Source organism: Mustelus asterias, chromosome 2, assembly GCF_964213995.1.
Source record: "Mustelus asterias chromosome 2, sMusAst1.hap1.1, whole genome shotgun sequence".
Taxonomy (NCBI): domain Eukaryota; kingdom Metazoa; phylum Chordata; class Chondrichthyes; order Carcharhiniformes; family Triakidae; genus Mustelus; species Mustelus asterias.
Genome location: NC_135802.1, coordinates 62749736 through 62821824, shown reverse-complemented (window position 1 = coordinate 62821824; position 72089 = coordinate 62749736). Strand labels below are relative to the sequence as shown.

Sequence of the window (72089 nt, the reverse complement as noted above, 5' to 3'; positions counted from 1 at the left end):
AAGAAGCAAGCACAGGGAACATTGACAAGTTTGGGGTGGCACTGCGCACAGTGATTAGCACTGCTGCCTCACAGCGCCAGGAGCCCGGGTTCGATTCCCGGCTTGGGTCACTATCTGTGCGGAGTCTGCAGGTTCTCCCCGTGTCTACATGGGTTTCCTCCCACAGTCCGAAAGATGTGCTAGTTAGGTTCATTGACCATGCTAAATTCTTCCTCAGTCTACCCGAACAGGCGCCAGAGTGTGGCAACTAGGGGATTTTCACAGTAACTTCACTGCAGTGTTAATGTAAGCCTACTTGTGACACAAGTAAATAAACTTAACTTTGATGGCACTTCAGACTGCTGCCATTCAGGGTCTGAGTTGCATCATCTTCTCCAGCTTGCTAAGCATGTAGAAAATCATAAACAGGATCTTCCAACAATCATCTCAGCCTCGCACTCAGTTCTCAAACAGTGGTGGGAGTGAGGAGGCACAGCCACAAACAAGTGGTAGTGACACTATAGGAGATGTAAGTGTTGTCCTCTCTCAGGCTGGCAGAATGCCTGTGCCTGTTCCTTGCCAACAACTCAACCACTGCCATACACACGAATGAACCAGGAGCAGGAGTAGGCCACTCAGCCCCTCAAGATTGCTCCACCATTCAATTAAGTCATTGCTGATCTGATTGTGGCCTCAACTCCACATTCCCGCCTACAACAATACTCTTTGACTGCCTTGTTAGTCAAGAATCTATCTAGCTCTGCCTTACAAATATTCAACAATCCTGTCTCCTCCACTCTCTGGGGAAGAGAGTTCCAAACACGATCAATCCACTGAGGGAAAACATTTCTCCTCATCTCAGTCTTCAATGGGAGATCCCATATTTTCAAACTGTATCCCCCAGTTTTAGTTTCTCCCACAAGGAAAAACATTGGTTGGAATTATCCATTCTGGAGACTAAGTGCAGTGGCGCGTGGGATAAGCAATGCCTTGAACTGTTGTAACAAGACTTTCCTAATTTTACTCTCTATACCCTTTGTAATAAAGACAAATTTCAATTTGTCTTCCTAATTATCTGCTGTACATGTATGCTAACCTTTAGAGATGCATGTCCAAGGACACCCAGATACCTGAGTAGTGCAGCATTCTGCAGTCTTTTTAGGGCAGTTGGCCAAAAGCTTGGTCAAAGAAGTAACTGTTAAGAAAGGAATTCTAGAACTTAACACCAAAGTAACTGAAGGCATGACCATCAATAATGAAACAATTCAAATCAGGGACCAAAATAGTACCATTCCCTGAATACAATATAACAAATGGCAGATAACACAGCTTCAAATAAATAATTAAATGGAGCATATGTGTGCTTTAAGCAGGTACTTCATCATTACTGATGTGATGATATGATTTCAAAATATGCATTTTTTGAGACAACTGAAACCCAAATTCTGGGAATAGCTCTAATTTCAGGTTTCTGACCTCAGTTTGCTGGAGAAATGGGAGCCAGATAATGGACAGAGACAAGAACTGGGTTGCGACATTAGGTTGCTAGGGAAACGAAGCCCTTTAAGAAAAAAGGAGCAAACACAAGCTCTCAGCGATCTAACTTCAGCAAGGGTTAGGACAGTATAGAGGCTGTCAAGAATTGTGTGAGGAGCCCAGGCACACCGAGGAACTGCAGGTATTTTTTAACAAAGGTATTAAGCTTCATACATGGAAATGACAATTCATCTGCTGAAAGGAACACATAACCATTAAAAGAAGTCACAGTACCAATGTACGCTAGAGTTAAAAGAATTATTGTGGTTGTGTGTTGCCCAGGAATATCTGAGCTTCTGTGGCAACAGCACTTTCACATACGTTTTCCAACTTGGAGCTGTAGATAGTGATGGTAGAAGTTCCAACTTTCTTTCTATTACATGGCTGACCAGGAATCTCATCCATTCTTACCCATTGCCTGCATGGGAAGGTTTTTCAGTTGATAATAAACCAATTTACCTGCACTATTCCTTGGCCATCATGTCCTGGGAAGGGACTCAAACCCAGAACCTCCATTTCAGAGGTAGGGACACCACCCACTGCACCACAAGACCACGTTAAAAATAGTTACATTGCAAATTAATCGTTAAGTGAAGAACATTGCAAATGAAACACCAACTTTCAAAATGGATTCATGATCCTCAAATTCCCTGGGGATTTTCCTGAGATAAAATGATATAAATAGTAATTTATCTGGGAATTTTCTGGGAAAAGACTCCAAGGTGGCGCCAGAGCGAGGTGACTTCTTGCAAGCTATGCCCAGCATAACTTGTAATTCTATCTTTTACTCCCGTTCTATGCTTCTAAAACTTCATTCTAACTCTTTTAAATTCTCTCCACTCTAGCTATGATTGGAACACTACATTCTGCACTCTCTCCTTCTCTATGAACGCTATGCTTTGTCTGAATAGCACACAAGAAACAATACTTTTTACTGTATACTAATACATGTGGCAATAATAAATCAAATCAAATCAATTTCACTGGTCTCCTACTGGAATTACAGCAGGAAATGAGGAGAACTCTTAAGAAATTCCAGGTATTCTTAAAGCATATCTACTGCTTGTTAGCGGGAGAGAATTTCAAAGAAATCACTCAGCTCAGGGTTGGTCCTCGCATCAAGCGGTTTATTTTTGCTGGCGGGGAGATGGCTTCTGTTAAAACCCAGTACCTCTCTCCAGTGAAAAAAGGAAAAACACCCATTCTTATACATTTTTCAAACATCTACACAGCCCAAGACGGCTGGACCTTGTCCAATAATATTGATTACAGATTCCATACATTAGTCACATATCCAATTTAGTCACATATCCAATGAAAAAGGCATTACGTAAGGTGGGCTTTTGCATGATCAGTTCGTGGCCTTATGGACACGACTCATGGTACCTCATTAATATTATCATCCTTTCTCCCATCTGGAGTCCTTGAGTGTACAATACTCTTTGTCCAGTGGGCCTCCTTATCATCTTCTATGAATGTCCTCCCTAATCTTATGTGTCTGGTTTTCATCCGAGACCTCAGAACATAGACTGGTACCAGTCACCTGTATCTGTGATCTATTGTACACAAGCTTATGATTTAGCCAGCTAATGTTGTTCAGAAATGTGACTAAAAGGTGGCATCCATCTTGTGTCATTTTACTATTCTGAACTCCTGTTAACATGGTGGAGTTTTCATGCATGCCCTTTGTGATCGTATAAGAGTAAATTCATACATATTATATACTATTTATCCCTACCAATATAAATTGTTATACTGGTACTTTTGATTATAAATTGTTGTACAGGCACCTAGACCAAGGATATTGTTTCCTCTAAACCTATTCTTTAAGTTTCCCTTCAACACTGCTGGAGACCAACAGTGATCTTGGACACTGTGAAGAGTTTAATAGGGTGTTTACATTAACAAGTTTGGCACTTTCAAAACTAACATTAGGTGACATGTCTTTTTAACTTTTTGTGGCCTAACACAGTATTAACCACAGATGTTAAGATGGGGCGGCATGGTAGCACAGTGGTTAGCACGGCTGTCTCACAGCGCCAGGGACCCGGGTTCGATTTCCAGCTTGGGTCACTATCTGAGCGGAGTTTGCACGTTCTCCCCGTCTCTGCGTGTGTTTCCTCCGGGTGCTCCGGTTTCCTCCTACAGTCTGTAAGACGAGCTGGTGAGGTACATTGACCCGAACAGGCGCCAAACTGTGGCGAATAGGGGAATTTCATAGTAACTTCATCGCAGTGTTAATGTAAGTTCACCTGTGACTAATAAATAAACTTTATAGCATATAAATGCAAGGAAACATTTCACATTTTTTAAAAAATCATACAGAGTGTGCTGAAACAAGGATTTTATATTTACTTTGAAGTGCAATATTGCAAACCCCTCTGCAATTTAAATATCCAATAGATATTGTGAAGCTGTCAAGCTTAAATAAAAACTCAATTGAAACAATTACAGTAGTTATATAATAACGCTGAGAAAGGGAGAGCTATAATGATCTTGAGAAAAAAAATAGTGTCAAGTTGGCGCAATGTACTGAAACAACGTTTTACTGTGCCGTTAAGTGATAAGACAAGGATTTATCTTGAAATTACCCAGCAAGTGTATTATTGATCTCAGTCATGTCATCTTAGAAGAATCACTGAGTGGGGGCCAAGTGATTCTCCAGAGGGAAACAAGGAAAATTAATGGAGGTCAAACCTACATGAGCAACTCCAAGTTGCACGTCAGAAAAGAGGTAAGTAGAAATCTGTGATCAGGTCAGTCTTCTTCACCCTACCCTGCGGGAATTCCTCAGGGTAGTGTCGTAGGCCCAACCATCTTTAGCTGCTTCATCAATGACCTTCCTTCCATCATAAGGTCAGAAGTGGGAACGTTAGCTGATGACTGTACAATATTCAGCACCATTCGATACTGAAACAGTCCATGCCCAAATGCAGCAAGACCTGGACAATATCGAGGCTTGAGCTAACAAGTGGTAAGTAATGACCATCTCCAACAAGTGTGGACCTAATCATCGCCCCTTGACATTCAATGGCATTACCATTGCTGAATCCCCTATTTTCAACATCCTGGGGATTACGATTGACCAGAAACTGAATTGGATCAGCCATATAAATACAGTGGCTACAAGAGCAGTTCAGAGGTTAGGGATCCTGTGACGAATAACTCACCTGCTGACTCCCCAAAGTCTTTCCACTATCTACAAAGCACAAGTCAGGAGTATGATGAAATATTCTCAAATACTTGCCTGGATGAGTGCAGCTCCAACAAAACTCAAGAAGCTTGACACCATCCAAGTCAAAGCAGCCTGCTTAATTGCTGCCTGTTCAACAAACATTCAATCTCTCCACCACTGACAGACAGTAACAGCAGTGTGTACCATCGACAAAATGCACAGCAGAAACTCACCAAGGCTTTTTCCATCACACCTTTCAAACACACGATCACTACCATCTAGAAGGACAAGGACAGCTGACACACAGGAACATCACCACCTGGAAGTTCCTCTCCAAGTCACTCACCATCCTGACTTGGAAATATATCATCATTTTTTCACTGTCACTGGGTGAAAATCTAGGAACTCTCTCCCTAACAGCACTGTGGCTTTACCTACACCTCAGGGACTGCGGCGATTCAAGAAGGCAGCTCACCACCTCATTTTCAAGGGCAACTGAGGATGGGCATTAAATGCTGCTAAGCATTTTAAAAAATTTGGACACAGAAGAAGTAGAAAAAAATAAGCATGAAACTAAAATTCTGAGAGAAATGAGTATGCAGACAGGAAGTGAATTCACAAAAGAAAAAGAAAACAAGAAAGACAAAAGAATAAGAGAAGACAATGAATAAAAGATAGATATAAAATTGACAAATAAAAAGAGTAAGTGAAGACAAAGTTAAATGAAGAACGGTTTTACATCATGATAAGAAAGATAGATAAGCCAAAAGCATAATACTGGCAAATCTGAATTTCCTCCAATAAAGGTGAACAATTCTGGTCTTCCTGTTATAAAAAGGATATAGAAACACAGGACAGGGTATCGAAAAGACTTACTGGATGGATATCAGAACTGAGTGGTCATACCTATTAGGAGAAAAAAAGCTGAAGCTCTTTTCTGCAGAAGAGGGAAGACTGAAGGGTGACCTGAAGGAGGCCTTCAGGATTATGAAAGGGATTGACAGGATAGACACTTGCAGGTGAGACAAGAAAGAAGGATCCATTTCTATAAAATGGTCACAAATACATCCAATAGAAAATCCAATGGCCAGAATGTGGAAGTCACTAACATGGGTAATAGTAAGGAGAGTAGCATTATTGCATTTAAAGGCAATCTAGATACACACATGAAGGAGAAATGAATAGAAGGATATGTCAATATATTAAAAGTCAAAGAATCATAGAGTCATACAGTACAGAAGAGGTCCTTCAGCACCAACAAAAATGCACTAGATCTACAGTCATCGCCTTTTCCAGCATTTGGCCCATAGCCTTGACATTTCAAGTAATCTAGGTCCTAGAGGTGAAAGTTTTTGGTCTAATTCACTGCATCACTATGGATGGAATCTTTAGAGAAATGGAAATGCGTCTTGTTAAATTTTGATTGAATTGTGATGTGTGATTATGATACTTATAAAGTTGCCCTTCACTCAATTACTTTATGATATACAGTATATTGTGTTATAATGATCTAATACCTTGGACTTATTTACTATACAGGATCCAAGGTACCAATTCCTCATAAGGGATTGGATAAACACATTGTAGGTTCATTTATTAAGACTAAGCACAGGAGAACAGTTGTACATTGGTATATAATTTGAAGGTACCAGAGCTATGTGTGTGTGCTCTGCTTAAAGCAACAATGAAACAAAAACTGGATCACATGACACATTACACTTCTAGTTATGTCATGCTGATGTCCATCATTGGGATATTGCAACATCTCCCCTTCTTTTTAAAGATACTTTCCTTCCTTCCAAAGAAGTATAACTACTTACAATACACATTTACATTTAGGTATCATCACATAGAATTACAGAACTAATGAATCTATGAGCTTCTAACTTGTAAAGATAATCTGCCAGTATGCCCTGACCTTGTAATGGTAACCTTATCTGGAGGTTTCTTTAATTGCTCACAGTGATCTGTGGGATTGTTATCCCTGGATATTGTTCCTGGTTGCATTTGGGATCTTGTCCTAGACGCAATAGGACTGATTGGCGATTGACGAGCTGGAATGGATCTGATTTGTCCTCGGTTATGCCTCAAATTGTGCCTTTGTGTGTAATGACTTCATAGGACCTTGGTTCAGAATAAATCATCGCCACCTCAGCTGGTGGTCATATTCCTTCTGTGGGATCCTGAATGTGAACTTGTTCCAACTGTAAACTTGACAATTCTGTCTCTGTATTTTTATCGTGCATGCTGGTCATCTTGTAGAAGTTAAAGTATATGCAATATCAACAGTTATTGTGTAAAATGCATATACATTTGCATTGAATTCCTGCTTTATGTGTTCTGTTGCAATCAAGTATCTGCGTCTCTCAGCATTTCTCCACAGCCAAGGATTTAAGGAAGATCATCGCGGACAACAGCGTGTGGCAGACAGCAGGCTGCCTCCACCTCTGCTGTGGATGTTGGGGATGTACCAAGGCATAGCAGCAGGTTTAGAAAGGTTAAGAAGCTCTAGTTCCACAGCATGGGCACTTTTACATAATGTTCACCTCTGTAAATAAACTCTCACTAATTGCACCCTTTCTATAGCTCCTTGTTCTAATGAGCTGTGTTCCTGTAATGCTGAAGTGAAAACCAGATCCCTGCACAAGGGTGCTCAGTCCAGGGCTTCCTCTCTTTGTTTCGTGCAAGGTTGCAAGTACATTGATACTATTCCTTCACAATGACTGAACACATCAGTCATGCCGGTATCATCTCTCACAATGTAAAGAGCTACCATCACTCATTCCAGTCAATGTTTGGACTTTGCATCTTTAAGGTGCGACTGGTCCCCCATCCCATCTGTTTCTGCCTCTGGTAACACTGAACCGGAATGGTGCAGCTCACAAAGGATGCCGTAGATTCAGGAGAGGTGAAACATTCCCTGCTTCATCACCATGATATGACCCCAGTCATTGACAAAAAGCGAGTTGCCATCAGCCAGACAGGAATCATACATTCAAAGAACAAAGAACAAAGAACAGTACAGCACAGGAAACAGGCCCTTCGGCCCTCCAAGCCTGTGCCGCTCCTTGGTCCAACTAGACCAATCGTTTGTATCCCTCCATTCCCAGGCTGCTCATGTGACTATCCGGGTAAGTCTTAAACGATGTCAGCGTGCCTGCCTCCACCACCCTACTTGGCAGCGCATTCCAGGCCCCCACCACCCTCTGTGTAAAAAACGTCCCTCTGATGTCTGAGTTATACTTCGCCCCTCTCAGCTTGAGCCCGTGACCCCTCATGAACGTCACTTCTGATCTGGGAAAAAGCTTCCCACCGTTCACCCTATCTATCCCCTTCATAATCTTGTACACACAATTCACACAAGCTCTGTGAGGAACAATGCACTGTCCCCACTCCAATCCTCCTGGAACATAGGATCTATGGGCAACTCCTCCGTCTCCATGCCTTATCACAGAGAGTGTGCGCTGCCATCAGTCAGATAGGGGAGCAATGCTCACAGAAGCCTGAAGATAATGGGGTGTCCTCACTGGATTTCCTCGTTACCTTCCATGGAGCTAGCCACAATGAGCCTGACCCAAGCTCCTCTGGACATCTCCATTGCCTCATGGCTTACATCCTTTCCCCCTCCAACTCATCCCCTTCGACATCCTCCTCAAGGGGAAAACGTGCTATACCTCCATCTCCTCCTCACGCAGGTCCTCCACCCCCTCACCCCATTATAATGCCAGGTTGTGCAGGGTACAGCCAGTGGTCACAATGTATGATCCTCTGTGGATTGTATTGCAGGGCTCCATCAGGCTGATCCAGGCACCGGAGCCTCACCTTCAGCATCCCTATGGTCTGCTCCACCAAAGTGCAAATTGCAGCACGAGCCTCATTGTATCTTGTTCCAGCTGCACTCTGTGGACTCAGCACAGGCATTATCAGCCACCTCCTCAGTGGGTAGCCCTGGTCCCTGAGAGGCCAGTCCTGCAGCCTCTGTGGACCCAGAAACATGTCAGGGATCTGAGAGCAGCTCAGAGTGTACAAGTCGTGCACACTCCCTGGGAGTTGAGTACACAGCTGCAGGATGCATTTGGTGTGGTCGCAGACCAGCTGAACATTGAGTGAGTGGGGCCCTTGTGGTTCACATAGTTCAGAACTTGAAGCCGTGGAGTGCCACCTGAGTGGCACCCTGAACCAGAGATCTGCTCAAAATCCATCTCTCTTGCCTCCTGGCTTGCCTGACCCAAGTGGAAATGGATGATGTTGTGTGCCCTTGCCAAGGTGTTGTCCATCTCCTCCTGGATACACTTGTGTCTGGAGGCTTGCAAAATCCTGCAGAGGTTACCTCAGGGGCCCTAGAAGGAGCCACTTGTGCAAAAATTAATTGTCGCAGTAACTTTCAGCGAGATTGGCAGTGGATGTTGTTACAAGTCAAGTTGGATACTTCAAGGTGTTCGATGAAGCTCACCTGACCTGTAACATTTTACATTGAATTTGGCTAGGGTGAGCTTGAGAGGTTTCACTCCAGGTGTGATTCAACTGACCCACAAGGAGCTTTTATCAAAAACAAAGTTTAATTAAGAATATTGCTGACATGTATAGTAAGACAATTAGCAAGAACTTTTCACAAGTACAAACATGAAACACAACAACCACGATAATGTATAACTCTTAAGGAATATCTCTAATGTGTTCCAACCAAAGTCAACATCCAATACACAAAACTCTCCAAAAAGCACAATACAGCATAGGTTAATGCCCACTCATTACAGGAATCCAGCCTCCTGGGTTGAATGCTGAAACTCCCTTGTGAAGGAACTCAGAAGAGGTTGTAGTCGAAGCTGTTTCCCAAAACACAGCTTCTTTAAGGCAGGATGGCAATAAGCCTCTTCTTCAGCTAACTGATAATAGTTACAGGACCAAACAAAGAGAAGAGCAGGGAGAGAGAGAGACTGCTTCTTAGCTTGCTGCTAAACTGCTTCCAACACATCCCAAAACAAAACTGAAAGCCCTTTCACCTGACTGCCACAGCTTAGCTCCACCCTCCTCCCCCCCCGCCCCCCGCCCCCCGCTCCCCGCCCCCCCTGATATCACAGAAGCTGTAAGCTGCACGATTTTTAAAAATAACTTTCTTAAAGGTACATTCACATGACAATGCCTTCCAAGTGGGTGCGGTGGAATGCTCTCTTTGGGCAGTGTGCCATTTCCAACTTTCTAAGGGTATATAGTTGCTTACCCAGTCAAACAAAGGCACATGGCTGTCATCAATTTTGAAAGTCAGTGCGTCCAAGGTTAAATGCTGAGCAACAATCACACACACATAAATGGTGGTTGAGTCGGCATAACAACATGATTAGTTAGACTCTAGGCATGTCAGTTTAGTTACAGCTGAAAGGTCTCAGCTACAATGGGGTAATGATCACTGACATGCTTTGCCCTTGTCAACATCCCACCTCCAGAAGCCCCCCACCTCTGCCAGATTGGGTGGAACTATCAGTCCGTAAGATCTTCCCACCCCACTGCCCCAGGCTTCCCTTCCCTCTGTGAGGCCCTTCCAAGAGGCCCGTGGCCTGGCAGCTGAAGGCATCCTCAAGAACGGTGTTTTTCACACTTGAGTCAAATCCTGGTCTCCACTGAGTCAAACCCTGGTCTCCACTGAATCCAACCTGGTACCCTACGAGTCTTATCCCATACCCTCCTGAGCCACGTCTGATACTCCCCAAGATAAACCTGGTACCCCATCCCCCCCGTGTCAAACCTTGTACCCTCTGAGTCAAACCCCATATCTCCTCTATTCCCCCCTGAAGACATGGGACTGCTCTGCAAGTGCTGAGCTCATTTCCGAATTCCCCTCGAAGGAGTGCTCGCCAGGTACACGCCTATTGAAGCCAGTCATGCTTCATGCCATTCTGACATCATGCCGCCGTGGATGGATTTTTTGACATGGGATGTGATTCTGGAGTATGAGCCTGATAATGAGATACAAATGTATCCCAATGAGGTTTCGATGTTGTATGGTGGGGGGGGGGGGGGGGGGGGGGGGGGGGGATGATCGCGTTATGCTTTCATGGTGACGTGAAATATGACTTTGGACTTCTCACAATATAAAATCTCCGCCCATTGATGGCGTTAACGGATTGGGCAGACATGTGGCAGATCCAATCAAATGCAAAGATATCTGAAGTAATACAGTGACAGGATAAGTGGAGTTTTTTGAAGAAGTAACCAGAATGGTTGACGAGGGAAGGGCCGTGGATGTCGTCTATATGGACTTTAGTAATGCGTTTGACAAAGTCCCTCATGGTAGGTTGGTGCAAAAGGTTGGATCTCATGGGATAAAGGGGGAGGTGGCTAGATGGGTGGAGAACTGGCTTGGTCACAGAAGACAGAGGATGGTAGTGGAAGGGTCTTTTTCCGGCTGGATGCCTGTGACTAGTGGTGTTCCACAGGGCTCTGTATTGGGACCTCTGCTGTTTGTGATTTATATAAACGATCTGGAAGAAGGTGTAACTGGGGTGATCAGTAAGTTTGCGGACGACACGAAAATGGCTGGACTTGCAGATAGTGAGGAACATTGTCAGAGGCTACAGAAGGATATAGATAGGCTGGAAATTTGGGCAAAGAAATGGCAGATGGAGTTCAATCCAGATAAATGCGAAGTGATGCATTTTGGTAGAACTAACTTAGGGGGGAGCTATACGATAAATGGCAGAAACATAAAGGGTGTAGATACGCAGAGGGACCTGGGTGTGCAAGTCCACAGATTCTTGAAGGTGACGTCACAGGTGGAGAAGGTAGTGAATGAGGCATATGGCATGCTTGCCTTTATAGGACGGGGCATAGAGTATAAAAGTTGGGGTCTGATGTTGCAGTTGTATAGAACGTTGGTTTGGCCGCATTTGGAATACTGCGCCCAGTTCTGGTCGCCACACTACCAGAAGGACGTGGAGGCTTTAGAGAGAGTGCAGAGGAGATTTACCAGGATGTTGCCTGGTATGGAAGGGCTTAGTTATGAGAGTGATTGGGTAAACTGGGGTTGTTCTCACTGGAAAGACGGAGGATGAGGGGTGACCTAATAGTGGTGTATAAAATTATGAAAGGCATAGATAGGGTGAACGGTGGGAAGCTTTTCCCCAGGTCGGTGGTGACGTTCATGAGGGGTCATAGGTTCAAGGTGAGGGGGGGAGGTTTAACATGGATATCAGAAGGACGTATTTTACACAGAGGGTGGTGGGGGCCTGGAATGCGCTGCCGGGCAAGGTGGTGGAGGCGGACACACTGGAAACATTTAAGACTTATCTAGATAGCCAGATGAACGGAGTGGGAATGGAGGGATACAAAAGAATGGTCTAGTTTGGACCAGGGAGCGGCACAGGCTTGGAGGGCCGAAGGGCCTGTTCCTGTGCTGTATTGTTCTTTGTTCTTTGTATAAGCAAGAATTGAGAGAATAGAATTAATAGAAAGGCATTCAAATGAATGAATGAACTGACAGAATGAGAAATCTAACTACTTAATTCCTTGAAGATGGAAAATAAATAAATTTATCAGGTGGATAAAGGTGTAAAAAAAGACAAATGGCAACTTAAGTTTTACAAATCGAGACATTGACTGCAAGAATAAAGAGGTAACGATATTGTCACTATTTCCACTGGATTAGAGAAGGTTAAAGCTAGATTTAATAGAGGCTATTGAAACCATAAGATGAAAACAATGCAGGGTAAATTATAAAAGATTATCCTTCCGGTTGTGAGGGCTGGGGTCGGTATTGAGAGATCATCCATTTAAAATGTTCACTAAGAGATCAAGCTGAGAGATTACAAAGACTTCTATTAAGCTTAGAATTGTAATATGGAATGTTTTGCCACAGAAAGTGGTTGAGGCAAATTCATTCCATCTCTCGAGTGAACAATGGACGAAAGGTTGAAACGCATCGCATTCAGGGTTATAGAGGGAGAGAGAGCAGGGCAATGAGATTACCTTTGTCTTTATGATGAAAGTAAGGAGGTGTGGGATAGAGGGAAAGTTGGCTGACTGGATAGGTAACTGGCTATCTGATCGAAGACAGAGGGTGGTGGTGGATGGAAAATTTTCGGATTGGAGGCAGGTTGCTAGCGGAGTGCCGCAGGGATCGGTGCTTGGTCCTCTGCTCTTTGTGATTTTTATTAATGACTTAGAGGAGGGGGCTGAAGGGTGGATCAGTAAATTTGCTGATGACACCAAGATTGGTGTAGTAGTGGATGAGGTGGAGGGCTGTTGTAGGCTGCAAAGAGACATAGATAGGATGCAAAGCTGGGCTGAAAAATGGCAAATGGAGTTTAACCCTGATAAATGTGAGGTGATTCATTTTGGCAGGACTAATTTAAATGTGGATTACAGGGTCAAAGGTAGGGTTCTGAAGACTGTGGAGGAACAGAGAGATCTTGGGGTCCATATCCACAGATCTCTAAAGGTTACCACTCAAGTGGATAGAGCTGTGAAGAAGGCCTATAGTGTGTTAGCTTTTATTAACAGGGGGTTGGAGTTTAAGAGCCGTGGGGTTATGCTGCAACTGTACAGGACCTTGGTGAGACCACATTTGGAATATTGTGTGCAGTTCTGGTCACCTCACTATAAGAAGGATGTGGAAGCGCTGGAAAGAGTGCAGAGGAGATTTACCAGGTTGCTGCCTGGTTTGGAGGGTAGGTCTTATGAGGAAAGGTTGAGGGAGCTAGGGCTGTTCTCTCTGGAGCGGAGGAAGCTGAGGGGAGACTTAATAGAGGTTTATAAAATGATGAAGGAGATAGATAGAGTGAACGTTCAAAGACTATTTCCTCGGGTGGATGGAGCTATTACAAGGGGGCATAACTATAGGGTTCGTGGTGGGAGATATAGGAAGGATATCAGAGGTAGGTTCTTTACGCAGAGAGTGGTTGGGGTGTGGAATGGACTGCCTGCAGTGATAGTGGAGTCAGACACTTTAGGAACATTTAAGCGGTTATTGGATAGGCACATGGAGCACACCAGGATGATAGGGAGTGGGATAGCTTGATCTTGGTTTCAGATAAAGCTCGGCACAACATCGTGGGCCGAAGGGCCTGTTCTGTGCTGCACTGTTCTATGTTCTATGTTCTATGTTTACCTAGGAAAGAGATAGCACGGATATGGTGGGCCAATTGTCTTCCTTCCATGCTGTACGTACTCCCATAGGATGTTAGCCCAGCTCAGTTGATAAGTTTATACCCTTTACCAAGACTTGAGAGCCCTAGAGTCCATGGCCGTTCCAACACGCATGCTCCATAACTGAAGCAGCGCATTTTGATTTCTGAAATGTTAATTTTGAGGGTTATTTTAATGTTTGCATTTTTCTACCTGTCATCTGTAAGTAAGTGGCTTTCCAAGCTGACAGTTCCCTTCTTTAATGAATTGTTTCCCGAAAATATGAAGCACTTCCCTCCTGAATCATGATAAATGCATCAGTACAATTTTACATGCTATTATCATACATTTACCGCCAGCAGAAAAAAAAAAGTTATATTAGCAGGTCGAGTGGGTCATTTCCAGTTATTAAGTGATTTAATTTACAATACGATGTGCTGTCATCCACTGGATGATTTAATTCACCATTAGCAATAATTTTCTGTTCAAGATTGTGGAAAATGCTACTTTAATGGTCGCATGGTAACTATTTTGAATTGCTGCATAATTACTGCCCAGGCATTAGTTACACCTGCAGCAAACAGCATTATTCTGGCTCAGGTGTCGGAAAGCACACGGACATGAATTTGTTATTTTGAATTGTGACTTGGCTTAAATAAAATGCATTAACCAATACATCCGATGACACCCCAATTTCTACCTTGGTTTGATCGGTAGCGTTCTACACTGACACGGCATTCTGTAAATACAGAAATCATGTGAAGTAATTGAGGTGAATCGCAGAAACGCATATAACAGGACACATAGACTCACATTGACGTAGAATCCTTCATGAACTCCGGGGGCCCCAAAGCACTTTGCAGCCAATGAATTATAGTCACTATTGTAATGTAGGAAAGCTAGCTAAGTACATGAGGGAGAAAGGGATAGAAGATTAAATAGTGATTGGTTCAACAGAAAATACAATAGTGGAGTAGGGTCGAGGGGCCAGTTGACATATTCATGTTCCTAGTTCGTATGTTCTTCTGTTCTCAGCTTATGCTTAATGAGGTTAGATGAATTAAGATGGGAAAAAGTTTGCATAAACACTGGCAAAGACCACTTGGACTGAATCGTCTGATACTGTGCTGTAGTCTATTCAGTTCTAGGTAATGTGGGAAGTTTAAAGGATAATGGCCAAATGCTTCCCAATAAAGGAAGAGAGATCTTCAGCTCCCGGTAGCACTGACAGAGGCAGGTAACAGTACACTGTTTCACTTGTCTACAGTTTCTATGTGGTCAATGATGAGCAGATGTGTGAAACCGAAGATAAAACTAGAAATAGTTTAAAAGCCCCACCCTCCATCTGCAGGATTGGCAGCGTGGGCTCAAGATCCGGCGAAACCCAGAAATGTGAATCTTGCCGGCGAGAATGCGATTTCCGATTTTCGCCACTCCCACCGGCAATGTATTCAGGGTCATGCCCATAATGGGTGAGAACCTGATTATGTTTGTTTCAATAAATCTAAATATTATAAACCAGCCCCTTGCCAGATCATCCCCCTTCACTAAAGTTTCAGTCAGGTGGGTGAATTTCATCTTACACTGGGTGGCACAATTGTTAGCACTGCTGCCTCACAAAGCTAGGGGCTCGGTTTCAATTTCAGCCTTGGGTGACTGTCTGTGTATTTGTGTGGAGTTTGCACGCTCTCCCCGTGTCTGCAAGGGTTTCCTCTGGGTGCTCCAGTTTCCTCCCAAACTCCAAAGATGTGCAGGTTAGCTGGAATGGCCAAGCTAAGTTACCCCTTGGTGTCCCAAGGTTTTTAGGTTGGGGGGAATTAGTGGGGTAAATATGTGGGGTTACGGGTATAGGGCAGGGGGTGGAAGTGAGTAAAAAATGCTCTGTCGGAGAGTCGGTGCAGATTCGATGGACTGAATGTCCTTCTTCTGCACTGTAGGGATTCTATGGCCATTGCCATAACATTACAACACAAAACTTTGCATTTTAGGATTTTCTTACAAGTTGCTTTGAAATTTAATTGACATTGTCTATTTGGTATTACTTTGATTGGATCAAGTGACAGGTGATTCAGGTTCGAGGTTTTCGTCGTTCTGTATTTAATGGATTTGCAACTTCTACTTTTAAATGAAGAATCTCAATGTTAATGATCAAGTCAGACTAAACTCAGAACTATCAGCTATTTTCTTCTGTATTTTAATAATGACAAAGGTGTAATTAATATTAGAAGTGAGTGGTTCGAGGGCAGCTCAAATTAGATTTGTAAGGGCCCATGCTATTTTATTTTCATTCAACTACTTTGAGTCACCAATAGAATGTAGGATTGAAGTTACCATGACACATTAAAACTGATGAAATCACATGGATAGATATCTCTTTTGAAGTTAAGTTCTGGCTGATAAAAATTGAACCTTACTTTCATAAGAAAGCCTCCTGTGCATTACACCCATGAGCCGGGGATTTTATTTTTAACACAATGTAGTGAAATATTTACAAAGATCAACAATGCCATCTGCTGAAAGGATTTTTTCTTCAGGTTAAATGTGTTGTTAGCCTAAAAAGTATCATAGAATAGAACCCCTACAGTGCAGAAGGAGGCCATTTGGCCCATCGAGCCTGTACCGACCACAATCCCACCCAGGCCCTATTCCCGCAATCCCACATATTTACCCTGCTAATCCCCCTGACACTAGGTTTGATTTAGCATGGCCAATCAACCTAATCCGCACATCTTTGGACTGTGGGAGGAAACTGGAGCACCTGGAGGAAACCCACGCAGACACGGGGAGAATGTGCAAACTCCACACAGACGGTGACCTGAGGCCAGAATTGAACCCGGGTCCCTGGCGCGTGAGGCAGCAGTGCTAACTACTAACCATGCCACCCTAAAGTACTCAGTGATATATAGATATTTGTTTCAAGCATGCTGAATTTGATTTTAAGATAGTATCTATATGAAGCGGTCAGTTCTCTACATGAACAACACTAAGGCTGAAAGAAAACAGTACAACTGGAAAGTGAGTATGGTGGGGCAGCCCACCAAACAGCTCAATGCCAGATGGTCCGGCCAGCCTCAGGCTGAAGGAATGTGGAATCCTCAGGTGCCCCTGGCAATAAGCTAGGCTGGGTTTCGGGTTTGTTGACTCTGGGGAAGCACCCCTTAATGCTTGCACTCCCCAGCACACCTCCCTCCCATCCCCCAACCCCACTCCCACTGTCCATCCCTCATCTCCACCGTCCCTGCTTGCCCGATCCTATAAAATGAAGAGGAACTTATCTTTGGAGTCTCTTGAAGCCTAAAACTACCTGATGCCGCGTGAATCAAGCATAGCACACATTTCACTCAGCTGAATCCAAAAATGACAATCGTGGTCCTCTGTAAACATGTGACTCTTTTTAACATTTTAAATGGCCCTATCATAAGACCATAAGATAGAGGAGCAGAATTAGGCCATTCAGCCCATCGAGTCAGCTCCGTCACTCGATCATGGCTGGTATGTTTCTCAACCCCATTCCCCCGTGTTTTCCCCGTAACCCTTGATCCCATCCCAATCAAGGACCTATCAATCTCTGTCTTAAATACACTCAATGACTTGGCCTCCACAGCCTCTGTGCCAATGAATTCCATAAATTCACCACCCTCTGGCTGAAGAAATCATACTTAAGACTGCTGGCCAAGTAGCAGCAGGCCTGGAGAACATTGCTGACATCAGTAAGGGCCAGTGGGTCATCACCCATGATTTTTGGGATGTCCCCATGCCACGTTTGCCAGCTGAGAGACCTGGAAATTCACCCGTTGTCCCAAAACCTGATAGATGGCAGACTGCTGCACGGCTGTTCATTAGTTAATGTGGTTCATCCGATGGAAATCAAACAGAAAACATCGACCCTAATTTCAGATCTTAATAATTATCATCTGTTGGCCAGTCATGCAGATTCCATTCTCCCTCAAGCTGAAGGGGTGTGATTAATTATGGCAGCATTAAATATTTACAACAGGGTTCTTAGAAATTGATATTTCAAATACAGCAGATTGCACTGCATGCTCTGAGCATAGATTTATTTTTCATGTCGACAATACATTTTTTTTCCATATTATGTAATCTATAACCTAAAACACCTTAGGCATATTCCGAGAATTATTGGTTCTTTTGCTATTCAATCATCCTCACTATACAAATTGTACTAATTTATCTCTAACTTCCCATCAAAGTGGGAAAACTGTGGCTCAAGGCACGTAATAACTGACCAAAGCTGAGTAAAATAGATGTTTAGAATCTAGGACCGAGGGATGAGGGATCTCATCTGAATTCATTCCTAACGCTGGCCCCCTGCCACCCTGTGTCTGACGTTAAAATTCTGTCTCAAGAGACACTTTCCATTGGCACTTAAAATGTAAATACTAATCCTGCATGCACCTTGTGTCGGAGAAAGTGAAGATGGAATGGTTGGTGTTAATCTACAGTTTGAGAAAGGCCTGCAGTTTAATCTACGGCAACACCTTTCTATGTGCTTGTGCAAAAGGTTATGAAGGGTGTAAATTGACCAGAAATATCTGGAGATTTATGAATCCTGGCATCATAGAAGGATACACCAGCGAAGGAGGCCATTTGGCCCAGCGTGCTTGCGCTGGCTCTTTGGTAGAACTATCTAATTTGTTTCCCCTTAGACATGTTATTTATCTCTCCTCCAGCTCTTATCCAATACCAATTTGTCCAATGCCTTTTGTAATTTCAGATACACACCAACCACGCAAACCTCATGAACCCTCTGCACCACTTCATCAAATATGCAGTCACATTAGTCACACAATTTCTCTTCACAAATGCTGATTTTTAAAAATTAATTTGACATGGACATGGACATCGCTGGCTGGCCAACATTTATTGCCCATTCCTGGTTGCCCTTGGAGGGCAGTTGAGAGTCAGCCACATTGCTGTGGCTCTGGAGTCACATGTAGACCAGTCCAGATAAGGACGGCAGATTTCCTTCCCTACAGTACATTAGTGAATCAGATGGGTTTTTCCGACAATTGACAATGGTTTCACAGTCATCAGTAGATCCTTAATTCCAGATATTTTTTATTGAATTCAAACTCCACGATCTGCCATGGCGGAATTTGAACCTGGTCTCCAGAACATTTGTTGAGTTTCTGGATTAATAGTCTAGCAATAATGCCACTAGGCCATCGCCTGCCCATTCATGTATTAAGCTATACGTTGTCAAATGTTGAATAATTTTGTCCCTGACTATGATTCAAATAATTCCCCTACCATTGATGTTAGACTGGCTGACCTTTAATTGCCAAGTTTATCTTTCTCCACTTTTTTGAAAGAATGCAACACTTGCAATCCCAGTCTCACGGCTCTACCCGCCCTGTACATAAGGAGGATTTAAAGATTGTGGCCAGAGCCTCCACCATTTCCACTGTTGCATTCTAGAGTAACATAGGAGGTGATCTTACCAGAATTTGGCAGAGTATTGGTTCTAGTAAGAAAAATGGCATGTTTCATGGGCTAAAAATGCCAACAAATCCCAGCTGCACTGAGATCAGGGCATTATGGTAGTTATCGACTTCAGGAAGCGTAGTGGAGGACATGCCCCTCTCTACATCAATGGGGATGAAGTGGAAATGGTCAGGAGAATCAAGTTTCTATGTGTCCAGATCACCAATAACCTGTCCTGATCCCTCCATGCCGATGCTACAGTTAAGAAAGGAGGCTAAAGAAATTTGGCATGTCCGCTACGACTCTCATCAACTTTTAGAGATGCACTATAGAAAGCATTCTTTCTGGTTGTATCACAGCTTGGAATGGTTCCTGCTCTTTCCAAGACTGCAGAAAAACAACAAAGGGTCGTGAACGAAACCCAGTCCATCACACAAACCAGCGTCCCATCCATTGACTCTGTCTACACTTCCTGCTGCCTCGGCAAAGCAGCCAGCATAATTAAGGACCCCATGCAACCCGGACATATTCTCTTCCACCTTCTTCTGTCGGACACGTACCAGCCGACTCAAGAACAGCTTCTTCCCTGCTGCCATCAGACTTTTGAATAGACCTACCTCATATTAAGTTGATCTTTCTCGACACCCTAGCCATGTCTGTAACACTATATTCTGCGCTCTTTCCTTTCTTTCTCTATGAACGGAATGCTTTGTCTGTATAGCGCGCAAGAAACAATATTTTCACTGTATTCTAATACATGTGACAATAATAAATTAAATCAAATCAAATCCAATTAAATCCATGTTTAAAGGGTGCCCCGATCAGAACATGAATGATCCTCCCGCCCCCGGCCCACCATGGAAGTCTCAAGGGCTCTCCTCCGCCCTGACTGGAGTCGGCACTTTTCTTCCCCTTCCCCCCCTCTGTCAACCCCCTTCTCCCCGAACTTTGGATCCCTTCCCTTCCAACCACCCCCTCCTCCACCCCACCACACAGTTAGCTCATTGAGTTATATAAAAAATAATCTTACAGCCTAAATGAGGGTTGTTCAGACAATCATACCTATGGGTTGGTGGTGCAGGGCCCAAGGAAGTGGTAATTGGACAAGTAAAGAACGACCTCTTCCAGACACATCTCTCGTTTCTTTACTTGTCCCTGCACCACAATCTCTTCTGTTATTTAATATCTTCTCTCTTTCACCCCATCATGGACCTTCCTTTGTGTTCTTTGTCTTTCCTCCCCCTTTTATTTGTTTAAAACCTGTCACATTTCTAACATTTTCCAGTCTAATGAAAGGTTATTGGCATGGAGTATCGGAGATAATTTAAGCCCCCCTTGCTTCCCAGAGGAAAGCTTGGAGATACAGGGACCATGACTATGCGATCAAGCAAGAAGATTTGGGTGGAAATCCCGCACAGCCACTTAAGGGCCACTGAAGGTCTCATTCCACCATTGCTGCGGCTGGGTGGGATTGTGGTCGGTGCAGACTCGATAGGCCGAATGGCCTCTTTCTGTACTGTAGGGTTTCTATGATTTCTAGTCGGGTCTCCCCATCTAAAGTGGGGCTGCCCAGCAAACTCTGTTGCTTTTCCCTAGCTGTGTCCTTCTAGTTTCTAGTGGGGGCTTGCGGGGGCGGGGTGTTGGTGGGGTGATCCCTCTATCTCAAGTACTCTGTGCCCAATCAAGGAACCAGCATACAAAAGAGGGGGTCTGCAAGAAGCCATCCTTGTCTTTGCTGTTGAGCCCATCCCTGAGAATCCCATCTTGCCCCACTTACCTGGCTCTGCAAGATGCATCTCTCTGCATAGGCCCCAGTGGCCACTGGTGCTGCCAGTCCTGCAGAGATTGGTAGGCAGCTCTGAGGAGTTTGGTATCTGTTTTAGATAAGGCTGTGCAACAATTAAATGAGCCAGGGTTGCCTGGGATTGTTGGTATCAGGGTTTCTGCTACCAATTAAGAGGTTTATTCCATCAGGGCTCCAAGTGATCGGGTCAGCGGGGGTGTCAAGAGATTTCGTGGTGGATGGTGCCCCCCACCCTAGTGCCCACATGAGATTCCACCTGTTAACTCTACTCTCCATCAATGCTGCCTGACCATTTCCAGCATTATCTGTTTGTGATCCATTCATTATAACTTCTATTGCCTAAGATAACAACGCTCCCAAGTTGTCACCATCCCTATAATACTATCTGCTTCTATTTTCCACAGGGGTTATTATGCAGTACCTTGCCAAGTGCCTTTTAAGAATCCATATATATATCACTACCTTTGTCAACACTGTTGTCAAAAAACTCAATCAGGTCAGTCAGTGAGTATTTGTTTTTAATAAATCTGTAATAGCTGTCTGTTATTAACCATGCTCCTATAAGTGAAAATTAATTTTGTGCTTAAGGATGGTCTGTTGTGGTTTTTCTACTATGAATATTAGATTGATTGAAGTGTAATTACTTTCAGGACAACCTTTGTCTCCACAAGAGGATTTTCTTTATTGTTCCTAATTAGCTCCACAATTCAATTAACTATCCTCTTCTTTTTAAATATTTATAAAAGATGTTTGGTTCTCTTTTTTTGTTACCCACTAATCTTTTCTTACACTTTCTCTGCTTCCCTTAAATTCTTTTTAATTTCCCTCTGCAATCTTTGTATTTTTCCGGGTTTTAAACTGTATTATGCACAAGCCATTTGTTACAGAAACACCCTTATTCGGTTATATTTTAACCTCCATTTCTTCTGTTTTCTAAGAATCTCTACCTTTAAAGACTCCATCTTACCTTTTTTATTAGAATATACTTTATTAGAAAATAAGATAAATCCAATTTACTCAATTACCGTCCCAGCAGTGCTATCAAGCAGCACTTACTCAGCAATGATCTGCTGCTCACTGATACTCAGCTTGTGATCTGTGAGAGACATTCAACTCCTGACCTCATTACAACCCTGGTCCAAGCATAGACACAAGAGCTAAATTCAAAAGGTCAGGTGAGAATGACTGCTCTTGATATCAAGGCAGTAATTGACTAAGTATGGTGCCAAGGAGCCTGAGCAAAACTGGAGTCAATGGGAATCAGGGGGAAAATTTCCTCCTGTTGGAGTCATACCTGGCACAAAGGAAGATGGTCGTGCTTGTTTGAGGTAAATCATCACTGCTCAGGACATTGCTGCAGGAGTTCCTCATGGTAGTGTCCTAGGCCCAACCATCTTCAGTGGCTTCATCAATGACTTTTTCTTCATCATAAAATCAGAAGTGGGGATGTTCACTGATGATTGCACAATGTTCAGCACCATTTGTGATTCCTCAGATAAGAAGCAGTCCACGTCCATACACAAATAAACTTGGACAACATTCAGGCTTAGGTTGGTAAGTGGTAATTGATGCCACACAAGTGCCAAGTAATGACTATCTCCATCAAGAGAAAATATGATCAACTCCCCTTGACACTTAGTGGCATTACCATTGCTAAATCCCCCACTATCAACATCCCTAGGGATTCCAACTGATCAGAAATTCAACTGGACCAGCCATATCGAAACTGTTACTGTAGGAGCAGGTCAGAGGTTGGAAATTTTGTGGAGAGTAACTCACCTCCAAAGCCTGACCACCATCTACAAGGCACAAGTAAAAAGTGTAATGAAATACTCTCCACTTGCCTGGATGAGTGCAGTTCCTACAACACTCCAAAAGCTTGATACCATCCAGGACAAAGCAGCCTGCTTGATGGTCACCCATCCATTACCTTAAAAGTTCATTCCCTCCACAACTGTCACACAGTGGCAGCAGTGTTTACCACCTACAAGATGCACTGCAGCAACTTACTAAGGCTCTTTTTTAGCACCTTCAAAGCCTGGGGTCTTTAACACTTAAAGGACAAGGGCAATAGACACATGGGAACACCAGCATCTGTAGGTTCCCCTCTAAGCCACTCACCATCCTGACTTGGAGCTTTACTGCTATTCCTTCACTGTTGATGTGTCAAAATCCTGGAGCGCCCTTCCTAACAGCACTATGGGTGTACCTATACCACAGGGACTGCAGTAGTTCAAAATGGCTGCTCACCCCTACCTTCTCAAGGGCAATTAGGGATGAGCAATAAATGTTGGCCTAGCCAGCAATGCCCACATCCTGTAAAAGAATAAGTAAAAAAAACTTGGTTCGTGCCCATCGTATCTGTGCATTGAAAGCTTGTCATTGTTCATTTATTGTTTTGCTGGTTAATCCTTGTTTCCAGTCTACTCGTGCTTGATCCATTCTCGAATCACAAATTGGCTCTTTTCCAGCTGGGTATTTTCACCATTGATTTTTTTCCCCCCCAAAATCCTTTAAACATTGTAATTACTAATGACCAGATGTTCTCCCAGCAATACACTCCACTTAGCATGCTTCGTTCCTCAGAACTAGACAGAGCAACACTTCTTTCCTCATTGAGTAACAAACACGTTGCTTAAGGAAGCTCTCCCGTACAGATTTTAGGAGTATTACAGCTTCTTTCCTTTTTCACTCAGTCTTTTTCCTGCTTTACATCAAGGTATTATTACCTTTTCACATTTCTCTGCAATCTGCCTGCAGGTTTGCCCCTCTGATGCTTTCTCACCATGTGAGGATCTACAGTAAGCACCCCGCAGTCAAACAGCTCTTTTTCTGTTCCTGAATTATAACCAGAAGCAATCAATCATTGAATCTTCTAGTATATCATCCCTCTGTATAACTGTAATATTATTCCTGATAAATTCTGCCAATTCTCCTTCCTGTCATTCCAGTGATGAATGTTTAGTTACCTTCTCTATCCATGTTTAAGTCTCCAAGATAGCTATTATATCATATGCTATGTGACATATTTCTTTTCCTCCATCTCATTGCTGTTCTTTCTGTATTATTCTTTGTTCAGTTGATGTTCATCCCTTCTATACACCTTGTCTCTCATCACTATTGATACATCCTAGCGCCCCTAGTCCTTTCTAAATAGTCTACACCTTCCCCTGTGGCATAAGTTGACCTCCTCGCAAGGACATTGATCCCAGCCTCATTTAGTTGCAACCCTTCTTTGTCAGAACTAATCCCAATAGCACAGGAATCTGAAACCATTTCTCCTTTAGCACTTCTTAAGTCATGCATTGAGCTGTTCAGTATTCCTGTTCCTTTACTCAGTAGAAAATGGTCCTTGGAGTAATTACCAACTTTGAGATTCTGTGGTTTACTCTCTTCCAAGCTCACGTCAATCCTTTTCCCAACTATGACTTTTGTTCCAACATGGGCCATGAATTCTTGCTTCCCTTCCCATTGCCGAATGTCCTCCAAATATTCAGTGATGTTCTTTGCCCTGGCACCATGGAGGCAACACACCATTCGGAATTCCGGTCTGTAAGAATCTTTGGAAATCCCTACATTAGGTATTCTTGCCAATGAATGAAAATTAAATATTATGATTGTTTCCCTGGATACTATACTGGACTATATTTTTATTCATGTTTGTAATACATCCAAGGTAAAAGTGACTGTGAGGTAACTTGATGGGAAACTATGATTTGGATCTTCATTGAACAAATTGTAACAAATGTAATCTTCAGCAGAAATCTAGCAAAGTGCCAACAGGCAGCCTGTTGCATGAAAGCTGAGGGATAAACACCATAACAGAATTCCAGAGCCAAGTGTGGATTGGGAATAGAGAAACTAGCTGAATACGAAGGCCACCATGGAGCACACACGATAGTCCCGGGCATTGGAAATGTGCCCAGTTTCCCACATGGAGCAGGAGGAACAAACCATGGCTTTGAGCTCTCCAGCCATGACTAAACCCTTTAAATTTAAAACTTTAAAGGACTTTGGAAAAAAATATAAATCAATTAAATCTCTACTCTTGCTTAAACAATGACTTATAATTTAATATAGTTTGAAAATACCCACCAAGACTTACTCACTGATCAGCTACTTCCGTTGGTCCCATATCACTTTCTGAACTGTGATGTCACCTCAGAATGCTACTGTCTGTCCTCGTACTGTGAATTAACCCTGTCATCGCCACCAAAATGATACATGGATTAGGTTTTACCATACTGCTCTTTTGTACTTCCCTGATCCTCCGGTTCTCCTCCCAGGTCTGAGCTCCGCCGCCGCCTCCTCCTGTGCTCTTTTTTTTAACTCCTGTCTCCTCTCACACTCTCTGTGAACGCTTGGCTCCTCTCTCGCTATTTTTGAACTCCCAGCTCCTCTTATGCTCTTGGTGAACTCCCAGCTCCTCTCTCGCTACTTATTCATCTTAGTGCAGATGAATGTGTGGCTTAAACGTTGGTGTAGGAGGGAGGGTTTTAGATTCCTAGATCACTGGGACCATTTCTGAGGAAGGTGGGACCTGTACAAGTGTGACGGTCCACATCTAAACCAGAGCGGGACTAGCATCCTTGCAGGCTGGTTTGCTAGTTCTGTTGGGAGGAATTTAAACTAATTCAACAGGGGAATGGGATAGAGACTGTTAACAAAATAGGGGCACAGCATATACAGTAAAACAATCAAGTTGGGCAAGGCTGGATGATCTCTACTTGAATGCCAGGAATATTATAGGAGAGTTAAGGACAAAGATTGGCATGTGGAATTGTGATTTGGTTGCCATCACGGTGATGTGGTTGAGGGAGGGGCAAGATTGGCAGCTCAGCATTCCAGGATATAGAATCTTCAGGGGAGACAGGGAAGGAGATAAAAGAGAAGGCATTGCATTTTAGTTAAGGAGTCAGTTACTGTAGTAAGGAGAGATGATATCTTGGAGGAGGCATTGAAAGAAGATTTGTGGGTAGAACTTAGAAGGAAAAAAGGGGCAGCCACATTGCTAGGTGTTTATTATAAACCCCCAGTTAATCAGCAGGAAATTGAGGAGCAAATATATGAACAATTTGCGGAGATGTGTAAATTATAGAAGGTGATTTCAACTTTCCCGACATTAATTGGGATAGACATAGGGCGAGATTTTACGACCTCGCTCGAGCAAGACTGGAAATTCCCACCTGACGTCAACAGACATTTCCGTTGTCCGCCCCTTGCCCACTCTGATTCTGTGGTAGACAAGGCGGTAGAATTCCGGCAATGAGCTAAATGCTTGGATGGAATGGATTTCTTGAAATTTGTACAGGAGAACCTTTCAGGTCAATATGTAGAGGGTCCAACAAGGGGTGACGCAGCGCTGGACCTATTTCTGGGGAATGAAGCCAGACAGGTGCTTGAGGTGGTGATAAGAGAGCATGTTAGGGATAGCAACCACAAGAAGATATAATATAAGCTTGTTACGGACAAAGAAATAGCCAAGTTGCAAAAGAAGGTTTTGGATTGGGGGGTGCGGATTTTAGTAAGTTGAGGCAGAATCCAGCTAAGGTAGACTGGGAACAGCTGTGGGGAAATCTGCAGAATAGCATTGAGGGGCATTCAAACAGTAAATGGGGGGGGTACAGGCCCAACATGTTCCCTCTAGAGTGATAGGAAAAAGTAACAAGCCCAGAGATCCATGGATGACCAGATATTCAGGATACAATGAGAAACAAAAGAGACTTTCAGCAGGTACAAGGGAAGCAAATCAGTGGAGGTATTAGTGAGGTATTAATGAAGTGCAGTGTGGAGCTTAAGAAAGCAATTAGGAATGTAAGGAGGGGCTATGAGAAAACTCTGGCTGATAAAAGTAGGGAAAATCCCAAGATATTCTATAAGTATATAATTGGGAAGAGAATAACCAAGGAAAGAGTAGGGCCCATTAGTGACCAAGGAGGCACTCTTTGGGTGGAGCCAGAGGATATTGGTAGAGTGTTCAACGAATACTTCACGTTGGTCTTCACCCAAGAGAATGAGCATGAAGATATCGGACTCAGGGAGAGGGACTGCATGGTTCTTGAGCAAATTGACATTGAGAACGTTAAGGTACTGGAGATGTTGGCAGGCTTAAAAGTGGATAAATTTCCAGGTCCAGATGAATTTTGCCCCAGGTTGCTGTGGGAGGCAAGAGAGGAGATTGCGGGGGCTCTGACCCAAATTTTTAATTCCTCTCTGGCCACGGGGGAGGTGCCAGATGACTGGAGAACAGCTAATGTGATTCCGCTATTTAAGAAAAGCTGCAGAGATAAACCAGGGAACTACAGGCCAGTTGGTCTCACGTCAGTGGTAAGGAAACTAGTAGAGAAACCACTGAAGGAGACCAACCCTCTCCACTTGGAGAGGCAAAGCTTGATCAGCACGGCTTGTCAGAGGGAGATCATGTCTAACAAATTTGATTGAATTTTTTGAGGAGGTGACAAGGTGTGAAAATGAGGGTAGTGCAGTCATTGAGTCATGGAGGTTTACAGTCGATGCAGTTTTTTATGGTTTTCAAAAAAGCCTTTGACAAAGTCCCACATGGGATACAGGGTAATTTGATGAAGTAGATTCAAAATTGGCTCAGTTGTAGGAGACAGAGTGTGATGACAGAAGGCTGCTTTAGTGACTGGAAGCCAGTGTCCAGTGGTGTACCACAGGGACCTGTGTTGGGCCTCCTATGATTCATCATTTATATAAATGACATAGTTGACTATGTGCGTGGTAGGATTAGTAAGTTTGCTGATGGCACAAAGATTGGATGGGTCGTTAACAGTGAGGCGGAGTGTCTTGGGCCACAAGAAGATATAGAGGGAATAGTCAGATGGGCAGATAAGTGGCAGATGGAATTTAACCCTGTAGGTGTGAGGTGATACACTGTGGAAGGAGTAATTTGACAAAAAAGTATTCAATGAATGGTAGGACACTAGGAAGTTCTGTGGAACAAAGGGACCTTGGCCTGTTTGTCCACAAATCTCTAAAAATGGAAGGGCATGTTAGTAGGGTGGTGAAAAGGCATATGGGACACTGGCCTTTATCAATCGAGGCATAGATCACAAAAGCAGGGAAGTCATGCTGGAGTTGTATAGAACATTGGTGAAGCCATAGCTAGAGTACTGTGTGTAGTTCTGGTCGCCACATTATAGGAAGGATGTGATTGCACTGGAGGGGGTGCAGAGGAGATTCACCAGGATGCTGCCTGGGATGAAACATTTAAGTTATGAAGAGAGGTTGGATAGGCTTGGGTTGGAGCAGAGAAGACTGAGGGGTGACCTGATCGAGGTGTACAAGATTATAAGAGATATGGGCAGAATGGATAAGGAGTAGCTGTTTCCCTTAGTTGAAGGGTCAGTCACAAACAGACACAGCTTCAAGGTGAGGGGCAGGAGGTTTATAGCAGGGCTGTGAGGAAAAACCTTTCTACCCAGAGGGTGGTGATGGTCTGGAATGTGCTGCCTGGGAGAATGGCAGGTTTCCTCACATTCTTTAAAAAGTACCTGGTACACTTGGCACATCATAACATTCAAGGCTGTGGGCCAAGTGCTGGTAAATGGGAATAGGTAGGTAGGCCAAGTGTTTCTCACGTGTCAGTGGAGACTCGATGGGCCAAAGGGCCTCTTCTGCACTGTGCAATTCTGTAATTCTGTGATATTTTAGATGCACGTTAACTAATTTACTTATTATCTTGTGTATCGCATTTCTTTTCACTCCTTTCAGATTCTGAATTTTTCAAGCTTATCCATGGAATTCATTACTGTAATATAGGCCCATCATTGCCCTGCCTCCAGGGTTTGCCTGTTTTACCTGTCTCTCAGAGATTTAATGATGATGTGCTCTAATACCAATCTCAGGAGTCCTCCAATCAGTAAATCGTGCCCCGTCTCCTGCAACTCCCACACTCAACCATCCTTAAATGGCACAACACTGCTCCTCTGTCTTAGCTGTTTCTATACCATAGATACATACACATTGTCCTAAGCTTGTATAACAAGCAGCCATGAGGAAGTTTTTTTTCAAACTTTACTGGATGTCTACAGACAGCACATCATGGGGCATTTCATTGCCAACTTTGAATGCCACTTTCTCATGAAGGTGAAGAGGTTGGACAGAGTGAATCTCCTCCCTCCAGTTAAACCAACATGGCAACAATTTTTTTTAGATTCTGTTGATACAGATAAAACATATTCCATCTGATTGGTGTCATTATTGTGACACATACTCATGTTAGATTCATGGAGCCAGAGTTCGGAAATAGGTGCAGATTGATTTCTTTCAAAAAACCCAGTGGCAATGTGTTCATCGAGTTCCTCCTAATTACCATGAAAAGCTTCTACATTTCACTTACCTTCCTCAACTATCTACTGACTGTTCCTTGGATTTATTTTGAACATATCTAGAACCTTTGTCCCAGTGATGTTGAAATTATGAAGCTTAACTGTCGACTCTTTCATGAAGAGTGGTATGTAACTAATGTCTTCCCCTTTAAATACTTCCAAGCCATTAGAATTTCATATGTTAATAATCTTCATCCTTCATTTGAACCCTGCCAAATGGAGTGCTGCTCAAGTGGGCTGCTTTGTCCTGGACGGTGTCAAGCTTCTTGAATGTTAGTGCAGCTGCACTCATCCAGGCAAGTGGAGAGTATTCTGTTGCAGTCCTGACTTGTGCCTTGTAGACGGTAGACAAACTTTGATAAATCAAAGAATACCTGGCTCCTGACTAGCTCATGTAACTACATTATTTATCTGGACATTCATTTCAGCTTCTGGTCATAAATGACCCCAGGGTGTTGATATTGAGGAGATTAAGTGATGGTAATGCTGTTGAACGGCAAGCAGAGTTGGTTCGATTATTTCAATTTATTTGAGGTATATTCTTACCAATCCTTGAGATTTTGTATTGTATAACTTAAAGCACATTAAAAAAGCATTTCATTTTTCCTGAATTGTTGTTTGTTTCTGAAGTACAAACCCTTTCAGTTTAAGCTCCCCCCCTTATCCCTTTGAAGTGGCTCTTTTAATATTTTATATCTGATTTCAGATTTGTAATAATTAATGATTGGATAATTAGTTGCCTTTTGTCTGTCAGACAGAGCTGGCAAATTTACCTCTGATCATAATTTCAAGAACCCCAAAGAACATTAACTTTACTAACGAAAGAGCATTTTTGGTTACACCAGTTTCTGGACTGCATTTTATGTTTTGTGCCATGTTCCTGACGTTGGGGTCAAATGTGGGTCCCATCCTCTGAGTGTGTTGGGAGCAGTTACCTGACCACTTTTGCCTTAATCGGTGGATTAATTGCCAGAGAGCAGATTTGCTATCATATTAAGCATGGTGGACAAGCTCTCAAAGCTGGAGGACCAATAGGGGGTGCTCCAATGCAGTAGGAGCTCCAGCCTACCCTTGTAGCTAAGCGATGGAAAGAGGTTTCCTCCATTTTGAGTTCTCGCTCAATTTGGCACTATTTAACAGTCATTTTTATTAATTACTATTTTTTAAGTGATCACTTTATTGCTTTGACATTGATCTTTTTGCCCAGCAAGTTATTTATATTCAGGTTTTAACTTTTTTTCTGAAATTCATGTTTAATGTGTCAAACCAGATCGCAGGCTGGGTTTCTTGCTGAAGGGGATTGAAAGGCTGACAAGAAATCTGATTGTTTTGTGGAGGGCTGGCAAAAGGTTTTTCTTTGATCCAACAGACTAGGGGTGTATTGAAAATGCTCAGCATGCTTGGTGGCATCTGTGCCAAGAGAAACAGAGGTCAGTGACCTTTGATCGGACTTAGTGCAGACCATGGATCTGAAGCATTGACTCTGTTTCTGGCTCCACAGGTGCTGCCTGGCCTGTTGAGTATTTCCAGAAGCTGCAGCACATTGTTCTCCTATTATATGCTCCATGCTAGACATTTGCAAGTGTTATTAGTTTCAGTTTAGAATGAGAAAATATTTATCACTCAATGCTAAGTGTTTTTTTTTCTGTTAACAAAGCCCACTTTTATGGATAGTAAAAAGCACCTATCCCTTTTGTAAAATAAACCTTCCTATCTCTTTGTAAAAGCAATGTTGTGACAAAAACTAGTGCTCAAACGCGCACACACACCTAGCTATTTATGTACATATCCTCAACTGAACAGCACCACAAATAAAACTTCAGGCGTGTCACCATCTTTATTAAAACTTTTGTCAGCACTGAATACACAAACACCTACAAATGTTGTCCGATGATGGAGAACGCTCAAATGGTTGATTGTTCCTTTTCCTACAGTGCTTCCTTTTCACTGGGATATACTATTGCTGAGCACTGTGCAAATAGCAAACGTATCCACCATGCAGATCGCATAGGTACCTCACTTTATCCAAAGTACCAAAAAGGATTTAAAACATCCAATTAGCTTTTTTGAAAGAAACTCAACTAGTCCACAACTAAATCTGATGACATGGTCACCATGAGAATTAGGGAAGCTATAATCAGCCAAAGGACCTGGCAAGGTTGTGGACGTGGAAGGCCTGCCAGTCGTAACATCAAAAAGGTTCTAGCATTATTCCAAAAAAGCTTGGGCCTTCTGCCTCACCTCATTATATTAAATTTGCGATGCCAATAATGTCATCAGTCTGTGGCTTTGAAATATTAGAGTAGAATCATGGAATCCTTAAAGTGCAGAAGGAGACCATTCGACCCATCGAGCCTGCACTGACAACAATCCCACCCAGGCCCTATCCCCATAACCCCATGATTTTATCCTGCTAATCCCTTTGACACTAAGGGGCAATTTACTGTGGCCAATCTACCTGACCTACACATCTTTGGGAGGAAACCGGAGCACCCATAGGAAACCCATACAGACTCAGGGAGAATGTGCAGTCTCTACACAAACTGTCACCCCAAGGTCGGAATCGGACCCGGGTCCCTGGCGCTGTGAGGCAGCAGTACTAACCGCTGTGCCGCCCGAGTTCCTAGTTGCAAAAAAGCATTTACTCATCTGGTTCATGAGGACAGATACCTTAAGGGCAATGGCTAAGAAGGTGCCCACCATTCTTACGAATATTATTCGATTCTCGGCTTGGGTCACTGTCTGTGTGGAGTTTGCTTGCTCGCCCCGTGTCTGTGTGGGTTTCCTCCAGGTGCTCTGGTTTCCTCCCACATTCTGAAAGACATGCTGGTTAGGTGCATTGACCCGAACAGGCGCCGGAGTGTGGCAACTAGGGAAATTTTACAGTAACTACATTGCAGTGTTGATGTAAGTCTTACTTGTGACTAATAAATAAACTTTTACTTTAATTAGGCCCCTGTGTTTGTGGCAGCCTAACCACTTGACTGATTTCCATATATATTAAAAGAATAGTGCCAGGTTGCTCAATTCTGATATTGTAACCTCTACACCTTCCCCACTAATACTCTCCTGCCCATGCTGGATGGAGGGGGAGTTCTTAGACATTGGATTTTTGTAAGAGGCACATTACCAAGTCTGCCCAGGATCATGAAGAATTAGATGGGGTGAACATTTGCTCTCATCTTTACTCAGCCAAGAGCAGATGGATAGCCATGCTTAACTGGAATCTCCTTTTCACTCTTAAGTCCCAGCAAATGTTTCTAAAATGGGAACCATTCTTTTGCCAGGCTAGAGATTGTAAATATACTTCACACAGCTTCGGTTATAAGGCATAACCTCCTAAACATAAATTTTCCCACCACCTCCTTTGCACAATCATATGTTCCCCAGAAAAGACATGCTTGAGCCTATATCCCCAGCGCCTGCAGCTTTTTCCACAAAGCGACGCAACATGGTACTTCCATGGACACTCACCTTGAATGGATTCATAATCTGGTATAAGAATGTACAAGATTTTGCCTCAAGAATTGATATGGTATAATCCGCTTCTCCTAAAACCACCTTTCATGAGAGGAAAGGTGACTGGAATATTAAAGAAATATGCCAACAATAACAATCTTAATAAAATCTCACTGGGTATGACTTCCATATTCCGTGATCCAACTAAACCATAGATCCTGATAAACAAGTTGGTGCAATCCTTGATCCCGAGATGCTCCACATTCAAGAATAACCACACTAAGGAGACAGGTGTAAGATACACAGACAGGTGTGAAATACAGAGACAGGTGTGAAATACAGAGACAGGTGTATGACACAGAGACAGGTGTGAAATACAGAGACAGGTGTATGACACAGAGACAGGTGTGAAATACAGAGACAGGTGTGAAATACAGAGACAGGTGTATGACACAGAGACAGGTGCAACATACAGAGACAGATGTGAGATACAGAGACAGGTATGAGATACAGAGACAGGCGTAGGATATCACCACACAGCAATCGATAACTCCCAAAAGTAGAGTGTAATCAAAGTGCACAATTGTTTCATAAAGGTGAAGAAAAAAAACATATTGTTCGATGGCTATAGCTTCTCAAAAAATACTGAACACTATTTTTTTTCAATTTTCACAAGCTGTACATTAGGACCAGATGCCACATTACTACTATCAATTTTCAAAATTTAAAGTTCAGTAACTGAGAGAAGGCAGGTAGTTCAAATAGAAAAATCATCACAAAACCAAAAAAATATAACTCTATGAAATTGCGTCAACAATTCAAAAAACAAACATCCACTCTTTTACAGATGGCTTTAATACCTTGCTTATAATTACATAAGTCACAGTACTTGCGATAAATTTTCAGTTCTGATGAACCGCTGCACTGTAAAATAAACCATGAGGTAAAAATGTCATTTGGAGTGCACATTATCCAATATGATGCAAGTGCTTCTTGCAGGATATTTAATTAAAATTCTTCACAATTTTTCTTAAATGGTAAAGTATGCATTAACAAGCGCTACATTTTATTTGTGTACAAATTAAACAGTACACAATTAAGTTAACATAAATCATACTTAAATTTCATTTATTATCATAGAAATCATATAAACCCTACAGTGCAGAAGGAGGCCATTCGGCCCATTGAGTCTGCACCGACCACAATCCCACCCAGGCCCTACCCCCACATATTTTGCCCACTAATCCCTCTAACCTATGCATCTCAGGACTCTAAGGGACAATTTTTAACCTGGCCAATCAACCTAACCCGCACATCTTTGGACTGTGGGAGGAAACCGGAGCACCCGGAGGAAACCCACGCAGACTCGAGGAGAATGTGCAAACTCCACACAGACAGTGACCCGTGTGGAGTTTGCACATTCTCCTCACTTTTATCACATGTATTAGAATACAGTGAAAAGTATTGTTTCTTGAACCCTATACAAAGCATACCGTACATAGGAAAGGAAATGAGAGAGTGCAGAATGTAGTGTTAGTCATAGCTAGGGTGTAGAGAAAGATCAACTTAATGCAAAGAAGGTCCATTCAAAAGTCTGATGGCAGCGGGAAGAAGCTGTTCTTGAGTCAGTTGGTACATGATCTCAGATTTTTGTATCTTTGTCCCAACAGAAGAAGGTGGAAAAAAGTATGTCCGGGGTGGGTGGGGTCCTTGATTATGCTGACTGCTTTTCCGAGGCAGTGGGAAGTATAGACAGTGTCAGTGGATGGGAGGCTGGTTTCAGTATGGACTGGGCTTCATTCTTTTGTAGTTTCTTGCAGTTTTGAACAGAGCAGGAGCCACACCAAGCTGTGATACAACCAGAAAAAATGCTTTCTATGGTGCATCTGTAGAAGCTGGTGAGAGTTATGGCGGACGTGTCAAATTATTTAGTCTCCTGACAAAGTAGAGGCATTGGTGGGCTTTCTTAACTATAGCATCCGCATGGAGGGACCAGGACAGATTGTTGGTGATCTGGACACCTAAAAATTTGAAGCTCTCGACCATTTCGACTTTGTCCCCATTGATGTAGAAATAGTATGAAGCACAATTTTAGTACACTCAAAAAACCCTGAACTACAATCATTGAGCAATAAGTAGAAAATGCAAATTGAATTACAGACACACACACATACATATATGTATGTAATACACAAAAATGTATTATACATAAACCTACATCTTGAGAATGTTAAATCATTTGTATTTCAATTGCAATAATGTTAACTGTGATTGTAATTTTCAGATTTCTTGACGACTAAAAATAGAACAAAGAAACTGAATCTAAAAATATCATTTCTATGATATGCTGTTGAGGTCAAGGGATAGAGTTGTTCTCACTGCCAATCGATCTCCAACATTTGGCAGCTTACTTCCCATAATCTCTTTGCTTTTTGATCATCAGAGGCAGCCAGTGAACAGGACGCACGCTGAGAATCCCTGGTTAGCAGAAATTGGAAAGGAAGATGCTGAAATTTCCTGTTTATTCATAACTATTCGAGTTTGTTTATTAGTGTCATAAGTATTGCAAGGAAGTTACTGTGAAAATCCCCTAGTCACCACACTCCAGCGCCTGTTTGGGTACACTGAGGGAGAATTTAGAATGGCCAATGCACCGAACCAGCGCGTCTTTCAGACTGTGGGAGGAAACCGGAGCGCCCGGAGGAAATCCATGGAGGCACGGAGAGAATGTGCAAACTCCACACAGACACTGACCCAAGCCAGGAATCGAACCCGGATCCCTGGCGCTGTGAGGCAGCAGTGCTAACCACTGTGCCACCCTACATTTGAAACAGTTCTTATTACAATTCCTCTTCTCCTTTTATCATCCCAACAATCTTGATTTCTAAAATAAAATAGCAATGGGATACTTGCTCCCAACCTTCTGTCAATAGTTGTCATAAATTGGTTACAAGGGAGCACAGTGTCTGGAAGAGAAAGCTCCTGCTTTTATCCTCTTATTTCCTTGAAAGAGATCACATTATTCAACTTGGCTACACTATGGATGGAATTCTGCAGCCCCTCCCTCAGTGTTTTTCCCATGTCGGAGACGGCTCACCAGCAGGCTCTTCTCGTCCTGCCGAAATTAATGCCGATTTACATTCCTTGCCTGTGCCACCGTTGGGGAACCCGCAGCAGTGGTCAACTTTGGTAGGACTGGCAGATCCCACAGCCCTATGTGTAGAACTTCACATAAATTTGCCTTGGTACTCCATGGCAATGTGCAGTGAGGTACCAACGTGCAGTATAAATAACTATCATTAACCTTCCAAGTTTATCCTTTGAATCACATTTTCCCAGGTTGCAGTCGGTTGTATTCACCTGACTTGAAATGCTGTAACCCTGAACTCAATAGTTATTTGCCTAGTTCCAACAGTACGTATTACCGTATTGCTTTCTCTTTTATGAAGTGCGGAGGAACATAAATCAACTGATGAAGTTGAATACCCAATTGGTAGAGGGTTCAAATTGTAGTTCAGTTGCAAGGCAGTCACAGGGTCTGCAGAGAGTGCTCTGCAGAGTGGGTGGATTAAAAGATCTGCCTCAGTTCTCTGGGAGTTTGTTCCAGTTGATTTGTTAAATATTAGACCTTTTAGGTCTCATCTCTCACATATCCTCAGCCCCCCATCCATTCCACATACCCATGCCGGCCAACTCATGCCAATACATCACCCTACCTATCCCAATGGCTCCTTATAGTCCATATGCCAACAGTGCCAACTCATACCAAACCATGCCCTCCACTCACTCCCCGGGACCCTTATTGACCCCTATGCATCACGCTTTGCCTTTAAACCCTCCACCCAAATCTGCCATGGACAGATCACAGGAGCCGTGCATGATTAAATAAAGTAAATCTAAATATCTATTATAAATTTCACTATATTAAAAACACTCTCATTCATGAGAGCCCATTCAAGACATTTAGGCCTGTGGTAAAAATCCCACAAATGGTTGAAACCCCACCCCTGGATCCATCTTTGTGGGGTGGGGGATCCTGGATTCAGGTTGGAGTCCATGTCTGCGCTGCCATCTGCCTCCCCTCAATTCTGATCTTTGAATCCTAGCTCTGTGAATCCCAGAGGGTGCACAGAAAACCAGATAAGAGGACATTGAGACTAGTCAGAACCTTTGGACAGTTAGGGTAGCCCTTTGGAAAGGGTCCTGGGATATCTTTGGGAGAAGACAGACATCCTTTGCGATTGTTAAGACACCCGTTAGGATTTGTTTTAAGCATTAAGCATTATTATTCACTTTCTACACACAAACTAATTGGAACGATCAATCTGCCCAGGAAGTGCCAAAGGATACTAGGTGAGTTGACATGAAGGCGGTAAGGGCAGAGGGAGGAGTGGGGGAGTATGGTGTGGTATAAGTTGACACTAAGTTGGCATGGGGACAGGTTTGGCTTGGCATAGATGAGTCATCAGGAATGTGCTGAGGGGTGGTAAAGACTGAGGACTGGAGATTTTTGTTTCATTATTTTATTATTTTAAACAGTGCTGGAGCACAGAGGCAGGTCTTGTGCCTCCCTTCACATTTAGCAGCCTCCGCACTGACTCTTGGTGTAGCTCGACCATAACTCTGACCTATTGAGACGAAATTCAACTAGGCGCAAGGCTTTGAACATTGTTTGAACTCGGCAATCTCTTCAACTAGCCCTGAGTTTGGGTTTCCCTCATACATGTGAGTCATGTCCTGCCCCCTTTCTCCTATTGGCAAAAATTAGGATCTATCAGAAATGGGGCAGGATTTCCAGATGCGCATCCTACAGTCACGTTAATGCATCACTCCAATCCTTACAGGATTATCACCTCAGTGCATTTAAATTAAAAAATGCTGAAAAATATTTCAGTTTGCATTTAGTATCAATGTGAGACTCCTTATGAAGTTCATATAAAAGAGTTACAGCGGTATACAATTTAAAGGCATTTTCTTAGCATCACAGGAGTGTCAGACATTGATCACATTGCATTTGTAAATAATGGTTTCCATCTTTAAATACAGCACAAGTTTCTTTCTAATTTTACCTGAAATATTGCCCAGTTTCCTCCTCCAGTCCATTAGCTATGGCACAATAAATTGTAGTTTCTGCACCACTCGATGGAGATTTGGTAAAAGGTCGCAATATTGCCAGCCCGAAGCGGACTGCCGGATTCAAATGTCTGGCAAGCTCAGTCCGAACTACGCCAGGATGCAAAGTAAAGACAAGCACAGATGTCCCTATTAGAGAAAGTGGAATAAGAAAACTTGAAATAGCAAATCATGGCTATACACCCCTGAGGACACTTATATCTTAGCTCCAAATATATAATTGCAAATTTCTGAGGAATTATTTTTAAAATTTAAACAGATATGGAGTTGCATCACATCTACAATATGGAGAAAAAAAGGGCATTTAGCTCTCTCTCTTTGCCTAAATGATGTGTTTTAATTCAAGACATCAGAGCATCTTCCATACATCAGTTTTTAAACACATTCTTTACTGATCCAACAGAGAGAGATTATTAATAGTAATTATTGCATCACATTTAAATCATGCAAAACGTGCTCAACAAGGAACAGAATCCGGACGTTTGAAACTTGGTGCGTATAACCTTGCACACAGTGAAAATATTTATGCTACTATTCCAGGCCACAGTTAAACACTAGCATCAATGTCTAACAGGTAGTATTCTCACATATTATACCACAGATTTCTTGTCAACTCATCAGAACTTCCTGTAAATGCATTTTAAATGGAAAGATCTTTCCTGGGCCAGTAAGTGCGGGGCAATAAACAACATATTTAATCTTGGAATGCATTAATTGATTAGGTTAAGTTGAGAATGGCATGAAGTGGTAACTCCTCATAAATCATTTTGCATCAGAGTATTATGCTTGTATTCATATGTACACCATAGTGAATTAGTGACTGCCTCAAATCATAAATCCATGACTTGCCACCATAATCAAATACTACTTTTAACTTTTTTTCCTATTGTACTGCAGTATTCTTTAAACATTAAAATCAAACAATATGATATGACAGTATATTAAAACAATAAGAAACAGGGTTTGTATATAGAATCCCTACAGTGCAGCAAAAGGAGGCCATTCAGCCCATTGTGTCTCCACCGACACTCCAGCAGAGAAACTTACCCAGGACCACCCTCACCCTATCCTCGCAACCCCACGCATTTATCCCACTAGTCTCCCTAATCTACACATCTTGGGACACTAAGGGACAATTTAGCATGGCCAATCCACCTAACCTGCACATCTTTGGACTGTGAGAGGAAACCAGAGCACCCAGAGGAAACACATGCATCTGTTCAGATCAGTACAAGAAAAATTTAACTTCCATAAAGTACTTTTGGAGAATTGGTATATCCATAGAATCCCTACAGTGCAGAAGGAGGCCATTCGGCCCATCGAGTCCGCATTGTCCACCATCCCACACAGGCCCTATTCCTGAAACCCCACATATTTACCCCATTAATCTCCGGACACTAGGGTAAATTTAGCAGGGCCAATCAATCTAACCCGCACATCTTTGGACTGTGGGAAGGAACCGGAGCACTTGGAGGAAACCCAAGCAGACACGGGGAGAATGTGCAAACCCCACATAGATTCCGAGGCCAGAACTGAACCCAGGTCCCTGGCGCTGTGAGGCAGCAGTGCTAAACTGTGCCACCGTGCTGCCCCTATTTTGGTAAACATCTTTAAAATTAGGGAAGGGCATTACCTGCTCGCCTGGCCAGCGAGATACATATTCTGTGAATGGATAAATTAAAAAAAGAGGATCAATGCAATTTTACAGGACATTTTTTTCTTTTCTTGTAACATAATGCTCACAAAATTTACTTCCATTCATGTAATTCAGTTAATTTCTTTTAACTTGGCTTTACCTTTGAGTTTTCCAGCCAGTTCCCTCGTAAACAGAATATTTGCTAGTTTGCTCTGTGCATAAGCTTTCACTGAATTGTAGCTCTTCTCGCTGTTTAAGTCATCAAAATTAATGCTTCCCATTTTGTGTGCATGAGAGGAGACATTGATGATACGAGAGGGAGAGGACCGTTTTATTAAATCAATCAGCAAATAGGTTAATAAAAAGTGACCTGAAAATAAAGCAAACATTTTATTATTCTGAAAGAACTTGGGAAGTTGATGCGCAAACTCCTCACAACAGCTTGTATAACTTAGCATCTTTAAAGGAATGAAGTGCTAAGGCACTTCACAGGAGCATTACAAAACATCACACCAAGTCACTTTAAGGGGATATTAAGACTGATGACCAAAAGCTTAGTGACGGAAGTAGGGGGCTATTCTTCTGCTGCTCTAGCAGCATAGCAGGCCGTGAGACTCAAGCGGAGGCCATGTAGTGGTTTTTCCGCTGTGCCCCATGGCCTCCGAGTGTCTCTGGCCGCCAGATTTCTGACGTCGTCAGCTCCATGCCAGAAATTGGCGCGAAGCTGTATAAATTATTCTAATGTTGATTTCCATCTGATTAGTGGGCAGTGCCAAGGGGGCGGAGTGTTCCACTGCCACTCTGCACTTGGACTTGGTGACAGAGCGAGGACGGCCAGCAATCAGGGCTGGGTGAGGGGTGGGGGATCGAGGTTCTGACAGATCGGCATATGCGCAGTGGCCTGCTCAGTGCTATGCTGTCGGCCTCTCCAATGAGAATAGGCCCGCCCCGCCCACAGCTTTTTAATGAGATTCACGCTGAGACACTCTGTGCTTCACAGAGTGTGGGAGATTCATTTTGAAAACCCGCTGGAAAAACCCACTTTATGGGGTGATTTAAAGGAACAGTGAGACCGAGATTTTGGGGTGAATTCCAGAGCTTATGCCCTTAGAGGCTGCGCCATCAGCTGCCAATAGTGGACTAGTTAAAATTAGGAATGCCCAAGAGGCCAAAATTAGATGAGTGGAATTGGCTTGGAGGGTTATGGAGCTGGAGGAGCTTATAGAAACAGAGTGCGGTTGGTGATGGTGGTGGGGAGGAGGGGGGGGGCGGGGGGGGGGGGGGGGGAGGAGAAGCAGTCCTGAGCCACGGAGGATTTTGAAAACAAGGGTGAGAATTTTAAAATTGAAGTTTTGTTCGACTGGCAGTCATGTTGATCAATGGGCCCAGAGGTGATGATTGAATGGGGCTCAGGGCAAGAAAAGAGACAGGCTATAAAGTTTTGGATGACAAGCTTATGGAAGTAAAACATGGGAGACCAAACAAGAGTGTACTGTGATACTTAAATCAAGAGGACACAAGGCATGAGTGAAGGTTTCAGCAGCAGAGTTGGGCGATATTACAAATTTATGTTATGATGTGGAGATGCCAGCGTTGGACTGGAGCGGGCACAGTAAGAAGTCTCACAACACCAGGTTAAAATTCAACATGTTTATTTGGAATTACGAGTTTTGGGAGCGCTGCTCTTTCATCAGGTGAGTGTTGCCATTTGGAGCTTTGAGGTTCTCTCTTTTATCCCTCTCCTTCAACAACAGAAACAAGCTCTGAGCACTTCTCGAGGTCTATAATGCATTTTTTTAAATATAGAAATTTATTTTGCTTCCATTCCTAATTAGGAGAGCAGTTCACATGATCACGAATGCTTTAACTCTGCTACAAACACTAAAACTAAACATTTCTTTTTGTACACCATTCGACCTTTACCACGATGAGTTGAAACAGGAATAAAAATCCAATCCTTTGAATAAAGAAAAAGACTAAGATCATCTTTGAACATTTTCTCCTCACAAAATGCATTTCTTGACTGGCAGAGTTCATAAACCTAAAATGACCGCCATAAAACTTCAAATTTGGACTCCGATAAGGGTGATTTAAAAATGGAGATAATAACGAGAAAGCAATAAAGTTCATAAGATATCTGAACACCATTTATTTGCTCGATCAAAGAGTTTCTTAGATAACCAATCAGATTATCTATGTTTCAGCTTACCTAAATGATTGACTCCAAACTGCAGCTCAAACCCGTCTGCTGTTTTGGAATAAGGACACATCATTACTCCAGCATTGTTGATCAGAATGTCAAGATGCTGATATTCTGGGAGAAAAAGAGAGAAAATCTATTTAGAAGGCACTGTGACATCTTGCAGAATTTTAATGTTAATCCAGCGACAATTGGATTGGAACATTTTGCTGAATGTTACACATTTATAAATCCTGTTACCTGTGTTTTTAAAAAAAACAGGTATATTTGAAAAACAGGCACGGAAAAATGCATTGTGGAATTATGTTATGTTCTGGGCCTTTAGCCTTTTTCAGCAAAGAGCAAAAGTATAGGTAGCTACACCATGGATTACCTAACCAACAAATCAGAGTTTATTGAGTTAGCAAGGGATGGCACGGCAGCACCGTGGTTAGCACTGCTGCTTCACAGTGCCAGGAACCTGGGTTCAATTCCTGGCTCAGGTCATTGTCTGTATGGAGTTTGCACGTTCTCCCCGTGTCTGCGTGGGTTTCCTCCAGGTGCTCCGGTTTCCTCCCACTTTCTGAAAGACATGTTGGTTAGGTGCATTGACCTGAACAGGAGCCAGACTGTGGCAACCCGGGGAATTTCACAGTAACTTCATTGCAGTGTTAATGTAAGTCTTACTCGTGACTAATAAATCAACTGTGCTTCATCACCGTCTAAGATGGAAGAGAGATAGAGCCCTGTGAATGCCTTTGGTGATGCCACAGCACATCATGTGACTAATCACACAGAGTTGCATTGCTTTACAAAACATAACATCCCTCCCCCGTTACCAAAGTAGTACAATAACATATTTTTAAACACTAATGATTACCCACTATGAACATTAGTTACATTACTGAGTATTATTATCTCCTCAGGTATAATTAATATGCGAGTCTTTTTGGTGGACATAATTTTCATTTTGGTAAGTTATGATGTTCTGAAGTCTGATCTTTGACATCTTCAGTAGTCTGTTCCTCATGAATATCAGGTACTTCATCTTGTGAAGTTGCTTTGTTTTCAGCTTCCAGAGATGTGGGTTGTTCTACTGGAGTAGAATCTAAACTTGCAGTAATACTTGGGAGTTCACAACCTTGGGTGTGTCTGACGTAAGCCTTTCTGATAGATTCCGCTAATTCACTTTTTGAAACAAGGATTTGATCAGTGTGTCTCCTGCATATTCTCTCATCATCAAGTTGCACTATAAAAGAAATTGGCCCCGTCTTAGCTAGAATGGTTGCAGGTACCCACTTCTCAGTTTCTCCTTATTTAAAATTCCTCAGTTTCAATGTTTCTCATGGTGAGTAACTTGTGCTTGTTGCTGTCGACTGTAGTAGTATCAAGTGGTGTGGGCAGATCAAATTTAGTTCTTTCAGTGGATTTTGAGATTCGATTTTGAACTGAAGTGGTAATCTGCATTGACATGCTGTTCTGATCTCCGATACTTGATTTCATAATTATGCGCTGATAATATCAACGTCCATCTTTGTAAACGACTTAAGGCCAATGATGGAATTCCCTGGTATGGACCAAAAATTGTTGTGAATGGCCTATGGTCGGTCAACAAAGTAAATCATCTGCATACAGGTACTGGTGAAATAGTTTAATGCCAAAAATTATGCTGAGCGCTTCTTTCTCAAGTTGTGCATAATTTTGTTCCACACTTGTGATACGAACACTATTGGCTGCAACTCCCCAGTTGCCATAATGTGAGATACAAAAGCATTCACCCCATTGGACGATGCGTCACGTTATTAAATTTTTAACTCTGGTTGAAGTGAACCAGTACCTCGGATTGCTCGAGCATGTTTTTAACTCCTTTGTACATAAGTTCAGACTCCTTCATCCAATTCCCTTGTTGGGTAGCACACAATAAAGGATGAAGTAGCTTTAGTAGTGTTGCAAGGTTAGGGATGAACTTCCCATAATAATTGATTAATCCTAAAAATGATTGCAACTATGACACGTTCTGTGGTCTTGGCGCATCTAGAATCGCTGTCATTTTCTTCGGTTCTTTGTGGAGGCCATCCTTGTCTTTTACGTGACCTAGATAACTGATAGATGATTTGAAAAATCCACATTTTTCTTTCTTCACGCAGAGGTTGTACTTCTCTAAATGCTCCAGTATTTCCTCTAAGTTTTGTAAATGTTCCTATTCAGTTTTGCCTGTGATTAGAATGCCATCCAAATAACACTGGATACCACTGAGGCCACTGGAACATGGCAGTGCCGATGTTATTCCGAATGGTAGGCATTTATATCGGAACAATTCCTTGTGGGTAATAATCATTAGCAGTGGTCGCAATTCCGTTGCCAACCTCATCTGAAGGCATGCTCGGGACAGTCTATCTTGCTAAACTAGTGACCACCAGACAATCCAGCAAATAGATCCTCGATCAATGGTAAGAAATCCTGGTCGACACACAGTACTGGATCCCATCCTCATCGCTAGTTTTGTTCCTTACTATTATGTTTTGGGGCTTTAGCCTCTTCTCCATCAACAAGCAAAAGAATAGGTAGCCACACTGTGGATTACTTAACCAATAAGCCAAAGGTTTTGAGATAGATGTTACTTCATCACAGTCTAAGATGGAAGAGAGATAGAACCCTGTGAATACTTCTGGTGATGTCACAGCATGTCATGTGACTAATTACACCAAGACACCTTGCTTTACAATACATAACAAATTGTAATTGCTGAATAGTGTCTGAAATAATGTCAGTGATATATTTTAGAGAGGATTTGGATGAAAGATCATTGACCTGAAAGTTAAGTCTGTTTTTCCCTCCACAAATGCTGCCAGATCTGCCAAGTATTTTTAGCATTTTGTTTTCATTTCTGAACTCTAGTTTTGTAAGAGATGATTCCATTTGATCAGAGTTTTTCTAACTCTTGTTCAGGGGGACTATCTATTGCTTGTATAGCAATTGCTTCCAAAGGAGTAATGTCAAGACAGAATTGGCTCATTGGGATTGATAATAATGGACAATGCTAATGAAATATATTCAAGATCTTACTACAATTGATTCTTAAGCCTCCCCAAGGATTTGAGTATCAAATTGGAATCCAATCACAAACTGAAAGTGAATTCTTTTCCCCTCTATCATGTTGGTAAAGCAGTTTACCGATATACACAACAAAGTAATAATGAATATTCTGATACAAAAACAAATGGGAAAATTAAAATAAAGGAAAAATGCTAGAAATGTTCAGCATCTGTGAAAGAGTTAACAATTCAGAACTTCTAACTCACTGACCTGAAAAATTTACTGTTTCTCTCCACAGAACCTGCCTGGCCTTTTGAGAATTTCCATTTATATGCAAAACTATTCTTGTTGTTCTAGAGTGTACTTTGCACTGGTCTAACACATAAAAATGCCTCACTAATATTTAAATGAGTCACAGTCCATTATCTGAAATTGGGTTTACTGACTGGCTGCTTTCTTGCTGTGCTTTCTATGGCCAATATCTGCCAGTGGTCAGAGCACGGGGAAGGTCCTCCGCTGTCAGGCAGAACCTGCTGGGAGTCTGACCTTGTCCACTGGAGGGCCTACTGGTTAAGTATTGAAATTGAGTTTGCAGGTTTCCTTGTGGGTCAGAAATGCTCATGCTAATGGCCACCTCTCCATCTTTCCCTCCATAGCTGACACTCACTTTTCCTGTCGCAACCACATCCACCCAATGGTAGTTGTTCAAGCCCCAAACTCCATTATCTTTTGGGATTGGCGTTCCTTATGCTACTGCCCATTGGTCAAGTGATCTGGCCAATTGTCGTCAGGTGGGAGAATGCAGCAATTTATTTAAATGTGGTCCTATCATTGAAATTCGTAGGACCTCCATGTCCAAATACGGCCTCAGCCACACCCTCCCCACAAATATCGAGGTGTATGAGGTTAGGGCCCCATTTGTAACACCATAAACTTTCCAGGGAATTTTCAAAGTGGCACACCAGGATAAACCACGAATGCATTACAATTTGAAACAAAGAACAACATACCTTCATTGACTTGTTGAGCAAACTCCCGAATAGATTTGGTGTCAGCTAAATCCAACCTCTTCACGACTAAAAGATTATTTCCTGTTTCCTCCATTATTTCTTTAGCTGTAACCTCACCTTTCTCTACATCTCTGCATGCCATTATAACCAGGGGTCCTATATGTAAAATAAAATATTAAGGGAACAGGGGTAAGAATGGCAAAGAAACAAATGACATAGCTACTCAGGACTCCCACAGATTAATTGTCATGTTACGGTGAAAATGTATTCTTGTTGGATTCAATATTTTGTTAAATTAGAACAAAATAAAAAATCCAAATTAAAATCAAATAAGATCTTATCCTTAATTCCTGAGGAAAATGGATACGTAGTGGTAATATCACTGGACTAATAATCCAGAGGCTAATGCCCTGGGGACTCAGGTTCAAATCTCACCAGGGCAGCTGGAATAAAGAACAAAGAAAATTACAGCACAGGAACAGGCCCTTCAGCCCTCCAACCCTGCACCGACCATGCTGCCCGACTGAACTAAAACCCCCTACCCTTCCGAGGACCAAATCCCTCTATTCCCATCCTATTCATGTATTTGTCAAAACCGTATCCGCTTCCGCTACCTCCCTTGGCAACGGGTTCCAGGCACCCACTACTCTGTAAAAAATCTGCCTTGTACATCTCATTTAAACCTTGCCCCTCGCATCTTAAACCTATGCCCCCTAGTAATTGATTCTTCCACCCTGGGAAAAAGCTTCTGACTATCCACTCTGTCCATGCCTCTCAATCTTGTAGACTTCTATCAGGTTGCCCCTCAACCTCCGTCGTTCCAGTGAGAACAAACCAAGTTTCTCCAATCTCTCCTCATAGCTAATGCCCTCCATACTAGGCAACTTCCTGGTAAATCTTTTCTGTACCCTCTCCAAAGCCTCCACATCCTTCTGGTAGTGTGGCGACCAGAATTGAACACTATATTCCAAGTGCGGCCTAACTAAGGTTCTATAAAGCTGCAACATAACTTGTCAATTTTTAAACTCAATGCCCTGGCCAATGAAGGCAAACACGCCGTATGCCTTCTTGACTACCTTCTCCACCTGCATTGCCACTTTCAGTGACCTGTGTACCTGTACACCCAGATCCCTTTGCCTATCAATACTCTTAAGAGTTCTGTATACTAATGTAAGGCTCACCGGCCTGTAATTACCTGGGTTATTCTTGCTACCCTTCTTAAACAAAGGAACAACATTGGCTATTCTCCAATCCTCTGGGACCTCCCCTGCAGTTCTGTATATTTCCTATCTGTATTAGACCTTCCAAAATGCATTACCTCACATTTGTCCGGATTAAACTCCATCTGCTATCTCTCCGCCCAAGTCTCCAACTGATCTATATCCTGCTGTATCCTCTGATGGTCCTCATTGCTATCCGCAAATCCACCAACCTTTGTGTTGTCCGCAAACTTACTAATCAAACCAGTTACATTTTCCTCCAAATCATTTATATATATTACAAACAACAAAGGTCCCAGCACTGATCCCTGAGGAACGCCTCTTGTCACAGCCCTCCATTCAGGAACTCACCCTTCCACTGCTACCCTCCGTCATCTTTGACCGAGCCAGTTTTGTATCCATCTTGCTAGCTCACCTCTGATCCCATGCGACTTCACCTTCTGCACCAGTCTGCCATGAGGGGCCTTGTCAAATGCCTTACTGAAGTCCATGAACATCCACTGAACATCTTACTGAACATCCACTGCCCTACCCTCATCAATCATCTTCGTCACTTCCTCAAAAAACTCGATCAAGTTCATGAGACACGACTTCCCCTTCACAAAACAATGTTGCCTCTCACTAATACATCCACTTATTTCCAAGTGGGAATAAATCCTGCCTCGAAGAATCCTCTCCAATAATTTCTCGACCACTAATGTAAGGCTCCCGGCCTGTAATTACCTGGATTATCCTTGCTACCCTTCTTAAACAAAGGAACAACATTGACTATTCTCCAATCCTCTGGGACCTCCCCTGCAGTCAGCTGGTGGATTTTAAATTCAAAAACTGGAATTGAGAGCTAGTCTCAGTATTGGTTACCGTGAAACTATCAGATTTGTCATATCTGGTTCATCAATGCCCGTTAGGGAAGGAAATCTTCCATCCTTACCTGACCTGGCCTACATGTGACTCCAGGCCCATTGCAATGTGCTTAATTCAAGAACAATTAAGGACGGGCAAGAAATGCTGGCATTGACAGACACACATACATCCCATGAAAAAATAAATAAAAATGGATTCAAGTTTTACCCTTCTCACCTGGCAGAAACCAGTTTGGCTGGGGTGGGGGTGGAGGTAGTTAAAATTCAGATTAAAAACAGCCCACTCCTTTCCTGTCCCAATCCTGATGCGGCAATTTAACCGGAGATGGGACTGAGCAAGCTGCTTTGGAATCTGCCCCAACAGCAGCCATTACCAGAAGAGGTACACAAAACAAACACTGGGAATACTAAGCAAATGGGCTATAGAACAACACCACAGGATCCAGGGCTGGAGTGGTGGCAACATTTGTGGACAGTGTACTGAAATTAACCACAACATGGCAGTAGTAAGGATTGTGGGATGAATCAACACAGTGATAGAGCATAAATTCCAGGAGGCGAGGAGAAGTCCCGGTATTAGAGATAGTGCAGTAAAAGATGACTAAATTAACAATTGGCTTAAGACAGGGAGCCAATTTACACCTGAACCCACAACAACCCAAATGCCAGAAGTGGCTGCGTGGGAGACCTTACTGATGACTGTCCCAGGGCCTGTCGAGGTGGAACATTGGGGCAGTATACTCTTAACTGTACCGATTTACTTTGAGCTGTTCGAATATGGTATAAACCGCCATTCCTGAGCTGGCCTTACAGAAATTATATGTAGTGTCACTCAAGTACTCCCAACTCACCTTGCTAATTGATTCACACTGGAGCCGTCCTAAAGCCCCCGCGTAACAAGGTAAGACTGCAGTATTAAATGGGATCAGTACACTTCTGCTCCACTGATGACCAGAAGATCAAGGCAATTAACTCAAAACAAATTCTAAAATTACACGACTACCAATGGAGAAAACTTCTAAGAAAGACACCAATCCACAGGCTTTAGAAAATTTAAACAGTATATTCAATTTTTCAAAATGCTGCTGATTAAATCAAACAGAGAATTTTATAGCAGCACAGCATTTCAGGAGATGTCAACCTTGGCTCAGTGAAAGCTCCTTCATCTCGGAGTACATAATCCAAATTGGCACCCCACTGCAGTTCTGAGGAAGTGGTACACTGTTACAGGTGTTGCTTTTTGTAAGGGACAGTAAACAGAGGCTCCTTTTGTACTTGAGGTCAATCTAAACATAATTCCATGGTACTTTTCAAAGAAGAATGTGAATTCTCCTAGTGTTTTGAGCTATAGTTATCCCTTAGCCAACATCACTAAAACTGAATATCTGCTCACACTCCTATTGCAGTTGATGAGATTGTGCTGTATGTAATTTGGTTCTTACATTTCTCTACATTACAACAGTAACTATATTTCGTGAAGGGCAAGTCGTGCCTCACAAATTTGATAGAATTTTTTGAGGAGGTAACTAAGTGTGTTGATGAAGGTAGGGCAGTTGATGTCATATACATGGATTTTAGTAAGGCGTTTGATAAGGTCCCCCATGGTCGGCTTATGATGAAAGTGAGGAGGTGTGGGATAGAGGGAAAGTTGGCCGATTGGATAGGCAACTGGCTGTCTGACCGAAGACAGAGGGTGGTGGTCGATGGAAAATTTTCGGATTGGAGGCAGGTTGCTAGCGGTGTGCCGCAGGGATCAGTGCTTGGTCCTCTGCTCTTTGTGATTTTTATTAATGACTTAGAGGAGGGGGCTGAAGGGTGGATCAGTAAATTTGCTGATGACACCAAGATTGGTGGAGTAGTGGATGAGGTGGAGGGCTGTTGTAGGCTGCAAAGAGACATAGATAGGATGCAAAGCTGGGCTGAAAAATGGCAAATGGAGTTTAACCCTGATAAATGTGAGGTGATTCATTTTGGTAGGACAAATTTAAATGTGGATTACAGGGTCAAAGGTAGGGTTCTGAAGACTGTGGAGGAACAGAGAGATCTTGGGGTCCATATCCACAGATCTCTAAAGGTTGCCAGTCAAGTGGATAGAGCTGTGAAGAAGGCCTATAGTGTGTTAGCTTTTATTAACAGGGGGTTGGAGTTTAAGAGCCGTGGGGTTATGCTGCAACTGTACAGGACCTTGGTGAGACCACATTTGGAATATTGTGTGCAGTTCTGGTCACCTCACTATAGGAAGGATGTGGAAGCGCTGGAAGGAGTGCAGAGGAGATTTACCAGGATGCTGCCTGGTTTGGAGGGTAGGTCATATGAGGAAAGGTTGAGGGAGCTGGGGCTGTTCTCTCTGGAGCGGAGGAGGCTGAGGGGAGACTTAATAGAGGTGTATAAAATGATGAAGGGGATAGATAGAGTGAACGTTCAAAGACTATTTCCTCGGGTGGATGGAGCTATTACAAGGGGGCATAACTATAGGGTTCGTGGTGGGAGATACAGGACGGATATCAGAGGTAGGTTCTTTACGCAGAGAGTGGTTGGGGTGTGGAATGGACTGCCTGCAGTGATAGTGGAGTCAGACACTTTAGAAACATTTAAGCGGTTATTGGATAGGCACATGGAGCACACCAGGATGATAGGGAGTGGGATAGCTTGATCTTGGTTTCAGATAAAGCTCGGCACAACATCGTGGGCCGAAGGGCCTGTTCTGTGCTGTACTGTTCTATGTTCTATGTTCTATTTCAAATGCACTCTGGAACATCCTGAGGGGACGAATCAGCCATGTGATGAGTAGGTGAGGGACTCATGGTGCCTCTTTTTGGGAAGGCTGGCCAAACCCATACCAACCAGTCAATCATGAGGCCACCAGTGGGTTTCCCCCTGGAAACAACAGCTCTCTTCCCTGCACCCCGCCACCCCCCCCCCCCCCGCCCCCAGCCACCAACCCCCCCCCGCCCACCAAATGTATGTAAGTCCTAGCAGATCATGTGCTCAGAAGTGCCACCAGGAGGCTATGGTTGATGCCAGAAGGACATTCCCTGGAGTGCCAAGATTGTGGAGGATCCAAACTACAAGTAAGAAACGGTGGAGGTTGGGGGGGGCGGGGATTCATAGAGAGGAATTCCTCCAACATCACTAAATTTAGGATTGTTTCAAGAGCACTTTACAAATGTCACGTGTAAACTTCAGTGACAAAGGCCAGAAATTTCCAACCCTTCAATCCCTGCTGCCTCTGCAAGCGAGTGCAGAGAATTTGGCGCTCAGCCAAATCTCTGTTCACTGAAGCGCGACCAGAAAATCCCACCGGTGTCAACAGCTGGAAAACTGTGCCCGAAATCTTTACTGTCAAAAGTAACAGCTGGTAAATACTCCATTTAACCCCAGAAAATTAAATTCGTAAAACCACTGCCACCATCAGTAAATGTCAAGGCATTATAAACAAGTTGTTAAACTACTTGTACCTCTTCTTGCCAGGTCTCTTGCTGTCTCTTTGCCAATTCCAGTGTTAGCGCCAGTTATTAATACAATTTTATCATCCAGTCTATGACTTGACAATTTCTCCATTCTGTTGCTGTCGAGAAATAAAAATCACAGCAAAACATTAATTGTAATTTCAATTTCAGCCACAAACTCTTGCATTAAAAAAATTCTGAGATTTTATTATGCTTATTATGTCTCCACATTTCTATCACCTCATCATTAGTTATAGAGAATGCTATGTCACTCCAAAAATGCTATGTCACTCCAATTTTGGAAATCTGTTTCCCTGTTCCTTTGACCCCATTGCCAGCAGTGACTTCGGTGTTTAGGTTCCAAGTTCTGGAAATTTCCTTCTTAGACCCCTCATTCTTTCCACCTCACTCTCCTCCTCGGAGATCAATTATTTGGTCACCTGTTCAAATACCTCCTCTTTTGGCTCAGTGTCAATTTTCATTTCATGTTCTCATGAAATGCCTCAAGACATTTCCTACATTTGATTAGAAATATGAAACCCCTTGAGCCAATACTGCTATTCAAGAAGATCATGGATACTCTTTTACATCATTCCACTTTCCCACCCTATCTCCACATCCCCTCAAGTCTCTCAGTGCCCAATCACAAGTTTTGAGTATATTCATCAACTAAGCAGCCACAGTTCTTCAAAGTAGAGTTCTACAGAATTAAAAACGACACAGTAAAAATGCAAATGTTGTTTTCTGAAATCCTTATGATGATAATATTAGTAAGGATTTCCAGTATCAAAAGGGACTTAGACTGATTGAAATCCATTGAGCTGGAGAATGAAACTGATGCAATTTAATTCACTTCATTAAAGAGAAAGAAAATGCTAAAATTCTGAAATAAATGTTTTCATTAAAAGTCTTTTCAGGTGCTTAAAAATCAAATGTGAACTTCCAATATTTTCTCTTTTAATCTGTGCAGATTCAGAATTACGTTTTACATTCAACCCTTCCCTGCTCTATTAGCGGAGGGAGAATTTGAAACACTAGTGAATTTTCATGCCAAGAGATTCAGTCATAGAATCATAGAATCCCTACAGTACAGAGAGAGGTCATTCGGCCCATCGAGTCTGCACCGACCACAATCCCACCCAGGCCCTACCCCCATATCCCTACGTATTTTACCCACTAATCCCTCTATCCTACGCATCTCAGAACACTAAGGGCAATTTCTTTAGCATGGCCAATCAACCTAACCTGCACATCTTTGGACTGTGGGAGGAAACCGGAGCACCCGGGAGTAAACCCACGCAGACACGAGGAGAATGTGCAAACTCCACACAGACAGTGACCCGAGCCGGGAATCGAACCCGGGTCCCTGGAGCTGTGAAGCAGCAGTGCTAACCACTGTGCTACCGTGCCGCCCCAAGTCTATATTAGAATTTTAAGAATTGCAATTTTAAAATCGAGATGAGGCACAGTGTATAGTGTATACTTTCTATCTTAGCAATGTGTTTTCACCCTTTAGTAATCCTCAGGGATTTCCTGAACTATTTGGATGCACATCTTGTATGTGACAAGCTCAACCTGCATCTGAATTTTGCTGTCAATGAGAAATGAATAAGTGTCCATAAAGTTGTATTTACCTCTTCTCAACATGGGTCTCCAAAAACTGAACTGGATTCAGGCTGATGTTAACACCCACCCAAACTCTGATCACCAACAACTTATGCAATATCTCTCACATAATAAAATATCCCAATGTGGGAAGAAAACACATTCCTTCACATCATTACAAACTCACTTACAAAATCATGTTTTAATAAGCTGAAGAAAATGTACAGCACAAGTAATTAAAGTGAAAACGTTTGTCTCCATATGATCCTATTGATAAATCGAATGCCTCGTGCGATTCAGAGCCATATAAACTAGGGTAAATCTGACAAGACAGTTACAGACCTGAAAGGTCAACCGTTCTCTCTTCACCAATGTTGTCAGACAGGCTGAGTATTTCCACCATTTACTGTTTCTATTTCAGATTTCCAGTGTTTTGCTGAAGTGAATCATTGTTTGTGTGGAGTCCAGCCAAAGGGAAGAAATTGAATTAAAAAATCATTGTCCAACTAAAAGCTTCTTGCCAAACATAAGCACTTGATCAGTCATTGTTCCCATCAACGTCACAGAAAAGCACCTGTTCTGACACAGCTTCATTCTGTGATTAGATGCAAGATGGAACGAAGAACTTTTGAGTCTTGAAACACACACAGTTACAGTTTTAGAAAGCAGAAATAGTGCATTGAATTTAAGACAAAACAGAAAACCAAGGAATGAAGGAACTAGGCATATGAATGTGGAGTTACTTTGAATGAATGAAGAAATCCATATTTTATTATGAAGTAACCTAACATCCTTCCTCATATTGTGTAAAGCTAAAGAAGGGAGGGACAAAATTACCTCTTAGGAAAAAAAACATTCATAGCAAAGTGACTGTCACATCAGGACAAGAGAACTCTTAGTTAAAAAGAAACACCCAATTAATGTTCAGGTTAGGTGGATTGGCCATGCTAAATTGCCCCTTGGTGTCCCAAGATGTGATGGTTATGGGGATTAACAGGCTATAAACGTGGGGTTACGGGGAACAGGTCTGGGTGGGATTGCTCCTTAGTGTCAGGGGAATTACGTGGGGTTACAAGGATAGAGCCTGGGTGGGATTGTTGTCAGTGCAGACTCGATGGGCCAAATGGCCTCCTTCTGCACTGTAGGGATTCTATGATTTTAATTAGCACCTTTTCAAATAGGGTTGCGAGAAACCTTTAACATGTTACTCTATAAAGTGATCACAGCGCAGCAGGAAATCCTTCAACTATTACCACTGGTTCTTATTCAAGGAGGTACAGTTTCGGAATTTGGTCATGGTAGGAGACTCCCAGAAGAACAGGAAATATTTTAGGGATGTCCTCAAACATCCCCGCCGATTCATAGGAATCCCTGGCTTGTGACTGACCAAAATGGAGGTTTATCCATAAAGGCACCAAAGACAGAGGGACCTCACGGGAACGTGCAGTGGTGAAGTCGAGGTGTTAGAGGCGTACAAACCTCCAAACAAGCCATTAACCCAACCCTTCAAGCTCTACCTGCCCCACATGCAACAGAGTCTGCAGATCACGCATTGGACTTATCAGTCACCTTAGAGCACATCAAATAGGAGCAGAAGCAAGTCATTCACAATCTGATGCGACTACCCAAGAAGAATGAGATATTCCACCCTTAGGTGTCAGGTTTGGTTAAATGGTGGCATTCTCACCCAAGTTAAAAGGTAGTGGGTCCCACCCCCAGGTTTTAAGCACTCAACCTATACTGACACATCAGTGCAGAGACATTAAATTGCAGTCCTGGCCACTGTCTCAGTTGAATAGGGGAGGTCCCATGGCATAAGTTAGAGAGTTCAGGGGCACGGGGATTGGGTGGGGGAGTGCCAATATTATACTATACGTTAAGAGGCAAAAAGGGCCTGGGTTCATGACGCATCCAAAATTATGTTAAGATTGCACTGAAATGTCAACGTAAACTTAAATCTCAGAGTGAGGCTGGATCCCACAACTTGCTGAGTTGCCAGTGACGGAAACGGATATTTAAACACTTGGAACTGCTGTAAAACAAACACAAAATCCTGGAATGTAATCAAAACTGCATGAATATATTAGCTGTCTGCAGGGATTTGTCACCATGGGAATAATGTGAAGAAAACTGGTGTGAAAGTAACACAACTCCAACAACATTTCAACAGAAACATTTAAAGTTACCCTTCAAATTCCTGGTAAACTTGCATTACTCTGCACACTCCGACCTCCAGTGAAATCATTACTGATTTAAGTTTAGGTTGGTTTTTCAGTGTAATATTAAATAACTTTGGATGAGTCATGAACCCAGTCCCTTTTTGACTCCTAACTGTATAGTATAATATTGGCACCCCCCCCCCAAAATTCCTGTGCCCCTGACTTAAACAAGTAGGGCAGGAACATGCTGACACAATGGGCCCACCAGGACAGTGCCTTTTGTGGATTTTGGGAAGCAGGTATAAGCGGGCTGTCTGGGGTTGGGAGACTATGAGGTTGGAAGCTGTGGCGGGAGGCATCTGGAGGAAATGAGGTCAGTAATGGTGTTGGAGATAATGGCTTGATGTTCAGTGGTGTGGTCATGGTCCGGGGGAGGTAGGAGGAAGCATCTGAGCGTTGGTGCTCAGTCTCTGTGAGTTAGAGGTCAGTTCGCCAGATGAAAACACTTTGTCGGCAGGTTTGATGACAAAGTCAGGGTTGGACCTGAGGGAGCGAAGAGCGGAAAGCCCGGAAGGCGAGGGGTTGGAATAGGTGAGGGGGGACAGAAATATTAAGACAGCCAATGTCCCATCGACAGTTCCCAATGAAAAGATCGAGGGCAGGTAATTGTAAGGATTACAGTGCCCTTGAACTCTCTAATTATAGTAAGAAGTTTAACAACACCAGGTTAAAGTCCAACAGGTTTATTTGGTAGCAAAAGCCACACAAGCTTATTTCTCTCTAATTATGGCATGGGACCTCTCCTATTCATCACTACTGCTGGCTCTTTAAAAAGAGTCACTGAGCAGAGACTGAGCAGAGTCGCTGAGCAGAGACTGATAGCCAAGTTCCGCACACATGAGGACGGCCTCAACTGGGATCTTGGGTTCATGTCACACTACCTGTAACCCCCACGACTTGCCTGGGCTTGCAAAATCTCACTAACTGTCCTGTCTGGAGACAATACACATCTCTTTAACCTGTGCTTAACCCTCTCTCCACTCACATTGTCTGTACCTTTAAGACTTGATTACCTGTAAAAGACTTGCATTCCAACCATTATTTTGTAAATTGAGTTTATGTCTTTATATGCCCTGTTTGTGAACAGAACTCCCACTTACCTGACGAAGGGACAGTGCTCCGAAAGCCAGTGGCTTTTGCTACCAAATAAACCTGTTGGACTTTAACCTGGTGTTGTGAGACTTCTTACTGTCTTTAAAAAAACACAATGAATCAGCTATTTTTACAGGGATTTTAAAAGCCCCATTGCTACTCGGAGGTTAGAGGAATGAAGTGTACGAAAAGCTCTTTACCCTTTGCCACACACGTTGGCAGAATGCAGACGGTGTGAAGACTGGAGAGTTCCTGGCTGGTGGGCTGAGCTCGACCTCCCTGCGGTGGATATCCACACACTCACTGGGTTAGTTAGCCAGCCACACTCACTCACTATTGACTCCGTCTCTCTCTGTCACGGAAGCTGAGCGGACTGTCACTCTCATGACTCCTCAGATCGCCTATACATTAAAGGTGGCTCCTCCTCCGGAAAGAAAGGAAGGGCCGAGCTTTCATTTGTTTTCGCAGCTTTTGTATACACTGGTTTGTGGTGTCCCCGCTGAGGTTTTATATGTTGTTTTTAAATTCAGCGGCTGTTGCTGGGATACACCAGTCATTGGAGACAAAGACCCCCCATTTGCCACATGCTTGACCTTTATTACAAAACGAATTACGGGGTAACAATGTGCATTGTAATAGTGTTTCCGGGGGGGGGGGGGGGGGGCAATGATATTTAAAAATGACTACGTGGTGCCCCAGGTCAACTTGCTGGAGATGAATGTGAATGAGCACACCCTGCAGATACTGGCTGCTTCACATTGGACTCCGCACCTACTAAACTGATTAGACTGGACAGATTACATTCCTCCAGAAACATGTTACAGCACAGAACTTGAGATAGTGGCCCAGGAGGGAGCAGGCATATCGTTTATGGTGGGGGCCGAAGATGAAGAATAATTGAGAGAAGATGGACAATCAATAATTATGGCCTTTCCAGAAGGAAAGGATTGTTAAAACCAAACTCTAGCAAAATGAAGAAAACAGCTCCATGTGTTCTTAAAATACTAACCGAATGACCTTACTGTACCTTTTAAATTAACATCTGGCAACTCTGGAAGCCTGTTTTATTTTGGTGCAATATGCACTGAACTTCTGTACACTCGAATATTATTCTTTCAGGCAGTTGCTTCTTGCAAATGCTGCTGGAAATATGTGAGACATATAAAGAGTGTCTGGACTCTTCACATTGGATTGCCACTTTTTTAATATAGCCGCCTACTTATTGGGTGTGATTGCTTTTGGACTATGATGAGCGTGTGAACAAACACATTAATGATGAAACATTGGCCTAATATTCCAGTCTCCAGATCGTTGGAGACTATACGTGTGATGGAAGATGTGTGGCAGGATCCTATGGAAGTCCTGATGTGCAAACCTACATGGGCTTTGCCTGGGATGTTCAAACATCCAGTGGGCAATTCCTTGCTGCTCAGGTCCCTCTGGGAATGACTCCAACTCTGAGCTAGAGTCAGAGACTTGAGACAAATCCATTCAACTTATCTTGATAGTCACTGAGGAAATGTTAGACAATTTAAAACCTGATCTAACACCTGGTTATCTCCACAACTGACCCCCTCCCCCAATCACCCAGACTATCTGTTGTTCACCCTCTCAAATCATTCCCACTACTCCACGATTATCCCAACTACCTCCCTGATCTACTTGACTACTTCCCTGATCAACCTAACTATTCCCAAACTACCATTCTGATCAACCCACTACTCCCTGACTAGCAAACTACCTTGGTGATCAACCATGCTACTTCCCCAACCACCCAACTATCATGCTCATAGAATCATAGAAACCCTACAGTGCAGAAGGAGGCCATTCGGCCCATCGAGTCTGCACCGACCACAATCCCACCCAGGCCCTACCCCCACATATTTACCCGCTAATCCCTCTAACCTACGCATCTCAGGACTCTAAGGGGCAATTCTTAACCTGGCCAATCAACCTAACCCGCACATCTTTGGACAGTGGGAGGAAACCGGAGCACCCGGAGGAAACCCACGCAGACACGAGGAGAATGTGCAAACTCCACACAGACAGTGACCCGAGCTGGGAATCGAACCCGGGACCCTGGAGCTGTGAAGCAGCAGTGCTAACCACTGTGCTACCGTGCCGCCCTACCCTACTGACCCTATCCGCCTGCCCATCTACTCATCTCACCCACCTACCCATTCATTCGCTCACCATTCACTAATCTGCTTTCATTCATTAAAAACTGGGTCTTTAAATATTTAACTGAAAATAGCAGCTAATGCTGTAAACAAAATAAGACATGTCCCTGACTCTACTAATACCCACTGGAGAGGTTGCACTCTCCATTTCTCCTTCAGCCAGGACTAGAAGATTCTGGAAGAAATGGGCAGCAGCATCGGGTCAGGAAAATCATCAGGGCAACAGCAGTGTGCACTTCATTGCTGGTGACTGGAATATTCAGGTCACAGGCACCTTCCTTTATTGATATGATCAAAATGCAGGCATCCACTTCACATCGGTAATCATAAATATCAACATCTATTTATGTTATTGCCATTTAAAGATGAGGCATGGGTGGCACACAACCACAGCAATGACCTGTAATTTCATTCCATGTACTGGCAAAACAAATAGTCACTGTTGTGTATGATTCAGTAGATATATTTTTCTGGAGGCAACCATTGGCTTTGATCAATATTTTCCTCCCAGTGGAAGAACAGCATACCCGGCACACGTGTCTTCAAGCTTAGCTTTAGTTTCTTGCTTCCTTATAGCAAAGTTTGTGGAAACATGTCTCAAATTGCTTTCGTTCCCCTTTTCAACACTCTATTTTGGAAGGAAAAGCTTTGGAATTAATAATCAGCATGGATTCTACAGCAACCCATTGTGTCCTTTTTTAAAATTATTTTTCTCTATATTGCTGATTCAGCATTATCACTCACACGTATATCACTCAACTTGTCTGTGTTTAAAATGAGTAGAGGATTAAATAGGATAGATGGAGAAAAATGATTTCTGCTGGTTGGTGAGTCCAGAACAAGGAGATGTAACCCTAAAGTTAGGGTCAGGCAATTCAGGTGTAGTTTCAGAAAGCATTTCTTGACACAACAGCTGTGGAAATCTGGAACTCCCCCCATCTAAAGAACATAAAAAGATACAAAAGTCTGAAGTCACATGCAAACCAACTCAAGAACAGCTTCTTCCCTGCTGCTGTCAGACTTTTGAATGGACTTACTTTGCATTAAGTTGATCTTTCTCTACACCCTAGCTATGACTGCAACACTACATTCTGCACTCTCTCATTTCCTTCTCTATGAATGGTATGTTTTGTATAGCGCAAGAAACAATACTTTTCACTGTATGTTAATACATGTGACAGTAATAAATCAAATCAAAATCAACCCCCCCACCCCCCCCAACACACACACACACAGAAAATTTCAAACTGAGATAGACTTTTGCTCAGCCTTTTGTTACATTTTTGGTTATGGAACCAAGGTGGGTAAATGGAAATCATCCATGATCTAATTTAATGATAGAATAGTCTTGAGCATTTGAATGGTCTATTCCTCCCTAGGCAGATTCTCACATCACTATACAATCAGCTAACACGCTCATTCACCCACCTCCTATTTGCCCTTCCCTCCTCTCCACAAAATCAATTTCTTACATTCATAAGTCTCTCTAATTTCACCCCTTGATGGAGAAGAGAGCACAGAACCTGAGGGAGAAACAGAAAACTAGGGTGAGGTGTCCCTTCAGTGAACATCACCTTGTCCACTTGTAAATGAGATCTAGTTCCAGGAGGCTGCATAAGTCAGCAATGGTCTGCTGTGAAAGTTTCAGCCTCCTGAACTCTCACATGTGAAGAGATATGATCTTCTGCCAGTAGACCTTGTGTTGCAGATCTCACCATCTTGGATCTCTGTGTTCATGCCCTCTGTAGAGTGGATCCACATATGGCTGAGGAGAGTGAATGCTGCTGCTGGCGTTGCTCTTGTTGCTCCCTCTCCTGTTGGTGATGCTGTTCCTCTTGTTTGTTATCAGAGCTGCAAGATGGAGTTGCATAAGCTGCTGCCATGCTGTTGGTGAAGACTGACTATACAGAAGTAGGGTTTAAGGTGAGTGAAGTGCAAGATGAATGAAATGATTTGATTTATTATTGTCACATGTATTAAAATACAGTGAAAAGTATTGTTTCTAGCACTATACAGACAAAACATACCGTACATAGAGAAGGAAACAAGACAATGCATCCTAAGATGTCAGCAATCAGCCATCAAGAAGTCAAAAAACAGACTCTTAGGAGAAGTTCCACAACCACCAACCTCTCTTGTGCCACTGTTTGAAGGCTTCCCAGCCTGTCAGCTGCACTGGCAATGTGCACCCACCTGGTCCACTGTGAAAGAGGTCTTACTCCAGGAGGTTGCAGATGTAACTGTGGAAAGTTGCCGAGAGTTCAGCTATTGGTTGTTGTATGTTGGCTGTTGCCTATTAATGCCAGAATGCAGGGCTGAATTCAAAAGTAATTCACTGTGTCTCCTGCCAGCACAAGATGGCTGCTGATACCTGTCTGCAGTGATATCACTCTGCACATGCAACAGTGAGATCACTGCGCACACTTTCAGTGACATCCACACACGGTCCTCCTCAGGGCCACAAATGATATTCATGGTAAAAACAAATTACTGCGGATGCTGAAATCTGAAGCAAAAACAGAAAACACTGGAAAATCTCAGCAGGTCCGACAGCATCTGTGGAGAGAGAAGATAGAGCCAATATCTGGATGACCCTTTGTCAGAGTTAATTGGAAGCCTGCTGCACTGCAGCTGCTTTATCAGAATGAGCTAATGATACATATCAGATTCACAGACATTAAGAAAGGTTTAAAGAGAAAGAACAGTGTAATTCATCAGATAGCAGAACATAGGCAAGATATTCTTTCAGAGAGTTGGTGCAGACACAATGGGTTGAATGCACAGTAAAGATTCTATGGTTCTCATTTGCATAAAAGAGTATGAGAAAAAAGGCTTTAATTTATTTGTGCTTTACGTGGCCAACAGATGTCTGAAAGTGCATTAGAACAAATGAAGATACTTAAAAAAATTATTTATTTCATGGGATGTAGGTATCGCTACCCAGATCAGCGTTTACTGCTCTTCCCTAGTTGCCCTTCAGAAGGCGTAATGAGCTGCCTTCTTGAACCACTGCAGTCCCTCCAGTGTAGGTACATCCATTGTGCTGTTAGGGAGGGAATTCTAGAATTTTGACCCAGCGACAGTGAAAGAACGGCAATATATTTCCAAGTCAGGATACTGAGTGATTTGGAGGGGAACTTCCAGCTGGTGGTGTTCCCAAGTATCTGCTGCCCTTGCCCTACTGGATGGCAGTGGTCGTGGGTTTGTAAGGCACTGTCTGAGGAACCTTGGTGAGTTGTAATGTAAGAAACACAACAGATTGTTTGTTTACCACAAGCTCCCACAAAAAGCAATGTGATAACAACCAGACAATCAGTTCTTTGTGATGTTGATTGAGGGATAAACATTGGCCAAAATAACAGGGATACCCCCCTTACTGTTCTTCACAACAGTACCATGGGCTGTTTCACATCCAGCTGAGAGGGTAGTCGGGGGCCTCTTGCTTACTGTCTGATCCAAAAGACAGCACATCCAAATATTCCCTGAGTAATACACTGGAGAATTAGCCTTGATTTTTCATACTCAAGTTCTGGGGTGGATTTGAACCTACAACCTTTCTGATTCAGGAGTAAGCTTGCTATCAACTGAACCGCATCAGGTACTGTGTGTCTCTGATAGAAATCCAAATCACAATGTGTTTCCGACCAGCATGAAAATCAAACAGTTGTGGGTCAAATAGACCCATTAAATTGTTCTTGCATTTTGCTGTAATGTCCACCTTCCTTAACTTATGACCATACAATTGCATGATGGATATGGATTGTTGGAAAGAAACAGAGCAGCATTCAGATTGTTAGGACGTTAGCAGATGTAAAATGGAGTCCGGTTTAACGTTTGTCTTTGTGACTGTTTGATTATCATGGCAAATACAAATTGGAAAGGGAATAGCTTACACTTCCAGCTAATTGACATCTGAAACATATTAAAATCAAAGAGAGAACAGGGAAATTTAATATTTGATATTTATCTCTGTAAATACTGATAGCAATCTCAGCATTAATCACAAGTGTAAACTATGCACAACAAATTAACCATGTACCATTACAGAACACTTCTGTAGAATTTAAATTACACAGCAGCATGATTAGTGAAATTAATTTTCAGGCAAGTCAGTGAAATGTGATACTACAAGATGACAGTGTTAATGAGCTCGATCAGATATACAGCAATCTGAGTCTCATCAGAAACAGAATGAACATTAAGATAAACATCTCTACGCCAGTAAATTGTTCTGTAGCTTTCTTCCGATGCCGTCATTGCAATTAATCTTGGAAGCGAGACTTTGTCAAAAATTGCAATTATTTTTTAGCTGCAGGTGGTGAAGGTGTAATGCAAAGGCAATAGATTTCTCACAATTAGACATTGCTATTCAAAAAGGCATCAAGTAAGGCGGCAGCGCTGGTCACCACAAAACATTCCTGCAAATATTTGTCTAAGTGTTTCATGTGATGTCTTGCATCACTTGTACATCAGTGAAAAATGAGTTATTAACACCGACGGCCTGAAGAGGCTTTTAACATCAACATTTTCTGAGTCTGTTTCTTTGTATAATTGGAGTAAAGCCCAGCCCTGGGTTGGGACACTGATGCGCTATTCAGACACGAGGCTTGAAGCTCAGTAAATGAAAGGCTTTTATTTACTGTTAACGAAGCTACCAGAACTTATATACACTATCCCAGACTGAAGAGGTCCCAGCCAGAGCAGGGACTCTTATACCTCTCCCAGGAGGCGAAGCCCGACTGGGATGTGCCACAACACTACAGTACAAAGGTGTAACAACCCCACCCTAACCCAACAGCAACAATAGCACAACCCAACAGTAACATATGTACATCCTTGTAGTCCTGGCCAGCCCCTGGCTCAACACTATCCAATGGGAACCAACGATGGTTCACCACATTCACCCCTCCTTTGAAAACAAAGGCCGGTGGGGTACAAAAAGACAGAATAAAGTGTCAGCAGTCTATAAGTTCAGACGGTCAGGGGGGCCGCACCGTCGTTGTGACCTCCTCAATACCGGCGGTGACACCAGAGTAGGCACTTGCGGTGGCGTTCTCCCCAAAACGGCGTACCGCTGTTCTTCCACGGACTCACAGGCCAGTTGACCCTGAGGTGACAGTAGTCCAGGGGATCCTGACACGCCCTGCGGTGGCGACCATCTTCAAGGCTCAGGCAAGCTGTACATGGGAGTAAAATGGTTAAGCAATGGTCCCGATGCTGCCCGCGCCGTGTCCGGGGAAGAAATAAGAGATAAAGGGTTTGTTACTGGGGGTATGGGAGCGACGTCCCCTGCTGGCGCCAGGTCTCGGATCGAGACCGTGTCCACTCGCCCGTCAGGGTATGCCACATAGGCATACTGAGGGTTGGCGTGGAGGAGATGGACCTGTTCGACCAACGGGTCAGACGTGCGGGCCCTTACATGTCGCCGCAGAAGGACGGGTCCTGAATACGTCAACCAAGACGGTAATGAGGTCCCCGAGGAAGACTTCCGAGGGAATGAGAACATCCTCTCGTGGGGAGTAGCATTGGTTGCCATACACAGGAGGGAGCGAATAGAATGGAGCGCATCAGGGAGCACCTCTTGCCAACGGGAGACTGGAAGACCTTTTGACTTCAACGCCAGTAAGACAGCCTTCCAGACTGTAGCATTCTCGCGTTCCACCTGTCCATTACTCCTAGGGTTGTAACTCGTGGTCCTACTAGAGGCAATCCCGTATGAGAGCAGGAATTGCCTCAAGTCATCGCTCATGAACGACGAGCCCCTGTCGCTATGGATGTAGCTGGGGTACCCGAACAGGGTAAAAAGATCACGGAATGCCTTGATCACCATGGCAGCGGATGTATCAGAGCAGGGAACAACAAAAGGGAACCGAGAGTACTCATCAATGATATTGAGGAAGTACACATTCTGATCTGTTGAGGGAAGGGGGCCCTTAAAATCAACACTCAGTCTCTCGAAGGGACGAGTGGCCTTGACTAAATGTGCCCGGTCAGGTCGGTAAAAGTGCGGTTTGCATTCCGCGCAAACCCGACAGCTCCTTGTTACCGACCTGACGTCCTCCACCGAGTAAGGCAGGTTGCGGGCTTTTACAAAGTGGTAGAGCCGAGTGACCCCAGGATGGCGCAGGTTATTATGGAGGGTGTGCAAACGGTCCTCCTGTATACTAGCGCATGTTCCACGTGAGAGGGCATCCGAGGGCTCATTGAGTTTCCCTGGATGATACATGATATCGTAGTTATAGGTGGAGAGTTCAATTCTCCACCGCAAGATCTTGTCATTCTTGATCTTGCCCCTCTGCGTGTTGTTAAACATGAACGCCACAGACCGCTGGTCCGTGATCAGGGTGAACCGTTTTCCCGCCAAGTAATGGCGCCAGTGCCTGACGGCCTCCACAATGGCCTGGGCCTCCTTTTCCACCGCTGAATGCCGAATTTCGGGGCCTTAGAGGGTGCGGGAAAAAAATGCGACGGGCCTGCCTGCCTGGTTAAGTGTGGCGGCCAGGGCGAAATCAGATGCATCGCTTTCCACCTGAAAGGGGATGGACTCGTCTACCGCGTGCATCGTAGCTTTCGCGATGTCGGCTTTCAATTTATCGAAGGCCAATCGGGCCTCTGGCGTTAAGGGAAAAGTCGTGGACTTAATGAGCGGACGGGCTTTGTCCGCGTAGTTGGGAACCCACTGCGCATAATAGGAGAAGAAGCCTAAGCATCTTCTCAGTGCTTTTGCACGAGTGGGTAAGGGAAGCTCAGAAAGGGGGCGCATACGGTCTGGATCAGGGCCAATGACCCCGTTTTCCACCACGTATCCTAGGATGGCTAAATGGCGCGTACGAAACACACACTTCTCCCTGTTGTAGGTCAAGTTCAGGCGAGATGCAGTGCGTAAGAATTTCAGGAGGTTTGTGTCGTGGTCCTGCTGGTCATGGCCGCAGATGGTGACATTATCCAGGTACGGGAAGGTAGCCCACAGCCCGTTCTGGTCCACCATTCGGTCCATAGCACGCTGGAAGACCGAGACCCCATTGGTGACACCAAAGGGAACCCTGAGAAAATGATACAAGCGACCATCCGCCTCAAAAGCCGTGTATTGTCGGTCCTCTGGGCGAATGGGGAGTTGGTGGTAGGCAGACTTGAGGTCTATGGTGGAGAACACCCGGTACTGCGCAATCTGATTGACCATATCAGATATGCGCGGGAGGGGATACGCATCCAGCTGCGTATATCGGTTAATGGTCTGACTGTAGTCAATGACCATCCGAGGTTTGTTCCCGCTCTTGACCACCACGACCTGTGCTCTCCACGGACTAACACTGGGTTGTATGATCCTTTCTTTGAGGAGCCGCTGAACCTCAGATCTAATGAAGATCCAATCCTCAGTGCTGTAACGCCTACTTTTAGTCGCGATGGGCTTGCAGCCTGGCACAAGATTCTGAAACAAGGAGAGTGTGGTGATCTTCAGCGTCGAGAGGCTGCAGGCGGGGCGCGTTGGGCAATTTGGAGGCTGCTGCTGTTTTCCCACTGCCAATGAAGGGAGTGGCCCACCGTACTGTAGGATTACACTCCTCAAGTGGACCATTAAGTTTAGTCCGAGAAGTATTGGCGCGCAAAGATACGGCAACACAAGGAGCGTGAAGCGCTCGTAAACTGTGCCTTGTACTTTCAAGGTTATCACGCAACTCCCTAGCACGGCAACAGACCGGGACCTTGATGCCATAGAGATTGTCTGTTTGGCAGGTTAAATCTGGAGTCCACACCGCTTCACAGTGTCTGGGTGGATAAAGCTCTCAGTGCTCCCGCTGTCAAACAGACAATAAATCACGTGGTTATTTACCTGGATATTCATCATAGATCTGTCGAGTCTATGAGGCTTGGCCTGGTCCAGGATGATCGACGCCACCGTTGGTTCATGAGCGCCACTGCAGGCAGCTGAAGTCGATGAGTAGGGCCCCTGCTGGTCATTCGTGGTCAGTGTCGACCAACATGGCTGCCCCCATGAATCGCACGTGGGTGAGGGCGCCAAACTCAGCGACCCCTGGTGGTCATACTCCTCCGACTCCGTCGACCATAATGGCGTTGTCCTGGTCTCGCACGTGGACGAACCCCGCGACGACTTCGACGATGAAGACCCAAGCTCTGAAGAATCGCAGTCCGCACTGCCGTTCTTGGGTTTGGATCGGCACACTTTTGAATAATGCCCTTTTTTACCGCATGCGGTGCACAATACAGCTTTAGCGGTACACTTTTGCCGAGTATGCTTCGCTCCTCCACAGAAGTAGCACCGCGGGCCGCCCGGGGCTGCAGCCGTCGTCTGGCCCGAATGGGAGCACGCCATTACACAGCATTTCGAACCCGAGGGACGAGGAGGGATTTGCGACTGCTCCTGCCACGTTGTCTCCACGTGGTCCTCCGGATATAAAACTAAGCTCTTGGAAGCTGACTCGAGCATCTCTGCTAACTCGATGGCCTGGGTAAGATTAAGGTTACCCTTCTCCAACAGTTTAAGTTGAATGTATGACGATCCGACCCCGGCCACAAACGCATCTCGGGCGAGGTCGTACATGCTCTGCTCAGCCGACACAGCTTTGCAGTCACAGCCCCTGGCTAGCTGTAGGAGCTCATTGGCATAGTCCTCCATCGTTTTGCCAGACTGCCGTTGTCGAGTGGCTAGGAGGTAACGAGCGTGTATCTCGTTAGGTGGTTTGGTATAGCGCTTCTTTAGAAGCTCGAGGGCCTTAGGGTAATTAGTGGTCGCACGGATCGCGAGGTAGACAGTGTCGCTTACCCTCGCATGGAGGACCCGGAGTCTGTCATCATCTGTGGTGACCGCTGCAGAGGCTGCCAGGTAGTCTTCGAAACACTTCAGCCAGTGGTCGAAGGTGTTAGAAGCGCCCACCGCACGTGGATCTAGCGTAAGGTGTTCCGGCTTCAGAATTTGCTCCATACTCTCTTTTCCTCAACGAGAGTTTAACGACAGTAAATAAAATTGATGCGCTATTCAGACACGAGGCTTGAAGCTCAGTAAATGAAAGGCTTTTATTTACTGTTAACGAAGCTACCAGAACTTATATACACTATCCCAGACTGAAGGGGTCCCGGCCAGAGCAGGGACTCTTATACCTCTCCCAGGAGGCGGAGCCCAACTGGGATGTGCCACAACACTACAGTACAAAGGTGTAACAACCCCACCCTAACCCAACAGCAACAATAGCACAACCCAACAGTAACATATGTACATCCTTGTAGTCCTGGCCAGCCCCTGGCGCAGCACTATCCAGTGGGAACCAACAATGGTTCACCACAGACACATGAATGGCTTTCCAGCCTACTTCAGAAGGCAGTGAGAGTCAAGTACATTGATTAGGGACAGGAGTCACAAACAGGTCGGGCATCTCTTCAAGTCTGCCTAATGAAGAGCTGATGCGATGGCACTACATTTGTGCCAAGCAATAAAGTTTAAACTTTATTTATTAGTGTCACTAGTAGGCTTACATTAACACTGCAATGAAATTACTGTGAAAATCCCCTAGTCACCACATCCAGCACTTTTTCGGGTACATTGAGGGAGAATTTAGCATGGCCAATGCACCTAACCAGCATGTCTTTCAGACTGTGGGAGGAAACTGGAGCACCCGTGGTAATAGGGATAATAAATATGGGAATGAAAGATGATGGTGCTGGGAATATAGAACAGTGTTGATTTGTCAATGAAGCTTCTCATTTTGTTTAAATAGGATGGTGCATGTGTGTGGTTGGTAGAGGAAAGATTATTGGAAATAGGTGCTGGTTCAAATAAGGGATTTTTTTCAGCTACTGTCAAGGGACCCGGTTATTGTTTCTCCTTGACTGCCTTCAAATTGTTGGTAGGGTGGTTATGATGAAGGGCAGGGTCGGGAGAGGTGACATAGTCCTGCACGCAACTTGTATCAGTGGGTTCAAAGGATTCTACATCAAGCACAGAAGCAGCAAAACTAAAGTGGATTCAAAGAAACAAAAATATTCCTTGTCAATAACAGCCCAACATCATAAATAAATGAGTGTTACATAGACATAGAAGTTACATAGAAACCCTACAGTGCAGAAGGAGGCCATTCGGCCCATCGAGTCTGCACCGACCACAATCCCACCCAGGCCCTACCCCCACATATTTTACCTGCTAATCCCTGTAACCTACGCATCCCAGGACTCTAAGGGACAATTTCTAACCTGGCCAATCAACCTAACCCGCACATCTTTGGACTGTGGGAGGAAACCGGAGCACCCGGAGGAAACCCACGCAGACACGAGGAGAAGTGCTTAAATGACAGCACTGGAAACAGTAGAAATAGAGAACAGTTTTGCAGTATAAGTGTCAGTCACATATCGGGTTGATGTGGGCCTGAATACAGTACTGCCCACACAGTGATGTAAAGCAACACATGATCCACACCTCGGGGTCCATCTGGTCCAAAGTGGCTTCTTGACAGAAGCCAGAGGTTGGTTGTAGAGAGGTGTTTTTCAAACTGGACGCCTGTGACCAGCGGTGTGCCTCAGGGGTCAGTGCTGGGTCCACTGTTATTTGTCATTTATATTAATGATTTGGATGGGAATATAAGAGGCGTGTTTTCCGGATTCTGAAGGGGGAGGGGAAACAGTCACAAGTCGTGGTACACATTGGTACCAATGACATAGGTAAGCGAAGGGACGGGGATTTAAAGCAGGAATTTCTGGAGCTGAGCTGGAAGCTGAGAGCCAAGACAAAACATGTGGTCATCTCTGGTACGTTGCCGGTGCCACGTGATAGCGAGTTGAGGAACAGGGAGAGAGTGCAGTTAAACATGTGGTTGCAGGGATGGTGTAGGAGGGAGGATTTCAGATACGTGGATAATTGGAACACATTCTGGGGAAGGCGGGACCTGTACAAACAGGACGGGGTGCACCTGAACCAGAGGGGCACCAATATCCTAGGAGGGAAATTTGTTACGGCTCTTCAGGGGGGTTTAAACTAATTTGTCTGGGGAGTGGGAAAAGGAGTTGTAGTCCAGAAGTCAGTGAGGGTGGTGAGGTATTGGGGAAGGTATCAGGGTCAAGGGTGGGTACCGGTAGACAGGAAGGTGGGTTGAAGTGTGTCTACTTCAATGCAAGGAGCATCCGGAACAAGGTAGATGAACTTGGGGCGTGGATTGGTACTTGGGACTACGATGTTGTGGCCATTACGGAGACGTGGGTAGAACAAGGACAGGAATGGTTGTTGGACGTTCCGGGGTATAGATGTTTCACTAAGTGTAGGGAAGCTGGTAAAAGAGGTGGAGGAGTGGCATTGTTAATCAAGGGTAGTTTAACGGCTGCGGAAAGGCACTTCGAGGGGGATCTGCACACTGAGGTAATATGGGCTGAGGTTAGAAATAGGAAAGGAGCGGTCACGTTGTTAGGAGTTTACTATAGGCCCCCAAATAGTAATAGAGATGTGGAGGAAGAAATTGCGAAGCAGATTATGGATATGTGTGGGGGTCACAGGGTAGTTGTCATGGGGGACTTTAACTTTCCAAATATTGATTGGAGCCTTTGCAGGTCAAATAGTTCGAATGGGGCAGTTTTTGTGCAGTGTGTGCAGGAGGGTTTCCTGACACAATATGTGGATAGGCCGACAAGAGGTGAGGCCACATTGGATTTGGTACTGGGAAATGAACCGGGCCAAGTGTTAGATTTGGTTGTGGGAGAGCACTTTGGAGATAGTGACCACAATTCGGTGTCTTTTGTTATTGCAATGGAGAGGGATAGGGCCGTACGGCAGGGCAAGGTTTACAATTGGGGGAGAGGTAATTATGATGCGATTAGGCAAGAATTAGGGGGCATAAGTTGGGAACAGAAACTGTCAGAGAAAGGAACTAATGAAAAGTGGAACTTTTTCAAGGAACAAATACTGGATGTCCTTGATAGGTATGTCCCTGTCAGGCAGGGAGGAAATGGCCGAGTGAGGGAACCATGGTTCACGAAAGAGGTGGAATGTCTTGTGAAAAGGAAGAGGGAAGCTTATGTAGGGATGAGGAAACAAGGTTCAGATGGCTCGATTGAGTGTTACAAGTTAGCAAGGAATGAGCTGAAAAAGGGGCTGAGAAGAGCTAGGAGGGGACACGAGAAGTCCTTGGCGGGTCGGATCAAGGAAAACCCCAAGGCTTTTTACTCTTATGTGAGGAATAAAAGAATGACCAGGGTGAGGTTAGGGCCGGTCAAGGACAGTAGTGGGAACTTGTGTATGGAGTCAGTAGAGATAGGCGAGGTGATGAATGAATACTTTTCTTCAGTGTTCACCAAGGAGAGGGGCCATGTTTTTGAGGAAGAGAAGGTGTTACAGGCTAATAGGCTGGAGGAAATAGATGTTCGGAGGGAGGATGTCCTGGCAGTTTTGAATAAACTGAAGGTCGATAAGTCCCCTGGGCCTGATGAAATGTATCCTAGGATTCTTTGGGAGGCAAGGGATGAGATTGCAGAGCCTTTGGCTTTGATCTTTGGGTCCTCGCTGTCTACGGGGATGGTGCCAGAGGACTGGAGAATGGCAAATGTTGTTCCTCTGTTTAAGAAAGGGAATAGAAATGACCCTGGTAATTATAGACTGGTTAGTCTTACTTCGGTGGTTGGTAAATTGATGGAAAAGGTCCTAAGAGATGGGATTTACGACCATTTAGAAAGATGCGGATTAATCCGGGATAGTCAGCACGGATTCGTGAAGGGCAAGTCGTGCCTCACAAATTTGATAGAATTTTTTGAGAAGGTAACTAAGTGCGTTGATGAAGGTAGGGCAGTTGATGTCATATACATGGATTTTAGTAAGGCGTTTGATAAGGTCCCCCATGGTCGGCTTATGATGAAAGTGAGGAGGTGTGGGATAGAGGGAAAGTTGGCCGATTGGATAGGTAACTGGCTGTCTGATCGAATACAGAGGGTGGTGGTCGATGGAAAATTTTCGGATTGGAGGCAGGTTGCTAGCGGAGTGCCGCAGGGATCAGTGCTTGGTCCTCTGCTCTTTGTGATTTTTATTAATGACTTAGAGGAGGGGGCTGAAGGGTGGATCAGTAAATTTGCTGATGACACCAAGATTGGTGGAGTAGTGGATGAGGTGGAGGGCTGTTGTAGGCTGCAAAGAGACATAGATAGGATGCAAAGCTGGGCTGAAAAATGGCATATGGAGTTTAACCCTGATAAATGTGAGGTGATTCATTTTGGTAGGACTAATTTAAATGTGGATTACAGGGTCAAAGGTAGGGTTCTGAAGACTGTGGAGGAACAGAGAGGCCTTGGGGTTCATATCCACAGATCTCTAAAGGTTGCCACTCAAGTGGATAGAGCTGTGAAGAAGGCCTATAGTGTGTTAGCTTTTATTAACAGGGGGTTGGAGTTTAAGAGCCATGGGGGTTATGCTGCAACTGTACAGGACCTTGGTGAGACCACATTTGGAATATTGTGTGCCGTTCTGGTCACCTCACTATAAGAAGGATGTGGAAGCGCTGGAAAGAGTGCAGAGGAGATTTACCAGGATGCTGCCTGGTTTGGAGGGTAGGTCTTATGAGGAAAGGTTGAGGGAGCTGGGGCTGTTCTCTCTGGAGCGGAGGAGGCTGAGGGGA

At 43.7% G+C, this 72089-nt stretch overlaps 1 protein-coding gene across 2 annotated transcripts; it reads right to left on the bottom strand.

The window, feature by feature from the left end:
• Positions 1-33708: 33708 nt before the first annotated feature.
• On the bottom strand, positions 33709-56662 carry LOC144508441 (retinol dehydrogenase 12-like). Of its 2 annotated transcripts, none has more exons than XM_078236361.1 (7): positions 56512-56662; positions 51405-51514; positions 45864-46019; positions 41848-41952; positions 39799-40008; positions 37939-38131; positions 33709-35347 (listed from the first exon to the last, which is right to left on the bottom strand). In XM_078236361.1, the coding sequence occupies exons 2-7, from the start codon at positions 51505-51507 to the stop codon at positions 35245-35247; spliced, it is 870 nt and encodes a 289-aa protein (XP_078092487.1). In that variant the 5' UTR covers positions 51508-51514; positions 56512-56662; the 3' UTR covers positions 33709-35244. The 2 variants fall into 2 exon arrangements, with proteins under 2 accessions (XP_078092487.1, XP_078092495.1); XM_078236369.1 differs by lacking the exon at positions 56512-56662 and adding an exon at positions 53343-53456.
• Between the last annotated feature and the right edge of the window lie 15427 nt (positions 56663-72089).

Bases quoted from the DNA above. Each gene is read 5' to 3' on its own strand.
- LOC144508441 (XM_078236361.1), bottom strand. From the start codon at position 51,507: ATGGAGAAATTGTCAAGTCATAGACTGGATGATAAAATTGTATTAATA. The intron at 46,020-51,404 runs GTACAAGTAGTT...TTTTACATATAG, and splicing joins AAGAGACCTGGCAAGAAGAG to GACCCCTGGTTATAATGGCA. The intron at 41,953-45,863 runs GTATGTTGTTCT...TTTTTCTCCCAG, and splicing joins TGCTCAACAAGTCAATGAAG to AATATCAGCATCTTGACATT.